This window comes from Delphinapterus leucas, chromosome 13, assembly GCF_059928025.1.
Source record: "Delphinapterus leucas isolate spDelLeu-1000000601 "Yukka" chromosome 13, BTC_Dleu_Yukka2, whole genome shotgun sequence".
Lineage (NCBI taxonomy): Eukaryota > Metazoa > Chordata > Mammalia > Artiodactyla > Monodontidae > Delphinapterus > Delphinapterus leucas.
In genome coordinates this window covers 21772517-21844605 of record NC_143141.1, presented here as the reverse complement: position 1 = coordinate 21844605, position 72089 = coordinate 21772517, and positions in this window count along the sequence as shown.

The following is a 72089-nucleotide window of genomic DNA, read 5'->3' as shown; positions in this document are numbered from 1 at the left end:
TTTATTCTGCCAGGCAAACAGGGTGCTTGGAAAGCAAACATCCTAAGATTGGAGAATAAAGGAACACTAATGATTATTCTTTTCCAATTCTAATCACTTTCACTTTTTAAGACAATGAGCTGTTTCTGATGTTCAAGGAATCAAAAATGAAAATTATAGTCATTGGATTCTTACTTGCTGCCATCGCAAGCAATACTTTCATCAGCTTCCCAAAGGGATTATACTTATCTTACAGATGAGTAAACAGACTCAAAAAAATAGATAGCCTGACCATTGAAATCTGACCAAGTGACAGAGCTAAAATCTTTTCAACAGCCAGTTTCTTTCTGCTACAGTATATTAGCTCCAAATCAACAGGCTGGCAAAGAAGAGGAGAGGAAGAGTGTTTTCCTGAAATTGGCAGAAATGGGTATGGGACATTTGTCCCAGAATGAGTGAGCTATTCTCTTATCCCATAGCTCTGTAACAAAGTCAGAAAAAGATTTTTTGGGAAACAATGAAGTTAATAATGGTATTCACTGATTATAAAATGAACAAAATACTGAAAACTGATATTTACACAACACTGAACACTTCCTTAAGTAAATCTACGGATACCACTATTTTATGAACGCAGTTGCAGTAAAGAAAAAGTGACCTTAAATTTGAGTGCTGTTTAATGAAAAATGGTGTCACTGATACATGTACATCACATAAGAAATTATCTACAAATAAGGTTAAAAGTTAATTCTAACTGCAATACAGTTGCAAATAATCAAAACAAAAACCAAATCTGATCAAGAAGAGTTAATTAATTATTTTTTTTTGGTATAAAGTGGCTTGTAGATACCAGTGAATAATTTCTCAACATTCAACTAAAATGCTTAGAAACAGAGACAAAGAAGATTCAAATTTAAGATGAAAACTAGAAATAACAGTGAATGTGTTTTCAGAGCCCAAGAAGAACATCATTAACCAGAAGGTCAAAGGAACTGATTGGACAACTCAGTCTGTGGCCACCTCATCAGAGAGAAAGGAAAGCCAGCAATTAGATGGCACAGAGCAAGAATTTTGATGATTTCCCATATGTATGAACCCTGGTTGAGAAACCCCAAATATCCAACAATAATATTACTACACTATCCCACGTCATTGCTGTTGATTTTTGAGGCAAAAATTATGTTCTTTACTCCATCAATATCTCTTTTTATAAACAAGTGGACAGAAAATAAAGGAGAAGACTGACAATGGTAGAGTCCCAACAATTAAAAGTCTGCAGGCACTAAAGAACAGCAACAACAAAAAGAGTAAGAGTGAAACTAAGTTTTTGTTTTGTTGTTTTGGGGGAGGTGTTTGCTTTTATTAATGTACTTTAACTGCTAAGAGTGCCATAAAAATGAGAAAGTGATAAAGAGACAATTTCATCTTGGGTCACTAAAAGTACACTAGATGAAAGTCTGACAGATTCTGCTTTTTCCTGGAAACTGGGAACTGGCAGAGAGATGTGCCTACATCTAGCTTTTTCTGGCTTAATTCTGAGAAGAGGATGAGAATATCATCAAATGCACAGATAGAGAAGCTAAGGGCAAGCCACAAAATTTATTTTGGCCACTATAGCATCTAGATAGATTTCTCATTCTCTCTTTCTCTCATCTCTATCTCTCTCCCTTGCAGAAAGACTACATTACAAGGGAAAGAAGATTAGTTCTGAAGGTTAAGAAAAGGAGTAGCTCTAAATATGATTATAAAGAATTTTAGAGAACACTTTAATATTGTCCACAGAATGCAAGAACATACAGTCTCAATGATACAGGAACAAGAGTAAATTTTTAAAAATTGTATTAAAATAAAATAAAACAAAAACAAGAAAGCTGGGTAAAGATTTTTCATATATTTATTGACCATTTGTATTCCTCTTATGGTGAATTATCAAACCAAAACAACTTTCCACTTTCTTCTATAAAATTATTTTAAGTGTTTTCTTTCCTTTTTATTAATAATATTTATTTATTTTTTGTTGCTAAACTCTTTTTATATTACTCTAATATAGAATACAAAAATAAAAATGGGAATCTATTATAAACCCATTTAGTAAAGAAAACCACTGTTAATTTTTGTGGCTGTATTTTCAGGGCTTATATAATGATGATGTTTAGGGGAGTACTAATGAGACAGATTTTAATTGTGTGACCTTTGGCAAGTCATTGAACTGTGAGGCATTGGTTTTATTACTTGAAAAATAATGAAAACAATATAACCCAATTAGAAAATGTTGTATGTATTAAATGAAATAATGCATTTAACATTCTCTGATAGCTAGCAAGATTCAGTAGCAGTAGCTATTACATCAACCAAAATGTTCCTCTCATAAATACTTATATTTTTTCCAGCTTTACTGAGATACAATAGATATAATATTGCATAAGTTTAAGGTATACAGCATGATGACTTAACATACATATATATGGTAAAATGATTACTACAGTAGGATTAGTTAACACATTCATCACCTCACAAAATTACAGTTTTTTGTGTGTAGTGAAAACATTTAAGATCTACTCTCTTAGCAATTTTCATGTGTTCAATATTGTATTAAATATTAAAATAAGTATTTGAATATTTCAAGTATTGAAATAAATTTAAAGTATAGCATTGTTAACTATACTCACTATTGCTGTACACTAGATCCCCAGAACTTATTTATTTCATAACTGGAAGTTTGTTCCCTGTGATCAATTCCCCTTTTCCCCTAACCTCAGCCTCTTGTAACCACCATTCTAGCTAACGTTGCTATGGGTTTTTTTTTTTTTTGGTTTATTTGTTTTTCTAGATCCTATGGTATTATTTTTCTCTGTCTGACTTATTTCACTTAGCATAATACCCTCAAGGTCCATCCACGTTGCCACAAATAGTAGGATTTCTATCTTTTTATGGCTTAATGATATTCCATTGTATAATGTCTGACACCTTCTTTATCCAAGTGTCAACGAACACTTAAGTTATTTCCATGTCTTGCCTGTTGTGAATAATGCTGCAAAGAACATGGGGATACAGATATCTCTTGGAGATAGTGACTTCATCTCCTTTGGATATATACCCAGAAGTGGAATTGCTGGATCATATGGTAGTTCTACTTTTACTTTTTTGAGGAAATTTCATACTGTTTTCCATAGTGGCTACACCAATCCACATTCCCACCAACAGTGCACTAGAGTTCCATTTTCTGTACATACTGGCAAACACTTGTTATCTTTGCCCTTTTGGCAATAGCCATCTTGACAGGTAAGAGGTGATATCTCATTGTGGTTTATATTTGCATTTCCTTGATTATTGATGTTGAACATCTTTATGGGTACCTGTTGGCTATTTTTATGTCTTCTTCAGAAAAAAGTCTATTCAGGACCTCTCTCCATTTAAAAAATAAGATTATTGAGCATTTTTCCTTTTCTTTTCTTTTTGTTATTGAGTTCTATGAATTCCTTATATATTTTGAATATTAACCCTTTATCTGGTTTACAGTTTGCAAATATTTTACTTTATTCTGTGGGTTTCCTCCTCATTCTGTTGATTGTGTCTTTTCCTGTGCAGAAGCTTTAGGTTGATGTAGTCTCACTCGTTTATTTTTGCTTTTGTTGCCTGTTCTTATGATATCATATCCAAAATATCATTGCCAAGACCAATGTCAAGAAGATTTTCCCTGTTTTCTTTAGGAGATTTATGTTTTCGATCTTACACTTAAGCTTTTAATTCATTTCAAGTTAATTTTGTGAGTGGTGTATGGCAGTGGATATACACATACAAAAATTTAAAGTTTTTGTATGTGTATATCTATTTTCCCCACCATTTATAGGAAATGTTGTCTTCTATCCATTGAGTATTTTTGGCTCCCTTGTCAAATATTAGTCAACTATTTAAACATGAGTTTATTTCTGGGCTTGCTATTTTATCCTATTGGTGTGTGTGTCTGATTTTATGCCAGTACCATACTCTTTTGATTACTATAGCTTTATAGTATAGTTTGAAGTCAGAAGTGTGATGCCTCCAGCTTTGTTCTTCTTTCTCATGATTGTTTTGGCCATTTAGTTTTTTTGCAGTTCCATACAAACTTTAGAATTGCTTTTCCTATTACAGTGAAAAATGCCATTGGAATTCTGATAGGGATTACATGGAATGTATAGATGGTTTGAGGTAATATCGGTATTCTAACAATGTTAATTCTTTTGATCCACAAACATGGGATATCTGTCCATTTATTTGTGGCTTCAATTTATTTCATTAATATCTTCTAGTTTTCAATGTATAGAACTTCACTTCCTTGGTTAAGCTTATTCTAAGTATTTTATTATTGTTCATGCTATTGTAAGTGGGATTGTTTTCTTTATTTCTTTTTCAGATATTTCACTGTTAGTGTGTAGATGTGCAACTGATTTTTGTATGGTGACTTTATATCCTGCAACTGTACTGAATTCATTTATAATTCTTACAATTGTGTGGTAGAGTCTTTATGATTTTCTATATATAAGATCCTGCTATCACAGAGGTAATTTTAGTTCTTCTTTTCCAATTTGGATGCCTTTTATTTATTTTCTTTGCCTAATTGCTCTGGCTAGAATTTCCAGTATTATGAAGGTGAGAAGTGGTGAGAGTGAGTGACCTTGTTTTGTTTCTGATATTAGAGGAAAAGATTTCATCTTTCACTCTTTACTATAATTTTAGCAAAAGTTGTCTTGCCACATATGGCATTTATTATGTTGAGATATGTCCCTTCTGTACCTAATAAATTGAGAGATTTCATCATGAACAAATGTTGAATTTTGTCAAATACTTTTATTCATTAATTGAGAAGATTATAAGATTTGTATCTTTAATTCTATTATTGTGATGTATCACATTTATTGATTTGCTTATGTTAAACCAACCTTGCATCCATGAAATAAATCCCAGCTTATCATGGTGTATGATCCTTTTAATGTGCCCTTGAATTCAGTTTGTTAGAATATTTCTGAGAATTTTTGCCTCTATATTTATCAGGGATATTGCCTTGTCATTTTCTTTTTCTTTTTCTTTATTTTTTTTAAGTTCTTTTTCTGAATTTAGTACCAGGGTAATGCTGGCCTCAAAAAGTGAGTTTTGGAGTGTTTCCTCCTTTTAAATTTTTGGAAGAGTTTGAGAAGAATTGGTATTAATACTTTTTTAAAGGTATGATAGAATTCACCAGCTGCAGTTATCTGTTTCTTGACTTTTCTTTTTTTGGAGTTTTTCATTACACTTTCAATCTCCTTGCTTGTTATTGGTCTGTTCAGATTTTCTACTTTTTCGTGATTCAGTCTTCATAAGTGGTATGTTTGTAAGTCATCCAACTTGTTGATGTATAAACGTTTGTAGTAGCCTCCCATCATCCTTTGTATTTCTGTGGTGTCAGGTATAATGTCCCTTCCTTCATTCATAATTTTGTTTGAATCCTCTCTCTTTTTTTTCTTAATTAGTCTAGATAAAGATTTGTCAATTTTGTTTGTCTTTTCAAAAACCAACTATTAGCTGCATTGATTTTTTTCTATTTTCTTTCTAGTCTCTATTTTATTTATTTTTGCTCTAATATTTAATTTCCTTTCTTTTGTTAACTTTGGGCTTAGTTTATTTTTATTTTTCTAATTTCTTGAGGTGTAAAGTTAGGTTGTTTATTTTAGATTTTTCTTGTTTCTTAAAGTAGACATTTATCAATATAAACTTTCCTCAGAGCTTTTTGCTGTATCCCATACATTTTGGTATGTTGTGTTTTCATTTTAATTTGTCTCAAGATATTTTCTAATTTTCCTTTTGATTTCTTCTTTGACCCATTGGTTATTCAGGCACGTGTAGTTTAATTTTCATGTACCTGTAAATTATTTAGATATCCTTCTGTTATATGTTTTAATTTTCATACAGTTGTGGTCAGAAAAGATATCAGATATGATTTCATTCTTCTTGAATTTTCTAAAACTTACTTTGTGATCCAGTATACAACCTCTTCTGGACAATGCTTCATTCATTTTGAGAAGTGTGTGTATTCTGGTGCTGTTTGGATAGAACTTTCTGTATAAGTCTGCTAGGTACATTTGGTCTATAGCATTGTTCAGATTGACTGTTTCCTTATTAATTTTCTGTCTGAATGAAATATTCAATATTGAATGTGGAGTATTAAAATCTTTCACTATTATTGTATTGTTGTCTTTTTTTCCAATCACTTCTGTTAATATTTGCTTTTAATATTTAGGTGCTCCCAAGTTAGGTGCATATATTTTTACAACTGTTATATGCTCTTGAAGAAATGACCCCTTTATCACTACATAGTGACCTTGGTCACTATTCTTGTGACCGATTCTGACTGGATGTCTATTTTATTATATCTAAGTATAGCCACTCCTGCTCTTGTTTGGTTAAAATTTGTGTGGAATATCTTTTTTTCTTTCCTTTCATTTTTAACCTATATGTCCGAAAAGCTAAAGTGAATCTCTTATAGGCAAAATATTGTTGGATCTTATCTTTTAATGATTTCAGCCACTGTGTATCTTTTGATTGGGAAATTTAGTCTATTTACATTTCATGTAATTATTGATTGGCAAGGACTTAATATTGTCATTTTATTAATTATTTTCTGACTTTCTGTATTTTTCTTTTTCTATGATTGTCTTCTTTGGATTTTTTTTTTTTTTGTAGTGGTATGCTTTAATTCTCTTCTCTTTTTCCTTTGTATAACTGCAATAGGTTTTTTCTTTGAGATTGTTATGGGGCTTACATGAAGAAACTTGTAGACATAACAGTCTGTTTTAAGCTGATAGCACTTACCTTCAATCACATACAAAAACTCTACACTTTTACTTCTAGTCCACATTTTATGTTATTGATGTCATACTTTACATGTTTTTATATTGTGCATCCATCAACAAATTGTTCTAGGTATTTATACTTTTTTAAACCAGGGTTTGCAGTTTTTTAAGTTTTGGAGGATTGTTTAAAAATGTTGAATAAAACATACATATATTTTTTTTAAATTTAGATTATCTGTAGGGTATAGTACCAGGATGTATTGACTTGCCATCAAAGTGGGAAACTACTCTTTATTGTATTTAAATTTTAGTACTACTACTCTTTATTGTATTTAAATTTTAGTACTTCAAAGACTTCTTTTGTAGCACAGAGAGTATTGTCAGATAGGGAAGTACAAGTGCCATTTAAGAACCCTTGCCTCCTTCCATAACTGATATAAATCTAGCAATTTTCTTTTTTTTTTTCTAATGAATTCAACAAGCTTTATTTATTTAATTTTTGGAGAACAGTTTGGCAGTTACTTTATTTTTTAAAAAAATTTTATTAGAGTATAATTGATTTACAATATTTTGTTAGTTTCAGGTGTACAGAAAAGTGAATCAGTTATACATATACATATATCCACTCTTTTTTTTTTTAACATTATGTGGTATACAGCAGGGTCTTATTAATTATCTATTCTATATATAGTAGTGTGTATTTGTCAGTCCCAATCTTCCAATTTATCTCTCCCCCCATTATCTCCTGGTAACCATAAATTTGTTTTCTACATCCATGACTCTACTTCTGTTTTGTAAATAAGTTCATTTTTATGCTTTTTTTAGATTTCACATATAAGCGATATCATATGCTATTTGTTTTTCTGTGTCTGACTTACAAAACCAGAAATATAGATCAATGTAACAGGATAGCAATCCCAGAGATAAACTCATGCACCTATGGTCACCTAATCTATGACAAAGGAGGCAAGAATATACAATGGAGAAAAGACACTCTCTTCAATAAATGATGCTGGGAAAGCTGGACACCTACATGTAAAAGAATGAAATTAGATACTCCCTAATGCCGTACACAAAAATAAACTCAAAATGGATTAAAGATTTAAATGTAAGGTGGACACTGTAAAACTCTTAGAGGAAAACATAGGCAGAACACTCTTTGACATAAATCACAAGATCTTTTCTGACCCCTTCCTACAGTAATGAAAATAGAAACAATAATAAACAAATGTGATCTAATTAAACTTAAAAACTTTTGCACAGCAAAAGAAACCATAAACAAAATGAAAAGACAACCCTCAGAATGGGAGAAAATGTTTGAAGATGAAGCAACTGACAAGGGATTAATCTCCAAAATATGTCAAAACAGAAAGCTCAAGCAGCTCAATATCAAAAAAAAAAAAACAACCCAATCCAGAAATGGGCAGAAGACCTAAATAGATATTTCTCCAAAGAAGATATACAGATTGCCAACAAACACATGAAAGGATGCTCAACATCACTAATCATTAGAGAAATGCAAATCAATACTACAATGAGGTGTCACTTCACATTTGTCAGAATGGCCATCATCAAAAAATCTACAAATAATAAATGCTGGCAAAGGTGAGGAGAAAAGGGAACCCTCCTAAACTGTTGGTGGGAATGTAACTTGGTACAGCCACTCAGGAGAACGTATGGAGGTTCCTTAAAAAAACAGAAATAGAAGTACCATATGATCCTGTATAGTTTATTTAAAGTTATTGTTTTTGAACTTTTATACTAAATATAAAAGTGATTTACACAGCATTAGATATTAGGAATGCATATTCTGTACTGTTACTAGTTTCATACTTTTATATGTTTTCATGTTGTTACATAACATCTTTTCATTCTAACTTAATGAAATCCCTTTAGCATTTATTTTAAGACAGGTCTAGGGGGGTGGATTTTCTTAGCTTTTGCCTTGAAATATCTAGAAACATCTCTCTCTTTCATTTTTGGAAATATCTCTATTTCTCATTTCTTGAGGAAAGTTTTGCTGAGTATAATATTCTTGGTTGGCAGTGTTTTTTTGTTTCTCTCTCTCTCTCTCTCTCTCTCTGTCTCTCTCTCTCTCTCTCTCTCTCTGTCTCTCTCTCTCTCTCTCTCTTTTCCATCTGAGACTCCCATGGTGTGAATGTCCATTTGCTTGTCCATTTGCCTGATTCACATAGACCTTCTTCATTCTTTTTCATTATTTTTTTTTCTTTGATTCTAACTGACTCGTTTCAAGGATCAGGTTTGCTGATCCTTTCTTTTGTATGATCAAGTTCGTTGTTGAAGCTCTGTATTGAATTGTCTAGTTCTGTCATTGTTTCCTCCAGTTCCAGGATTTCTGGTGTTTTTTATATAGTTCCTATGTCTTTATTAAACTTCTCATTTTGTTTATGCATTGTTTTTCTAATTTTGTTTAGCTATTTATCTGTGTTCTCTTGCATTTCATTGAACTGCTTTAAGATGATTATTTGGAATTTTCTTTGTCAAGAAATTTGTAGATCTCCATTCCTTTAGGGCAGTCACTGGAACTTAGTTTCCTTTGAAGGTGTCATATTTGCCCAATTCTTTATAATCAATGTAGCTTTGCATTTGTGTTTATGCATTTGAAGGAGTAAACAAACTCTCATTCTAGTCTTAAGACTGGCCTTAGTGGGTAAAGAACTCCTTCTGTCTGCTTCTTAGGCTGTTAGGATTTCATCAAGAATTGCTATTGTGCTAGGTTGAAGCTAGTGTGAGGCTGATATTGGGTTTGAAGCGGGGTTTATGGTTGGTGAGCTTCTTACCAGGGACTTGGGAAGGCGTGAATTCTCTCAGGTCCCTGAGTGGATGGGACCATTTCCAGTACCTTGTTCAGTAGGGTGGTGCTGGGATAAGACTCTGTTTCACTGTCCACTATTGGATACTTAGCAAGCCTGTTAATAGATGTATGGGAAGTGTGGCTTCTGCCAGGTCTCTGTGAGGGCTGCTGCCTTATCACTGAAAGTGTTTCTGGGTGGGCAGGACTAACCCTTGACTGACTGAGACAGTCAGACTAGAATTAAGCCCTAAGGAAATTTTGGGTTACACAGCCAAGATTGGCTCTGGAGGTGCAAATGGGCATGTCTCCCACTACCTCTCTGGTCAGGCTAGACTTGTCCCTGACCATGATTGGAAAGGTTGAAGTCAAGTATAGGACCATTTCAGAATCTTCTTAGATTCTGATTCAGAATCTTCTTAGATGCCTCCCACTACTTCCCTGGTCCACAAGTATTCTTGTGGACTGTGGTTGGAAGTATCTGGAACCAGTTATAAGGTCCTTTCAGGATCTCCAGTATCACAGACAGGAGTGTGTCCTACTGGATCATTGTGCTGGCAGGTCTATTGGCTGAATGCAGCTGTGAGGTGTTTGGAGCTGAGTTCATGGTCCTCCAAGATCTATGGGGGTGTAGCTGCATGTAACTCCTTCTGTGCTCCTGTACCAATAGGACTGTTCATGGACTATGGTGTGGAGGAGCTCAGCACAATGTAGATCCCTTCAGAATTTCTATGGGGTTGTAGGTGGGAATGTCTCCCACTGATACCCTGTATACCCTTAGGATTCCTGGCAGATTGTGGCTACAAGGTGCTTGGAATCAAGTGTAGGGCCCTTTCAAGATCTCCAGGGCCATCAATAGAGTATCTCCCACTGGGACACCAGACCCTCAGTACTGCTGGCAGACTAGCAGACTGTGGCTGTTTGGAAGTCTGAGCTGCATATAGGGCCTTTAAGGATCTCTGTGGATGCATATGGGAGTTTCTCCTGGTGGGTCCCTGAGCCAGCCTGACTTATCAGATTGTGGCTGGGATAGGCTACAGTCCAGTTAAAGGACCCTTTCAGAATCTACAGTCTGACTGAGTTTTATGGTCCAGGGGCTCTTGGACTACAGCCAAGAGGGGTTGGAACTCATTCACAAGCCACTTCAGGGTCCACAGCCAGGACAAAGTCCTATATGTCTATTGCCCAATGCACAATTGGGAATGACTCCTCCCAGGTTCCTTGGCATATGGTGCTGGTGACAGGATGGTTACAAACTGGGCTACAGCTAAGTCTTCAGGGGTACCAAGCTGTTTCCAAGTCTATAGCTGGGACCACAGTCAGTGGGTCAGTCACCTGGGTATGAGCCTGCCTCCTCAAAATTGCTCTCTTTGGTCTTGGACTGCGTTAGATGTTCACAATCTCCTACCTGGACCCCAAAGCTTCCATGAAGTCACTTTTGTTCATGAATGGATGCAAAGTCATTGGGTTCTTTGGGGGTGATACATGCAAGGGACATATTATAAAGCCATTATTCATTTTTTTATCAAACTAATTTTACTTAAATACTATATTTTTAAATTAGCACTTTTTTATGATGATTTTTTTAGCAATCTAATTACTTTAAAAAATTATTGGTGTATAGTTAATTTACAATGTTGTGTTAGTTTCTGCTGTGCAGCAAAATGAATCAGTTACACACAAACATATATCCACTCTTTTTTAGATTATTTTCCCATATAAGTCACTACAGAGTATTGAGAAGAGTTTCCTGTGCTGTACAGTAGACCCTTATTAGTTATCTATTTTATATATAGTAGTATGTATATGTCAATCCCAACTTATCCCCCTACCCCAAGCGTTCCTGGATTATTTTTGTATAATTAGGTATTCTTCAGTAATATCATTTGTTATAGTTGTTTCATATCTTATTGAGCATATGTTCATTATTACTTACTCAATTAATTTAAACCTTATTTATTGAGTGGCTACTATGATTCAGGCAATTTTCTAGACATGAAATATAGCAGGAGACCAGGAATTCAAACAAAATAGCCCTGTCTTTATAGAGTTTACATAAAACCATAAAGAGTTAACTCATTATAAGTCAAAAAGTGATATGTTATGGAGAAAAATGAAACAGAGTAATGAAAATAAGTAGTAAGAGAAAGTGATGTGTAGTTGATATTTTATAGGGAAGACCTCACTGATAAGATAATGCTTATGGTGAGATCTAAAGAAAGTGATGGAGTTAATTCAAAAAGATACATGCACCCTAATATTCATTACAGCACTATTTACAATAGCCAAGACATGGAAGCAACCTAAATGTCCATCGACACATGAATGGATAAAGAAGATGTACCATACACACACACACACACACACACACACACACAATGAAATACTAGTTAGCTATAAAAAAGAATGAAATAATGCCATCTCCAGCAACATGGATAGACCTAGAGATTATCATATTAAGTGAAATAAGTCATACAGAAAAAGACAAGTATCATATGATATCACTTACACGTGGAATCTAAAAAGTGATACAAATAAAGTTATTCAAAAGGCAAAAGCAGACTCACAGATATAAAAAACAAACTTATTACCAATGGGGAAAGGTTGGGGAGGGGAGGGATAAATTAGGAATTTGGTAGTAATATATACACACTACTAAATATAAAATAGATTAAAAAAACAAGGACCAACTGTATAGCACAGGGAACTATACTCAATATTTTGTAATAACCTATATAGGAAGAGAATTTTTTTCAGTAAAAAATTAAAATTCATAAAATAAAGTAAAAAGTGATGGAGTGATCCATGTGGATGTCTTTCATGAAACAATTTCAAATAAATGGAGATTCTTAAGCTGGAAATGTCCTAAGCAAATTGGCCATAATCTGTGAAGACATGTGAGTAAGGAGTAGAATGATGGAAAATGAGTTCACAGAGGTAGAAGTAGGGTATACTATGTAGGCTTTTGTAAGAATGTTGTAAAGTAGAACCACTGGAGGCAATTAAGCATGGGGGTGATATGATTTGATGTGTTTCAAAATAAATTGCTAGATTGAAAATAAATTTGAGGAAGACAGAAACAAAAAAATAAAAGAGCTGTTAGGATATGAATACCATAATCCAGGTAACATATCATGGTAATTTAGACAATGGAAGCAGGTAGAGAATAGTAAAATTTGGAATCAGTTTTGAAGCTAGACCCAACAGAATATGCTGAGTGCTTGAAGATGGGGTGTGAGAGGAGTCAAGGATGAAGAGAAATGAGGCAGGACTAGGTTTGGAGGGTATATGAATTACATTACAGACTACAGTGCGAGAATAAAGACACCAAATAAACAGTAGTTTAAGAGAAAGGCTTATTTCTGTCTCACATAACATACCAGCAGAAAGCCATACAAGGCTGGAAAGATGGTTCTGCTCAGGAGTCATTTTGAGACCCAGGCTCCTTCTAAGCTCATTGCTGTGCAGTTTTCCAGGGGCCTGTCTTGTTGCTCATAAGTAGAGATGGTTCACTTCCATGTCTCAAATCCTGCTCAGTAAAGGGAAAAGTATATTCCAGGACATCATTAAGACAACCTAGAGGTTGAACACAGCACTTCCATTGACATTCTAGTGGCCTTAGTTTTGTCCTACAGCAACAATTAGCTGAAAGAAAATATGAGAATATAAATATATGTCCTAATCACAAGAAAACTCAGGAGTTTCTGTTACAAAACGGCAGACAGGGAGAATGAACACCAGTAGACAAAGAGTGGTGTCTACCACAGAATTAAGAATCAGAAGTGATTTGGGACAATTAAGTTTGAGATGCCTGTTAGCTATGTGGTGGATATATTGTACAGATGATTGACAGAGGTTAAGCTGAAGATGTAAAATCAGGAGTTATAAGCTTATAGGTGATATTTAAAGATAGAACATTGAAATTATCTTAAAAATGAGTGTAAGAAAAGCCTGAAGTCCGAGTTCCAGGACACTACAACATTCACAAATCAGGAGGATGAGAAGGTCAAGAAGGCAGAAAGTAAAAAAAACAAACAAACAAGCAAACAAAAACCTAGTGAGGGTGAAAGAGAATAAAAATAGTATATACTCAACAGAAATGCCTTCACTTTTTGTCTGGTTGTGTACAAATTCTACACTGTCTAAATTGTTGTGGCTTTGTAGTAACTTTTGCTAACTGGTAGAACAAGATTTCTTACCATGTTTGTATTGCACAAGACTGCTGTAGCTGTTCTTGTTCTCTTCATTTCTATGTGCAGGAAATTCCTATATTTTAAGTTGTAGAACTGAGCATATTCTTTTTACCACACCACAAATGTCACTACATCTTTAGCCGCCCAGTCTTGTTTACAGCTCCCCTGAAAAAGATCATTGTTTCTGTAGCACTGCATTACCCTCTTGTAAGAATACTGGTTTCCTCTTCCTTTCCACACTGATCTGAATGAGAGTCAGCACAATTATTCCTTTAGAAAATCAAAGATACCAATTATCAGATTAACTAAAGATGTCATATTTCTTCATAACTAGTTTAATAACCTTATATCTGCTAAATAAAAAGAAAGGTCAGCCAAAACATTTAAATATAACACTGTTACTCATAGCAAAGAACTGGAACTGAACAGAGATTATTAATAATAAGCCTCTAAAGGCATAATTAATTGCTTAATTTAACAACCCACATTAATTATCAGACCATAAACATAGTTGAAATTACAACCCAAGTTTGAATCTCAAGAGACAACTTTGACTTCATCTTATTTTAGGATTCCAAAATTACTGATTTGAGCCTTTCTTGATTGGAAAATGGGCAAAATGAAAAGCTAGAAAAATTAGTTTCTAAGGTGTACCATGGTAACAATTTCAGGAGAATATGTGAAAGAATATAGTTTTTGACTTTTTATTTTGAGATAATTATGTATTTACCTGTAGTGTAAGAAATGCTACAGAGAGAGTCTGTGTACCCTTCACTCATTTTTCCCAAGGGTAACATTTTGCAAAACTCTAGTACAAAGTCACAACCAGGATATCGACATTAATACAGTCAAGATTCTATCACCTCTAGGATCTCTGGTGTTGTCTTTTTACAGTCACACCCATCTAACTTCCACATCTACCTGACCTGGTCTGAACCCCTGGCAGTTACTAATATGTTCTTCATTTCTGTATTCTTCTCATTTGAAGAACATTATATAGGTGAAATTGAAGAATATGTAACTATATATACATATATTACATACAGCATATAACCTTTAGATTGACTTTCTTTTGACTCAGCATAATTACCTCCAGATTCATCCAAGCTATTGCACGTAAGGATATTTCATTACATTTTACTGCTACCAAAGTTATTATACTATTTTATATTCTCATCAGCAATCTGTGAGTGATTCTCACCATATTTGATATTGCCACTATTTTTTTTTATTTTAACCATTTTAATAGTGTGTAGTAGTATACCATTATGGTTTTAATCTACATTTCCCTAATGGTTAATGATGCTGAACACTTTTTAATATGCTTATTTGCCATCTGTTTGTTGTTTTTAGTGAAATGCCTGCTCTTGTCTTTGCTCACTTTATAATTGGATTGTTTTTGTTTGTTTGCTTTACAGTTGATTTTTGAAAGTTCTTAACATATTTTAAATGCAAGTCCTTTGCTGAATATGTGGTTTTCAAATACTGTAATCCACTCTGTAACTTGTCATTTTATCCTCTTCACAGAACAAAGTTTTTTTTTGCTGTTTTTTTTTTTTTTTTTTTTTTTGCGGTACATGGGCTTCTCACTGTTGTGGTCTCTCCCATTGCGGAGCACAGGCTCCGGACGCGCAGGCTCAGCGGCCACGGCTCACAGGCCCAGCCTCTCCGCGGCATGTGGGATCTTCCCAGACGGGGACACGAACCCGTGTCTCCCCCATCGGCAGGCAGACTCTCAACCACTGCGCCACCAGGGAAGCCCAAGAGCAAATATTTTTAATACGTATGAGGTATGCAATGCTCTTTTAAATGAGGAACATGACAAGATTCTATTTCTTGGAGATTTCCTGCAGTATTTTATCAGGTTTTATGAGGTTCAAGAGTATTCTTATTTCTTATGTTGGTGTCATTTCTAGTAAACCAGGTCTCCAAGCTGAAAGGCATGCAGTGGTTCCTATGGTTTATATTTGAGAAACGTCACTGGCAACTGTTGATTATAAATTTCAGTATACTGAATTACTCCCTTGCAGTGTTTGGCCATATCAGCCTATAAAAAGAGCCAAGTCATGGATACGCCAAGTCATGGGTTCCCATATGTATAGGGCATCTGGTAATCGGCTTTCCCATTTTTCATTGTGTGCTGGCATGGCATACGTAATACACTTGAATCTGACAAAATTGGAATTTATCTTTAAGATTATGGCAGAAAAGTAAGAGAGCACATCTCTCAAATCTTAAGAAATTACTGTCCACATATACTGTTGTTTCCCCACTATGCTTGTAAGTAAATAGTACAAGTCTAGATGCATGGATCATTCTTTGAATGATGACCAGGATTGGGAACTTAATTTGTGAGGCCCAGTGCAAACGAAAATGAGGAGCTCCTTATTCAAACATCATTTAAAAATTGAAGATGGTGACAGCAGCTGGAAACCAAGCACAGGGCCCTTCTCAGCATGAGGCTTGTGCTTCTGCACAGATTGAAAACTCATGAAGCTGGCTGTAATATTGAAAATAGATCCTCTACTGTAAGATAAGCATCTGTCTTGAGAATTGACAAGAGGATGACATAAGAGTTGGTACCACTGGGAAGTAAAGAAATACAAACCTATCAAGGTCTCCTAAGCCTTGTACAGAGCAATATCCTCACCCATTTGCCTATTTGACAGACAGAAAGGAGTGTTATTATGGATAACAGAGGAAATAATGAGTCCTTGGAGGGATGGTCCACGTTCTTTTCAGTGAGTATGGGGCTAGTTTTCATAAAGGCACAGTCAGTTCAATTGAGACTTTTAAGAGTATGTGTATGTATCCCACATCTGGGTCACCTTTGTCTCAGAGACTATATGGGACAAACTTACATTCTAAAATACCAGTAGGGGAAGTATCAGAAAGTGGGTAGTCAATCTGTGTCATCAAATGGCTGGGGATTCTTCTTCTAGGTTTTCCAGAAGGAATCTATTCTAGTCACATTTAAAGACACCTCATAAACAAAACAAATCTCATTCCACCAGATTAATGGACAAAGAAGGCTTTCTGACAACTTGAGTGGCTTAAGGAGACTGAAAAAGTTTGTGATAAGATGGAGTTTTGAAGAGTAATTAAAATTGCTTCCACTGAGACAGCATGATTACTCCAAGGAAGAGGTGACAGAATGGTGGTTGGATTAATGATCAAATTATTGCTTGTTTGTCTATTAAGAAAGGGATCCTTTGTCCCAATAACAGTAGAGATATTTTCCCTTTAGAAGATAGTGGTAATTGTGGACACAGGATGCACAACTTCCTTGGACAACTGTCACTTAGGAAAAGGGTGTCATCCCCTTTCCATTTTCTATGTCATTGAGCCAATGTTGGGCAATTAATTTTCCCATGGTCCTTTCTCTTACAATGTTGTCAAATGCTCTTATCTATTTTTCAGTTAGATATTTTCACTTAGACTTTTATTTCATGAGTTATTTAATTGTTAATTTGGAGGACCATTCATTTTTCCTGGAGCTTTCCCTTTCTTTGATCAATTCTATCCTCAAATGTTCTTCTATATCCAGAAACTTACCAGGCCAGGCAATGTTCTTGTTTTTAGTGATTCCATTTACTGAAAGTTCTTGAACGTCTGTAGAGAAATTGGAGAGGTCAGTGGAAATGTCTTCTCCCTCTTCTAGTCTTGAATATTCCTTACAAGTTTGGGATAGACAAGATCGTCCCTAAAATCCAGAACGGATTCTGTTTTTCTTTATTTATAAGATTGGATTTTCGACCAAGAAATATTGGCAGTTAAGACCTTAAGGACCACAGCAAGGAGGGATCATATCCTATTTCAATTTCCCTATATATACATATATATATATTTTTTCAGTTAATGCTAAATCAAGTTGAACTAAATCTTCTTTTGCAACCTAAAATGCAGATATTATTTGTAAGTGTTCCATGTGTGTTTGAGAAAAATGTGTAGTCTCTAATTTTTGTTATATAAGGATTCCTGAATATGTTAAATTAAGCCCAATTACACTGTGCACATCGTGTGTGTGTGTGTGTGTGTTCTTCTGCTTAACGTCTCAGTTACTGAAAGAGGAGTGTGGCTGGTTGTGAGTTTCATAAATTTTTACAGTATGTTTTTCAGGGTTACTTTTTAGATCCCCTAAATATAGAACTTTTCTTTTTTTTTCTAGCTTTATTGAGGTATGATTGACAAATTAAAATTGTATGTATTTAAGCTGTAAATGTGATTTTTAAATGTACAATGTGATGACTTAATATCCAAATCCACTGTGAAATGACAGCCACAATCATCCAGCTTCTCACATAGTTAGCATCTGATGGAAGATTATCTGATTTTGTGCATTCTATCTCTCTGGCTTTTTGTACACTTAATTTTTAATTCTATTTTACTGACTTTCTGTTAGATTAATTAAGTCCCTATTTCCTTATTCTAAGTTTTATTTCCATAGGTTTGACAGTTACATGCTTCCATATTTAGTCTTTTAGTAGTTACTTTTGAAATTTACCACGTATATGTAAATTTATAAGTATCTAATTAAATTAATAATTTGTACCCTTCTCTTGGAAATAAAAGGAGATTAGAATATTTAACTATGATTGGCCCACTATCAGAATATATTCTAGAGACAGCAGTAGACTTGTCCATATATATACCAGTTTTGTTACTCACTCTTGCATCTCAAAGCTTCCAATCAATTGGAAATCACTTTTAGCTACTTGTAATAGTGGCCTGAGTACAGTGACTTTAACAAATCAGGAACTTATTTTATCATGTCAAAGAAGTTTGGAGCTAGGCAGTCCAGCGACGTGTCTGTGATTCCATAAAGTCATTAGAGATTGCTAAAGAAAAATAGTACTGGGCAAGATGAGCAGACAGAAGTTGATTTATTCAGATACTTTTGCCAGCAATAAAGGAAAGAGTACAGACCAGTCTGGATATTCAGTTCTACTGAAACAAAGATCAGGAGAGATTTTAAGATCTAGGGTCATCAGTGTTTGTTAATTAGCTTTACACATAGGAAAAGCAAACTTTCTCCTCTCTTCCTGGCAGGAGGTAGTTTTAACTTGGAGCAAGGCACCCACTGAAGTTAGGCTCCTATCTTTCCACAGAGACTGATAGATGGGGCTCCATTTTCCTTTGATATTTACATTTCAAAGAGATGGTTCCCAGGTCCTTGGGAAAGACATCTCTTGGGTCTTAAAACTTGACAGAGGCTTTCAAGGAGATTCAAATACATTTCAAAAGAACAAGATAAGATTTGCAATTACAAATTTTCTAAAATAAATGTGGTACAAAAAGGGGGATCAAGGGCTTAGAGCCAGGAAGAAATTATCTAAAGTTTAGTCATTCTGAAGGGAACATCAAGACCATCTTGGTCAGGATCCAGAACTTTCTCCCTTTTTGTCAACCATCTTTGGTGTGTTATTTCTAATTTCAAAGTCACAGGAGGGCTGCAGGACTCCAGGAACAATGGTTGTATTCCAGGTGGGAAATGAAGTGTGAAAAGTAAAATGGCAGTCCTCAGGTCTGGGCCAACCACCTTAAAAGAATCACTAAAAGCCCTACCCGGTGACTTTTGTTTACATTTCCTTACCCATTTTAGCTTCCAAAGAAGCTAAAAATATGCGTACTTCAAGCAATGAATAAAACCAGCCCAGAGTAAAATGAGAATTCTGTTTTAAAGATGAAGGTGAAATGAAATATTTGATAGCCAATACAGTCTCTGTGACAGCGCCTATTTAACTACCCACATCTTTACAGGTCCTCCTTCCACTAATAAAAATACTTATTTCTCTGCCAAAAGGTAACAACCCAGTTACTGCATCTGGTAAGTGCATCGAGCTCAAAGCCCAAGTAATGTACAGCCCTCTTTACCAGGTTTCCATGTAGCTTCTGTGGTCTGATCAATTGTAAATTAAATACATTTATCTGCTCCTCCACTCCAAGACACCTAATATAAGATGGGGAAAGTATAAGAAAGAAAGAGGTAGATGCAATAAAAACTTCCATTTGAAAAGAGAAAAAAATGGGAATTATACAACCGCTACTGGGCCAGAACAATTTACTTAACCTATTTGGAAGAAACTGTGAGAGTTCCTTGTCTTAGCAATGGAGTACGTGCTATGATTAACTCATCTGGTGACCCCTGTTCTGCCTTCCATTTCCCTACATAACCTCTGGCTCTTCCATCTAAGAGATACATCTGTCCATTTTCTCTCATGGTCATACCAAGTTGGGCATTGACAAGGTTGTCCTTCCTGGGGCTCACATAGCTTTAGCAGTTTCACTCCTATTGGTGGGGGTTTGGTGACAGGAGACTGTTGTAGTAATTTGACAGGAAAGGCTATTATAAGCCTGACTTATCAGTTCTTTAGAAATATTATTTTCAAAACTTGGTAGAACCTCAATGTATTTGCTTCTGGCCAGACCCATGCTCAAGTAAATACAGCCAAAGGCTTGACTAAACATTGTTTATAAAGCTAAGAACTCATTTTTAACTTTCTGGCCTCTATGTTCTGCCTATTCCCCTAGCTCCTAATTAATGGTGGCTACCTTGAGACTATTTGAAATAAAAGGCTCTGTCAAAAAGCATTATTGTTAATCTGATCATTGCTCCTGTGCTGTATGTGGTTGTGCTTTCAACAATTTCATCATTTGTTCCACTAGACTCTGCAGTATTTATATTTTAAATTATTCTTGTTATATTGTCAATGTTTTTGAGAAGTATTGCGGATCCTCAGGGACTTCATCCGTGAAATGCATATAATCCCAAAATGCCTTCTAGAATTTTGTATGCTTTGAGGTGACACACAAACAAAAGAGAGGATTTATTCTGAGATACTGGACAGTTGAGAAAGCAGCGATAAGAGAAAGAAAAACTGCAAACATTTTCAATTTTTAAAAACAAATGTTCTTTTAGAAATTTCTCTTTTATTTGTTGTCTTTTTTAGGTAATAATCAAAAAGCATAAACTTGAATTTAGATGTTTTGTAAAAAATGATCTCTAATATAATGGTTATGATGGCAGTGATAAATAAGAAAAATCTCATAGCTGGGCACTGTGCTAAGATTTTACATGAACTATATTACTTCATTCTCATAACAATCTGCTGTCTCACGTTTTGGAAGGGGGCTACTAGAACCGCTCATATGGTTCAGGAATAAAACATTTAAATTGTTTAATTTTGCCACAGTTCCTATGCAGTTACATGAATGCCAGGTCTATAGTAAAGAAACAAAAGGCATGAAATTATACATTTGACTCATCTTGAAATGTTTACCATCTATATCCATTTTCATTGTTATTTTAATTTTAATCATCTATGCCACACTTTGAGACCTCATGATTCTCTAAGGGCTTTTTGTTAAAATCCATTGAATGTTGATCCTTTCATAATGGACAACTCTGCTTGCTCCAGCTGTCACTGTGGCAGCAAGATGTGTATTAACCGTGACTTTCAAGCTAGAAATTTTCACATTTGTTTTGACAGCTTACAGTGAATTCTGTACCAAAAGCAATTTCTTATGAGAGTATTATGAACAAATCCTTGCAAAGTGGAAAGTTTGGGGAACTTTTGACGTGAGAACTTGCCTTCTCTGTATAGAATAGCATTGTATTATTGACGAAGGCTGTTGTCTAACAAACGACCGATTTTATAAATCCAGATCGTTTTCAGGATGGTAGGTTTAGCTTCCAAACTGCCTTTATGTGGTTGAGACAGCAAAAATGTTGTAGAAAAGACAAACAGAATTCTGTTACTTGTAAAGCATAACCTGTGTCAATGATTCCTTTGTCACACAATGTTTTGCTGCTATAGGAAATAAAATAAAGGCTGGTGAAAGAGGTATTCTCTTTGTAGAGAAATGCAGCATGATGATGCCAAATTAGAAAGCACACGAAAGAAAAAAATGGAAATATTTGGCTACCTAAAAAGTAAAAGAGTGAGTTCCTGTGTGTGTGTGTGTGTGTGTGTGTGTGTGTATGGGAGAGAGAAAGAGAGAGAGGGATGCAAACACTAAGTAGGAAAAAATACCTGAAACATTTTGCATCAGGCAATTTTTCATCATTTATCGTGTGTCAAACATGATATTGATTCTTCACAACAACCCTGTGAATTAGATGTTATAGGTTGTATTGTGTCCCCTGCAAATACATATGTTGAAGTCCTGATCCCTAGTATGTCAGAATGTGAACTTATTTAGAAGTAGGGTCATTGCAGGTGTAATTAGTTAAGAGTTTAGTTAAAATGAGATCATACTGAAGTAGGGTGGACCCCTAATCCAATATGACTGTGTTCTCATAAAAAGGAAAAATTTGTATACAGAGACAGAGAAACAGGGAGAAGGCCATGTGGAGACTGAAGTTATTCTGCCACAAGCCACAGAATGCCAAAGATTTCTGGAAAACCACCAGAAGCTAAGATGAAGATACCGAAGAGATTCTCCATTAGAGCCCTCGGAAGAAACTGACCTTGCCAACATCTTGATTTCAGACTTCCAGCCTCCAGAACTGAGAGAAAATATGTTTCTATTGTTTAAGCTACCCAGTTTATAGTAGTTTGTATGGCAGCCCTAGAAATCTAATACAGCAAACATTAACATTATTCCCATTTTTAGATGAAGAAATACATGCTCAGAAAGTTTAAATAATTGTTTTATGGTCATAAAATTAGTAAGTGATTAAATGGGTATTAGAACTAGGCCCTTCTAATGCCAAACTAGCTGTTTTATATAATTTTAGAATAGGTAAAAGAACATTCTAGTTAGTAGGAACAGCCAGTGAAAAATTATGGAGATAAGAAAAGCGAGGCGGGGGGGACCTTGAAGATGGCGGAAGAGTAAGACGCGGAGATCGCCTTCCTCCCCATGGATACACCAGAAATACATCTACACGTGGAACAACTCCTACAGAACACCTACTGAAGGCTGGCAGAAGACCTCAGACCTCCCAAAAGGCAAGAAACTCCCCACGTACCTGGGTAGGGCAAAAGAAAAAAAAGAAAAAACAGAGACAAAAGAATAAGGACGGCACCTGCACCAGTGGGAGGGAGCTGTGAAGGAGGAAAAGTTTCCACACACTAGGAAGCCCCTCCGCGGGCGGAGACTGCGGGAGGCGGAGGGGGGAGCTCCGGAACCACAGAGTAGTGCACAGCGACGGGTGCGGAGGGCAAAGCGGGGAGTTTCCCGCACAGAGGATCGGTGTCGACCGGCACTCACCAGCCCGAGAGGCTTGTCTGCTCACCCGCCGGGGCGGGCGGGGCTGCGAGCTGAGGCTCGGGTTTCGGTTTTGGACAGAGCGCAGGGAGAGGACTGGGGTTGGCGGCTTGAACATAGCCTGAAGGGGTTAGTGCACCACGACTAGCCGGGAGGGAGTTCGGGGAAAAGCCTGCACCTGCCGAAGAGGCAAGAGACTTTTTCTTCCCTCTTTGTTTCCTGGTGTGCGAGGAGAGGGGTTTAAGAGCGCTGCTTAAAGGAACTCCAGAGACGGGCGCGAGCCGCGGCTAAAAGCGCAGACCCCAGAAACGGGCGGGAGACGCTAAGGCTGCTGCTGCCGCCACCAAGCGGCCTGTGTGCGAGCACAGGTCACTCTCCACACCCCTCTTCCGCGGAGCCTGTGCAGCCCGCCACTGCCAGGTTCCCGGGATCCAGGGACAACTTCCCTGGGAGAACGCACGGCGGGCCTCAGGGTGGTGCAACGTCACGCCGCCTCTGACGCCGCAGGCCCGTCCCGCACGCAGTGCCCCTCCTTCCCCCCCACCCCCGGCCTGAGTGGTCCGGAGCCCCCGAATCAGCGGCTCCTTTAACCCCGTCCTGTCTGAGCAAAAAACAGACGCCCTCCAGCGACCTACACGCAGAGGCAGGGCCAAATCCAAAGCTGAGCTCCTGTGAGCTGTGAGAACAAAGAAGAGAAAGGGAAATCTCTCCCAGCAGCCTCAGAAGCAGCGGATTAAAGCTCCACAATCAACTTGATATACCCTGCATCTGTGGAATACCTGAATAGACAAGGAATGATCCCAAATTGAAGAGGTGGAATTTAGGAGCGACATCTATGATTTTTTTCCCTTTTCCTCTTTTTGTGAATGTGTACGTGTATGCTTCTGTGTGAGATCTTGTCTGTATACTCTTGCTTCCACCATTTGTCCTAGGGCTCTATCTGTCCATGGTTTTTTTTAAAAATTTTTATTCTTAATAATTAACCTTAATTGTAATAACTTTATTATACTTTACCTTCGTTCTTTCTTTCTTTCCTTCCTTCCTTCCCTCCTTTAGACAACGAATCACCCCAAATTGAGGAGGTGGTCTCTGAGAGCAAGATTTATGATTTTTCCCCCTTTACCTCTTTTTGTGAAGGTGTGTGTGTATGCTTCTGTGTAAGATTTTCTCTGTATAGCTTTGCTTCCAACATTTGTCCTAAGGTTCTATCCGTCCCTTTTTTTTTTCTAAATATTTTTAAATTCAATAACTATATTGTACTTTATTTTATTTTTACTGTATCTTCTTTCTTTCTGTCTTTTTTCCTTCTTTCCCTCCTTCCTTCCTTCCTTCCTCCCTCCCTCCCTCCCTCCTTTCTTTCCTTCTTTGCTTCTTTCTTCCTTCCTTCCTTTCCTCCTTGCCTTCTTTCTTTCCTCATACTTCTACTAATTCTCTCTACTTTTTCTCCCTTTTATTCTGAGCCGTGTGGATAAAAGGCTCTTGGTGCTCCAGCCAGGAGTCAGGGCTCTGCCTCTGAGGTAGGAGAGCCAACTTCAGGACACTGGTCAACAAGATGCCTCCCAGCTCCACATAATATTAAACGGCAGAAATCTCCCAGAGACCTCCATCTTAACACCAGCACCCAGCTTCACTCAACGACCAGCAAGCCACAGTGCTGGACAACCTATGCCAAACAACTAGCAAAATAGGAACACAACCCCACCCATTAGCACAGAGGCTGCCTAAAATCATAATAAGGCCACAGACACCCCAAAACACACCACCAGACGTGAACCTGCCCACTAGAGAGACAAGATCCAGCCTCATCCACCGCAACACAGGCACTAGTCCCCTCCACCAGGAAGCCTACACAACCCACTGAAACAACCTTAGCCACTGGAGACAGACATCAAAAACAATGGGAACTACAAACGTGCAGCCTGCAAAAAGGAGACCCCAAACAGAGTAAGATAAGCAAAATGAGAAGACAGAAAAACACACAGCAGATGAAGGAGCAAGATAAAAATGCACCAGACCTAACGAATGAAGAGGAAATAGGCAGTCTACCTGAAAAAGAATTCAGAATAATGATAGTAAGGATGATCCGAAATCTTGGAAGTAGAATGGACAAAATGCAAGAAACAGTTAACAAGGACCTAGAAGAAATAAAGATGAAACAAGCAATGATGAACAATGCAATAAATGAAATTAAAAGTACTCTAGATGGGATCAATAACAGAATAACTGAGCAGAAGAACGGATAAGTGACCTGGAAGATAAAATAGTGGAAATAGCTACTGCAGAGCAGAATAAAGAAAAAAGAATGAAAAGAACTAAGGACAGTCTCAGAGACCTCTGGGACAACATTAAACACACCAACATTCGAATTATAGGGGTTCCAGAAGAAGAAGAGAAAAAGAAAGAGACTGAGAAAATATTTGAAAATATTATAGTTGAAAACTTCCCTAATATGGGAAAGGAAATAGTTAATCAAGTCCAGGAAGCACAGAGAGTCCCATACAGGTTAAATACAAGGAGAAATACGCCAAGACACATATTAATCAAACTGTCAAAAATTAAATACAAAGAAAGCATATTAAAAGCAGCAAGGGAAAAACAACAAATAACACACAAGGGAATCCCCATAAGGTTAACAGCTGATCTCTCAGCAGAAACCCTACAAGCCAGAAGGGAGTGGCAGGACATACTGAAAGTGATGAAGGAGAAAAACCTGCAACAAAGACTACTCTACCCAGCAAGGATCTCATTCAGATTTGATGGAGAAATTAAAACCTTTACAGACAAGCAAAAGCTGAGAGAGTTCAGCACCACCAAACCAGCTTTACAACAAATGCTAAAGGAACTTCTCTAGACAAGAAACACAAGAGAAGGAAAAGACCTATAATAACGAACCCAAAACAATTAAGAAAATGGGAATAGGAACATACATATCGATAATTACCTTAAATGTAAATGGACTAAATGCTCCCACCAAAAGACACAGATTGGCTGAATGGATACAAAAACAAGACCCTTATATATGCTGTCTACATGAGACCCACTTCAGACCTAGAGACACATACAGACTGAAAATAAGGGGATGGAAAAAGATATTCCATGCAAATGGAAAGCAAAAGAAAGCTGGAGTAGCAATTCTCATATCAGACAAAATAGACTTTAAAATAAGGACTATTACAAGAGACAAAGAAGGACACTACATAATGATCAAGGGATCGATCCAAGAAGATATAACAATTGTAAATATTTATGCACCCAACATAGGAGCACCTCAATACATAAGGCAAATACTAACAGTCATAAAAGGGGAGACCGACAGTAACACATTCATAGTAGGGGACTTTAACACCCCACTTTCACCCATGGACAGATCATCCAAAATGAAAATAAATAAGGAAACACAAGCTTTAAGTGATACATAAAACAAGATGGACTTAATTGATATTTATAGGACACTCCATCCAAAAACAACAGAATACACATTCTTCTCAAGTGCTCATGGAACATTCTCCAGGATAGATCATATCTTGGGTCACAAATCAAGCCTTGGTAAATTTAAGAAAATTGAAATTGTATCAAGTATCTTTTCTGACCACAACGCCATGAGACTAGATATCAATTACAGGAAAAGATCTGTAAAAAATACAAACACATGGAGGCTAAACAATACACTACTTAATAATGAAGTGATCAGTGAAGAAATCAAAGAGGAAATAAAAAAATACCTAGAGACAAATGACAATGGAGACACAACGACCCAAAACCTATGAGATGCAGCAAAAGCAGTTCTAAGGAGGAAGTTTATAGCAATACAAGCCCACCTTAAGAAGCAGGAAACATCTCGAATAAACAACCTAACCTTGCACCTCAAGCAATTAGAGAAAGAAGAACAAAAAAACACCAAAGCTAGCAGAAGGAAAGAAATCATAAAAATCAGATCAGAAATAAATGAAAAAGAAATGAAGGAAATGATAGCAAAGATCAATAAAACTAAAAGCTGGTTCTTTGAGAAGATAAACAAAATAGATAAACCACTAGCCAGACTCATCAAGAAAAAAAGGGAGAAGACTCAAATCAGTAGAATTAGAAATGAAAAAGGGGAAGTAACAACTGACACTGCAGAAATAAAAAAAATCATGAGAGATTACTACAAGCAACTCTATGCCAATAAAATAGGCAATCTGGAAGAAATGGACAAATTCTTAGAAACGCACAACCTGCCAAGACTGAATCAGGAAGAAATAGAAAATATGAACAGACCAATCACAAGCACTGAAATTGAAACTGTGATTAAAAATCTTCCAACAAACAAAAGCCCATGACCAGATGGCTTCACAGGTGAATTCTATCAAACGTTTAGAGAAGAGCTAACACCTATCCTTCTCGAACTCTTCCAAATATAGCAGAGGGAGGAACACTCCCAAATTCCTTCTACGAGGCCACCATCACCTTGATACCAAAACCAGACAAGGATGTCACAGAGAAAGAAAACTACAGACCAATATCACTGATGAACATAGATGCAAAAATCCTCAACAAAATACTAGCAAACAGAATCCAACAGCACATTAAAAGGATCATACACCATGATCAAGTGGGGTTTATTCCAGGAATACAAGGATTCTTCAATATACGCAAATCTATCACTGTGATAAACCATATTAACAAGTTGAAGGAGAAAAACCATATGATCATCTCAATAGATGCAGAGAAAGCTTTCGACAAAATTCAACACCCATTTATGATAAAAACCCTGCAGAAAGTAGGCATAGAGGGAACTTTCCTCAACATAATAAAGGCCATATATGACAAACCCACAGCAAACATCATCCTCAATGGTGAAAAACTGAAAGCATTTCCACTAAGATCAGGAACAAGGCAAGGTTGCCCACTCTCATCACTCTTATTCAACATAGTTTTGGAAGTTTTAGCCACAGCAATCAGAGAAGAAAAGGAAATAAAAGGAATCCAAATTGGAAAAGAAGAAGTAAAGCTGTCACTGTTTGCAGATGACATGGTAGTATACATAGAGAATCCTAAAGATGCTACCAGAAAACTACTAGAGCTAATCAATGAATTTGGTAAAGTAGCAGGATACAAAATTAATGCACAGAAATCTCTGGCATTCCTATATACTAATGATGAAAATTCTGAAAGTGAAATCAAGAAAACACTCCTATTTACCACTGCAATAAAAAGAATAAAATATCTAGGAATAAACCTACCTAAGGAGACGGAAGACCTGTATGCAGAAAATTATAAGACACTGATGAAAGAAATTAAAGATGATACAAATAGATGGAGAGATATACCATGTTCTTGGATTGGAAGAATCAACATTGTGAAAATGACTCTACTACCCAAAGCAATCTACAGATTCAATGCAATCCCTATCAAACTACCACTGGCATTTTTCACAGAACTAGAACAAAAAACTTCGCAATATGTATGGAAACACAAAAGACCCCGAGTAGCCAAAGCAATCTTGAGAACGAAAAAAGGAGCTGGAGGAATCAGGCTCCCTGACTTCAGACTATACTACAAAGCTACAGTAATCAAGACATTATGGTACTGGCACAAAAACAGAAAGATAGATCAATGGAACAGGATAGAAAGCCCAGAGATAAACCCACGCACATATGGACACCTTATCTTTGATAAAGGAGGCAGGAATGTACAGTGGAGAAAGGACAGCCTCTTCAATAAATGGTGCTGGGAAAACTGGACAGCTACATGTAAAAGTATGAGATTAGATCACTCCCTAACACCATACACAAAAATAAGCTCAAAATGGATTAAAGACCTAAATGTAAGGCCAGAAACTATCAAACTCTTAGAGGAAAACATAGGCAGAACACTCTATGACATAAATCACAGCAAGATCCTTTCTGACCCACCTCCTAGAGTAATGGAAATAAAAACAAAAATAAACAATGGGACCTAATGAAACTTCAAAGCTTTTGCACAGCAAAGGAAACCATAATCAAAACCAAAAGATAACCCTCAGAATGGGAGAAAATATTTTCAAATGAAGCAACTGACAAAGGATTAATGTCCAAAATTTACAAGCAGCTAATGCAGCTCAATAAGAAAAAAACAAACAACCCAATCCAAAAATGGGCAGAAGACCTAAATAGACATTTCTCCAAAGAAGATATACAGAATGCCAACAAACACAGGAAAGAATGCTCAACATCATTAATCATTAGAGAAATGCAAATCAAAACTACAATGAGATATCTTCTCACACCAGTCAGAATGGTCATCATCAAAAAATCTAGAAACAATAAATGCTGGAGAGGGTGTGGAGAAAAGGGAACACTCTTGCACTGCTGGTGGGAATGTGAATTGGTTTAGCCACTATGGAGAACAGTATGGAGGTTCCTTAAAAAACTACAAATAGAATTACCATATGACCCAACAATCCCAGTACTGGACATATACCCTGAGAAAACCAAAATTCAAAAAGAGTCATGTACCAAAATATTCATTGCAGTTCTATTTACAATAGCCCAGAGATGGAAACAACCTAAGCGCCCATCATCGGATGAATGGATAAAGAAGATGTGGCACATATATACAATGGAATATTACTCAGCCTTAAAAAGAAATGAAATTGAGCTATTTGTAATGAGAGGGATAGACCTAGAGTCTGTCATACAGAGTGAAGTAATTCAGAAAGAAAAAGACAAATACTGTATGCTGACACTTATATATGGAATTTAAGGGAAAAAATGTCATGAAGAACCTAGGGGTAAGACAGGAATAAAGACGCAGACCTACTGGAGAACGGACTTGAGGATATGGGGAGGGGGAAGGGTGAGCTTTGACAGGGCGAGAGAGAGTCATGGACATATACACACTAACAAACGTAGTAAGGTAGATAGCTAGGAGGAAGCAGCCGCAAGGCACAGGGATATTAGCTCGGTGCTTTGTGACCGCCTGGAGGGGTGGGATAGGGAGAGTGGGAGGGAGGGAGACACAAAAGGGAAGACATATGGGAACATATGTATATGTATAACTGATTCACTTTGTTATAAAGCAGAAACTAACACACCATTGTAAAGCAATTATACCCCAATAAAGATGTTTAAAAATAAAAAAAAAAAGAAAAGCGAGGCATATTGTAGAATTGGACAATAATTCTATATATAGAGAGATTAAGGTCAAGGGGCTGAGGAAGCAAGTGGAGGAGAGAGACCAATGGTTCTACTTGGGATGACTCTTTTATACAGTATTCAAAGTTGGCTTATCCACCAAGGCTGGCAGTGATTTTATTGATATTACTTCATGTTCTAAGGAAATTTACTTGGTTTTAGTGATTTTCTTGGTGCCACATTTAACAAACTGATCTGGGTGCTGCAGGGGACTTGTTCAGATCACTTCTTGGCCAATAACACATTGGTCATGCAACAAGCAATCTCATTGATCCACAGTGCAGGTATCAGAAGGAGAGTGAGTTCAAGTATATTCACAATTCCTAGTCTTTGGACTCTTCATGAAAACTCTCCCCTCTTTTATTCTTTTTTTCTGTTCTCATTATTATATATCTCATTATATTCCTGATTTTTAGGCATAGACATTACTCTGACATTCAGCTTTCAGTACCTGCCTAATTAATCCCACCATTAACTGAATTTCTATTTTTCTCCCCTGTGGCTTTTATATAGTCAGTCTAGAAGACATAGCATACCATTATTTGGCTTAGGATTTTTTTCAGCTTGTTTCAAACATAAATTTGTATAATTTTACATGTTGTAAAGTCAATTACCCAAGTATGTTTTCTCTCTGAAAACCACCCTACATGCAGCTCAATGTTCCATTTCAGATATAAGCATCTCTTTGTATGTTTCTCCATTTTTCTTAAATCACAATATGTGCTTTATGTGCTTATTATGCACCTAATAAAGTGGAGTGGCAACAAGAGAAAACAGAAAGCACTGTTTATATGTATATAAAAGAAAATATATACTATTTATATATTTATATATATTTATATATTATATATAACAATTGTAGCTAAATTGTTTATGGAAAAAAGTATTGAAAACTAACCAAAGGAAGAGAATAATCTTACAAATAAAAATACATGGGAGAGGGACCTTCAAGCTTGTGGTGGAATAAGACGTGGAGATCACCTTCCTCCCCACAAATACATCAAAAATACACCTACATGTGGAAAAACTCCTACAGAACGTGTACTGAACACTGGCAGAAGACCTCAGACTTCCCCAAAGGCAAGAAACTCCCCCACATACCTGGGTAGGGCAAAAGAAAAAAGAAAAAACAGAGACGAAAGAATAGGGACTGGACCTGTACTTCTGAGAGGTAGCAGTGAAGGAGGAAAAGTTTCCACACACTAGGAAACCCCTTCACTGGTGAAGACTGGGGGTGGCAGGGTGAGGGGGAAGCTTCAGAGCCATGAAGGAGAGTGCAGCAATAGGGTTGCAGAGGGCAAAGTGGAGAGATTCCTGCAAAGATGATCTGTGTCGATCAGCACTCACCAGCCTGAGAGGCTTGCCTGCTCATGGACAGGGGTGGGTGGGGTCTGGGGGCTGAGGCTCAGACTTAGGAGGTCAGATCCCAGGGAGAGGACTGGGATTGGCAGCATGAACACAGCCTGAAGGAGGCTAGTGCACCACAGCTAACTGGGAGGGAATCCGGGAAAAAGTCTGGAACTTCCTAAGAGTCAGACCATTGTTTCAGGGTGTGCAAGAAGAGGAGAATCAGACCACTGCCTAAACAAGCTTCAGAAATGGGAGTGAGCCGTAACTATGAGCATGAACACCAGAGACGGACATGAAACATGTCCGTGAAACACTAACGTTGCTGCTGCAGCCAAAAAAAATCCAGTGTGCAAACACAAGTCACTATCCACACCTCCCTTCCCGGAAGACTGTGCAGCCTGCCACTACCAGGGTCCCGTGATCCAGGGACAACTTCCCCAGAACACAGGGCGTGCCTCAGGATGTTTCAATGTCCCACCAGCCTCTGCCACAGCAGGCTTGTCCCACATTCCGTAACCCTCCCTCCCCCCAGCTGAGTGAGCCAGAGCCCCCTAATCAGCTGCTTCTTTAACCCCATCCTGTCTTTGCGAAGAAAAGGCACCCTCAGGCAACCTACACGCAGAGGCGAGTCCAAATCCAAAGCTGAACCTGGGAGCTATGTGAACAAAGAAGAGAAAGGGAAATTTCACCATGCAGCCTCAGGAGAAGCAGATTAAATCTCCACAATCAACTTGATGTAACCTGCGTCTGTGGAATAACTGAATAGACAGCAAATCATCACAAAATTGGGGCAATGGACTTTGGGAGCAACTGTAGACTTGGGGTTTGCTGTATGCAACTGAATACTTTCTGATATTTATGTTAGCTTAGTTTAGTTTTTAGTGTTTGTTATCATTGGTGGTTTTGTTTTTTGGTTTGGTTGCTCTTATCTATTTTTTATTACTTTTTAAAAATTATAATAATATATATATTTTTTATTTTAACAACTTTATTTTATTTTTTCTTTCTTTCTTTTGTTTCTCACTTTTCTTCTGAGCTGTGTGGCTGACAGGGTCTTGGTGCCCTGGTCTGCTGTCAAGCCTGAGTCTCTGAGGTGGGAGAGCCAAGTTCAAGATATTGGACCACCAGAGACCTCCCAGCCCCATGTAATATCAATCAGTGAAAGCTCTCCCAGAGATCTCCATCTCAACGCAAAGACCCAGCTCCACTCAACGACCAGCAAGCTACAGTGCTGGACACCCTATGCCAAACACCTGGCAGCACAGGAACACAATCCCACCCATTAGCAGAGAGGCTGCCTAAGAATCATAATAAGTTCACAGACACCCAAAAAAACGCCGCCAGATGTGGTCCTCCCCGCCAGAAATACAAAATCCAGCCTAATCCACCAAAACACAGGTACCAGTCCCCTCCACCAAGAAGCAATCCACTGAACCAACCTTATCCTTTGGTGTCTGGGACAGACACTAAAAACAACAGGAACTACGAACATGCAGCCTGCAAAAAGGAGACCCCAAACACAATAAGTTAAGCAAAATGAGAAGACAGAAAAATATGCAGCAGATGAAGGAGCAAGGTAAAAACCCACCAGACCAAACAAATGAAGGGAAAATAAGCAGCTACCTGAAATAGAATTCAGAGTAATGATAGTAAAGATGATCCAAAATCTTGGAAATAGAATGGAGAAAATACAACAAACATTTAACAAGGATCTAGAAGAACTAAAGAGCAAACAAACAATGATGAACAACACAATACATGAAATTAAAAATTCTCTAGAAGGAAACAAGAGCAGAATAACTGAGGCAGAAGAATGGATAAGTGACCTGGAAGATAAAATCCTGGAAATAACTATGGCAGAGCAGAATAAAGAAAAAAGAATGGAATTTAGGGCACCCTCAGAGACATCTGGGGCAACATTAATTGCACCAACATTTGAATTATAAGGGTCCCAGGAAAGAAGAGAAAAATAAAGAGACTGAGAAAATATTTGAAGAGTTTATAGTTGAAAACTTTCCTAATATAGGAAAGGAAATACTCAATGAAATCCAGGAAGCACAGAGAGTCCAATAAAGAATAAATCAAAGGAGAAAAATGACAAAACATATATTAAACAAACTATCAAAAATTAAATGCAAAGAAAAATATTAAAGGAGCAAGGGAAAAGCAACAAATGACATAAAAGGGAATCTACATAAGGTTAACAGCTGATCTTTCAGCAGAAACTCTGCAAGCCAGATGAGAGTGGCAGGACATATTTAAAGTGATGAAAGGGAAAAACCTGCAACCAAGATTACTCTACCAGGAAGAATCTCATTCAGATTCGATGGAGAAATTAAAAGCTTTACAGACAAGCAAAAGCTAAGAGAATTCAGCAAAAACAAACCAGCTTTACAACAAATGTTAAAGGAACTTCACTAGGAAGGAAGCAAAGAGAAGAAAAAGACATACAATAACAAATCCAAGACAATTAAGAAAATGGTAATAGGAACATACATAGAATTACATTAAAAGTAAATGGATTCAATGCTCCAACCAAAAAACACAGACTGGCTGAATGGATACAAAAACAAGACCTGTATATATGCTATCTACAAGGGACTCACTTCAGACCTAGGGACACATAGACTGAACGTGAGGGGATGAAAAAAGGTATTCCATGCAAATGGAGATCAGATGAAAGCTGGAGTAGCAATTCTCACATCAGGCAAAATGTACTTGGAAATAAAGACTATTACAGGACACAAAGAGGACACTACATAATGATCAAGGGGTCAATCCAAGAAGAAGATATAACAATTGTAAATATTTATGCAAGCAACATAGGAGTACCTCAATACATAAAGCAAATGCTAACAGCCATAAAAGGGGAAATCGACAGTAACACAATCGTAGTAGGGGAGTTTAACAACTACTTTCACCAATGGACATATCAACTAAATGAAAATAAATAAGGAAATAGAAGCTTTAAATGACATATTAAACCAGATTGATTTAATGGATATTTATAGGACATTCCATTCAAAAACAACAGAATACACTTTCTTCTCAAGTGCTCATGGAACATTTTCCAGGATAGATCATACCTTGGGTCACAAATCAAGCCTTGGTAAATTTAAGAAAATTGAGTTCATATCAAGTATCTATTCTGACCACAACACTATGAGATTAGATATCAATTACAGGGAAAAAAGCTGTAAAAATTACAAACAGGAGGAAGGTAAAGAATATGCTACTAAATAACCAAGAGATCACTGAAGAAATCAAAGAGGAGATCAAAAAATACCTAGAAGCAAGTTATAAGAGAGAAGTTTATAGCAATACAATCCTACCTCAAGAAACAAGAAAAATCTCAAATAAACAACCTAACCTTACACCAAAAGCAATTAGAGAGAGAAGAACAAAAAACCCACAAAGTTAGCAAAAGGAAAGAAATCATAAAGATCCGATCAGAATTGAATGAAAAATAAATGAAGGAAACAATAGCAAAGATCAATAAAATTAAAAGCTGGTTAGTTGAGAAGATAAACAAAATTGATAAACCATTACCAGAATCATCAAGAAAAAAAGGGAGAAGACCCAATTCAATAAAATTAGAAATGAAAAAGGAACAGTTGCAACGGACTCCACAGAAATACAAAGCATCCTAAGAGACTACTACAAGCAACTCTATGCCAATAAAATGGACAACCTGGAAGAAATGGACAAATTCTTAGAAAAACACAACCTTCTGAGACTGAACCAGGAAGAAATAGAAAATACAAACAGACCAATCACAAGCACTGAAATTGAAACTGTAAGAACCTTCCAACAAACCAAAGCCAAAGACCAGATGGTTCCACAGGTGAAATCTATCAAACATTTAGAGAAAAGCTAAAACCTAGGCTTTTCAAACTCTTCCAAAATATAGTAGGGGGAGGAACACTCCAAAACTCATTCTACAAAGCCACCATCACCCTGACACCAACACCAGACAAAGATGTAACAAAGAAAGAAAACTACAGGCCAAATCACTGATGAACATAGATGCAAAAATGCCCAACAAAATACGAGCAAAACAGAATCCAACAGCACATTAAAACGTTCATACACCATCATCAAGTGGGGTTTACCCCAGGAATACAAGTATTCTTCAATATACGCAAATCAATCAATGTAATATACCATGTTAACAAATTGAAGAAAAACAACAAAATGATCATCTCAATAGATGTAGAAAAAGCTTTCAACAAAACTCAACACACATTTATGATAAAAACCCTCCAGAAAGCAGACATAGAGGGAAATTACCTCAACATAATAAAGGCCATATATGACAAACCCACAGCCAACATCGTTCACAATGGTGAAAAACTGAAACAATTTCCACTAAGATCAGGCACAGTACAAGGTTGCCCACCCTCATCACTATTACTCAACACAGTTTTGGAAGTTTAAACACAGCAATCAGAAGAGAAAAAGAAATAAAAAATTCCAAATCAGAAAGGAGGAAGTAAAATTGTCACTGTTAGAAGATGACATAATACTATACATAGAAAATCCTAAAGATGTTACCAGAAAACTATTAGAGCTAATCAATGAATTTGGTAAAGTAGCAGGATACAAAATTAATGCACAGAAATCACTTGCATTCCTATACATTAATGATGAAATATCTGAAAGACAAATTAAGGAAACAATCCCATTTATCACTGCAACCAAAAGAATAAAATACCTAGGAATAAACCTAAGGAAGCAAAAGACCTGTATGCAGAAAACTATAAGAGACTGATGAAAGGATTAAAGATGATACATACAGATGGAGAGATATACCATGTACTTGGATTGGAAGAATCAACATTTTGAAAAGGACTACTCTACCCATAGCTATCTACAGATTCAATGCAATCCCTATCAAATTACCAATGACATATTTTACAAAACTAGAACAAAAAATCTTAAAATTTGTATGGAGACACAAAGGACCCCAAATAGCCAAAGCAGTCTTCAGGGAAAAAAATATAGAGCTGGAGGAATCAGGCTCATGGAGTTCAGACTACACTACAAAGCTACAGTAATCAAGACACTCTGGTACTGGCACAAAAACAGAAATATAGATCAATGGAACAGGATAGAAAGCCCAGAGATAAACTCACGCACATATGTTCACCTTATCTTTGATAAAGGAGGCAGGAATGTACAGTGGAGAAAGGACATCCTCTTCAATTAGTGGTGCTGGGAAAACTGGACAGCTTCATGTAAAAGAATAAAATTAGAACACTCCCTAATACCATACACAAAAATAAACTCAAAATGGATTAAAGACCTAAATGTTAGGCCAGACACTATAAAACACTTAGCAGAAAACATAGGCAGAACACTCTTTGACGTAAATCACAGCATGAGGCTTTTTGACCCACCTCCTAGAGTAATGGAAATAAAAACAAAAATAAACAAATGGGACCTAATGAAACTTAAAAGCTTTTGCACAGCAAAGGATATCCTAAACAAAGTAAAAAGGCAACCCTCAGAATGGGAGAAAATATTCGCAAACGAAGCAACTGGCAAATGATTAATCTCCTTAATATACAAGCAGCTTATGTAGCTCAAAACCAAAAAAACAAGCAATCCAATCCAAAAATGGGCAGAAGACCTAAATAGACATTTCTCTAAAGAATGTATATAGATTGCAAACAAACACATGAAAGGATGCTCAGTATCACTAATCATTAGAGATATGCAAATCAAAACTACAATGAGGTGTCACCTCACACTGGTCAGAATGACCATCATCAAAAATCTACAAATGATAAATGCTGGAGATGGTGTGGAGAAAAGGGAAGCTTCTGGTACTGTTGGTGGGAATGTAAATTGATACTGCCACTATGGAGAACAATATGGAGATCCCTTATAAAACTAAAAATAAAACTACCATATGACCCAACAATCCCACTACTGGGCATATTCCCTGATAAAACCATAATTCAAAAAGAGTCATGTATCCCAATGTTCATTGCAACACTATTTACAATAACCAGGTCATGGAAGCAACCTACGTGTCCATTGACAAATGAATGGATAAAGAAGACGTGGCACATATATACAATGGATTATTACTCTGACATAAAAAGTAACGCAATTGAGTTATTTGTAGTGAGGTGGATGGACCTAGATTCTGTCATACAGAGTGAAGTAAGTCAGAAGGAGAAAAATATATACCATATGCTAACACATATGTATGGAACCTAAAAAAATAATGGTTCTGAAGAACCTAGGGGCAGGACAGGAATAAAGATGCAGACATTGAGAATGGACTTGAGGACACAGTGAGGGGTAGGGTGAGTTGGGACAAAGTGAGAGACAGTAGCATTGACATATATACACTATCAAATGTAAAATAGATAGCTAGTGGGAAGCAGCTGCATAGCACAGGGACATCACCTCCGTGCTTTTTGACAACCTAGAGGGGTGGGATAGGGAGGGTGGGAAGGAGACACAAGGGGGAGAGGATATGGGCTTATATGTATACATATAGCTAAGTCACTTTGTTATACAGCAGAAACTAAGAGAACCTTGTAAAGTAATTATATTCCAATAAAGATTTTAATAAAAAAAATAAGAAATGATACTTGGTTTTAGCAATTTACTTAACTACCAAAACTTTTTTAAATATCTAAATGATCATTTCACACAATTTGTTGTGAAATCATTGTTCCAATGTACCTCAAGTTACTTAAGGCAGTTAATTTATGGTAGATGTTAAGTTACTGAAAACTCTATTCATTCAGATCAGCAAATAAAAGCTAGTCCTACTGTGTACTAGACTTAGGCATATAGTAGGAAAAACAAATCTTACCTGCACAGATTTTTCAGGGAGTAGCCGATAAACAAGTTAGTAAATAAGATTATTATAGATTGACAAATTATGATAAGTACTATGCTAAAATGAACAGGGTCATAAAATAGGTGTCTCTTTAGTTGCACCATCAAGGACTTGAAGGATAAAACTGGTCCAGCCATTCAAAGAATTGGAAGAAAATAATGTGTACTTATTTTCTATTGCTGCTTAATATATTAGCATAAACTTAGTGGCTTAAAAGAGCACCCATGTATTAGCTCAGAGTTCTGTTGGTTGGATGTCCAGCAGCATCAACTGGGGTTTTCTGCTTAAGTATGACAAGTTCTAAATTAGGGGTTGGCTGGCTGGGCTTCTATCTGGAGGTATCAAGAAGAATCTACTTCCAAATACAGTTAATTTGTTGGCAGAATCCAATTCTTTATGACTGTAGGTTTGAGGTCCCCAGTTCCTTGCTGGAGCAGCCCTCAGCTATTCTCAACTACAGTGACCTGCTTTCCTTCTGATATGGCTCCACCCACCTCAATCCACCAACAGTGCATTGAATCCTACTAATGCTTCAAATGTCTTTGATTTCTTCTGTTTTTCTTTCCAACCACTATTCAGAACAACTTCTCTGCTTTTACAAGCTCATGTGACTAGATTTGATGAAACTGAATAATCTCTCTTTTTTAAGGACAACTATGCCATATAGCATAACACAATCATGGGAGTGTTATATCATCACATTCATAGGCTCTGTGGATTTGGAGGCTTGAAATCTTTGGGGGCATTTTTAGAATTGCACATGCTATAGAATTCTAAACACTAATGGATACATCTAAAAACTTAGCTTGGTTTGCTGTTATCTTTGCTTACTTTTGTCTGTTACAATTCTGGAGAACCACTGTATATTGCTGAAGCCATGATATGAAAAAGGAAGGACTGGGGGAAATTTTAGGAGAGACAAGAGGTGTTGACACTGACAAAATCTAGGAATTAGTGAAGCAGGTTGATAGCAGGCCCTAAACACAAAGTCCATGCATGGGTTACAAGTTAGCATTTATAAGATCATATCTCGAGAGACCTTCAAGATGGCAGAACAGTAAGATGTGGAGATCACCTTCCTCTCCACAAATACATCAGAAATACATCTACATGTGGAACAACTCCTACAGAACACCTACTGAAAGCTGGCAGAAGACCTCAGACCTCCCAAAAGGCAAGAAACTCCCCACATACCTGGGTAGGGCAAAAGAAAAAAGAAAAAACAGAGACAAAAGAATAGGGATGGGACCTGCACCAGTGGGGGGGAGCTGTGAAGGAGGAAAGGTTTCCACACACTAGGAAGCCCCTTCCCTGGTGGAGATGGTGGATGGTGGCAGGGAAGCTCTGGAGCCACGGAGGAGACTGCAGCAACAGGAGTGCAGAGGGCAAAACAGAGAGATTCCTACACAGAGGAATGGTGCCAAGCAGCACTCACCAGCCTGAGAGGCTTCTCTGCTCACCTGCCAGGACAGGTGGGGGCTGGGAGCTAAGGCTCCGGCTTCAGAGATCAGATCCCAGGAATAGGACTGGGTTTGGCTTTGTGAACACAGCCTGAAGGGGACTAGTGCACCACAGCTAGCCAGGAGGGTGTCTGGGAAAAAGTCTGGAACTGCCAAAGAGGCAAGAGACTTTTTCTTGCCTCTTTGTTTCATGGTGTGTGAGGAAAGAGGATTCAGAGCACAGCCTAAACGAGCTCCAGAGACAGGCGCAAGCCGTGGGTATCAACACAGACACTAGAGACAAGCATGAGACGTTAAGGCTGCTGCAGCCAGCAAGAAGTCTGTGTGCAGGCACAGGTCACTATCCACACATCCGCTCCAAGGAGCCTGTGCAGTCTGCCACTGCCAGGGTCCCGTGACCCAGGGACAACTTCCCTGGGAGAACACATGGCACACCTCAGGCTGTTGCAATGTCACACTGGCCTCTGCTGCTGCAGGCTCACCCCATATTCCATAGCCCTCCCTCCCCCTGGTCTGAGTGAGCCAGAAGTCACTAAGCAGCTGCTCCTTTAACCTCGTCCTGTATGAGAAAAGAGGAGACGGCCTCAGACGACCTATATGCAGAGGCAGGGCCAATTCCAAAGGTGAACCCCAGGAGCTGTACGAACAATGAAGAGAAAGGGAAATATCTCTCAGCAGCTTCAGGAGCAGCAGATTAAATCTCCACAATCAATTTCATGTACCCTGCATCTGTGGAATACCTGTATAGACAATGAATCATCCCAAATTGAGGCGGTAGACTTTGGGAGTAATGATATATTTAGTTTTTTCCTTTTTCTTTTTTTGTGAGTGGGAATGTGTATGATTGTGTGTGTGATTATGTCTGTATAGCTTTGCTTCTACCATTAGTCCTAGGGTTCTGTCTGTCTTTTTTTGTTTGTTTGTTTTTATGGTGTAGCTTTTAGTGCTTGTTATCATTGGTGGATTTATTTTTTGGTTTGGTTGCTCTCTTCTTTCTTTCTTTCTTTCTTTTTTTATTACTTTTTAATTGTTTTACTTTAAAAAATATTTTTCACCATAATAAATTTTTATTTTATTTTATTTTATTTTCTTCTGTCTTTCTTTTTTCTCCCTTTTATTCTGAGCTGTGTGGATAACAGGGTCTTGTTGCTGCGCTGAGGGTCAGGCCTGGGCCTCTGATGTAGGAGAGATGAGTTGAGGACTTTGGTCCACCAGAGACCTCTCAGCTGCACGTAATATCAAATGGCAAAAGTCTTCCACAGATCTCCATCTCAATGCCAAGACCCAGCTCCAGGAAATGACCAGCAAGCTACAGGATTGGACACCTTATGCCAAACAACTAGCAAGACAGGAACACAGCACCACCCATTAGCAGAAAGTCTGCCTTATATCATAATAAGGTCACAGATATCCCAAACACACTACCTACCTGCCCAACAGAGAGACAAGATACAGCCTTATCCCCCAAATACAGGCATTAGTCCCCTGCACCAGGAAGCCTACACAACCAACTGAACCAACCTTAGCCACTGGGGGCAGACACCAAAAACAACAGGAACTATGAATCTGAAGCCTGTGTAAAGGAGACCCCAAAACACAGTAAGTTAAGAAAAATGAGAAGACAGAGAAACACACATCAGATGAAGGAGCAAGGTAAAAACCCAACAGACCAAACAAATGAAGAGGAAATAGGCAGTCAACCTGAAAAACATTTCAGAGTAAAGATGATCCAAAATCTTGGAAATAAAATGGAGAAAATAAAAGAAACATTTAACAAGGACCAGAAGAACTAAAGAGCAAACAAACAATGATGAAAAAAACAAAAAATGAAATTAAAAATTCTCTAGAAGGAATCAATAGCAGAATAACTGAGGCAGAGGAATGGATAAGTGACTTGAAAGGTAAAATACTGGAAATAACTTCTGCAGAGCAGAAAAAAAGAATGAAAAGAATTAAGGACAGTCTCAGAGACCTCTGGGACAACATTAAACACACCAACATTCAAATTATAGGGGTCCCATAAGAAGAGGAGAAAAAGAAAGGGACTGAGAAACTATTTGAAGAGATTATAGTTGAAAACTTCCCTAATATGGGAAAGGAGGTGTTAATCAAGTGCAGGACACACAGAGAGTCCCATAGGGGATAAATCCAAGGAGAAACATTCCAAAACACATATTAATCAAACTATTAAAAATTAAATACAAAGAAAAAATATTAAAATCAGCAAGTGAAAAACAGCAATTAACATACAAGGGAATCCCCATAAGTTTAAGAGCTGATCCTTCAGAAGAAACTCTACAAGCCAGAAGGGAGTGACAGGACATATTTAAACTGATGAAAGGGAAAAACCTACAAAAAAGATTACTGTACCCAGCAAGGATCTCATTCAGATTCGATGGAGAAATTAAAACCTTTACAGACAAGCAAAAGCTAAGAGAATTCAGCACCACCATACCAGCTTTACAACAAATGCTAAAGGAACTTCTCTAGGCAGGAAACACAAGACAAGGAAAAGACCTAAAATATCAAAACCAAAACCATTAAGAAAACTGTCATAGGAACATACATATTGATAGTTACCTTAAATGTAAATGGATTAAATGTTCCAACCAAAAGACAGAGACAGGCTGAATGGATACAAAAACAGGACCCATATATATGCTGTCTACAAGAGACACACTTGAGACTAGGGAAACATACAGACTGACAGTGAGGGGACAGAAAAAGATATTCCATGCTAATGGAAATCAAAAGAAAGCTGGAGTAGCAATTCTCATATCAGACCAACTAGACTTTAAAGTAAAAACTATTAAAAGAGACAAAGGACACTACATAATGATCATGGGATCAATCCAAGAAGAAGGTATAAAAATTGTAAATATTTATGCTCACAAAATGGGAGCACATCAATACATAAGGCAGATACTAACAGCCATAAAAGGGGAAATCGACAGTAACACAATCATAGTTGGGAACTTTAACACTCCACTTTCACCAATGGACAGGTCATCCAAAATGAAAGTAAATAAGGAAACACAAGCCTAAAATGATGCATTAAAACAGAATGGACTTAATTGATATGTATAGTACATTCTATCCAAAAACAACAGAATGCACTTTCTTCTCAAGTGCTCATGGAACATTCTTCAGGATAGATCATATCTTGGGTCACAAATCAAGCCTTGGTGAATTTAAGAAAACTGAATTCGTATCAAGTAACTTTTCTGACGACAACGCTATAAGACCTGATATCAATTACAGGAAAAAAATCTGTAAAAAATACAAACACATGGAGGCTAAATAATACACTACTAAATAACCAAGAGATCACTGAGGAAATCAAAGAGGACTCCAAAAATCCCTAGTAACAAATGACAATGAAAACATGATGACCCAAAATCTATGGGATGCAGCAAAAGCAGTTCTAAGAGGGAAGTTTATAGCAATACAGTCCTGCATTAAGAAGCAAGAAACATCTCAAATAAACAACCTAACCTTACACCTGAAGCAATTAGAGAAAGAAAACAAAAAAACAACAAAGTTAGCAAAAGGAAAGAAATCATAAAGATCAGATCAGAAATAAATGAAAAAGAAATGAAGGAAATGATAGCAGAGATCAATAAAATTAAAAGCTGGTTCTTTGAGAAGATAAACCAAATTGATAAATCGCTAGCCAGACTCATCAAGAAAAAAAGGGAGAAGACTCAAATCAATAGAATTAGAAATGAAAAAGGAGAAGTAACAACAGACACTGCAGAAGTACAAAGGATCATGAGAGATTACTACAAGCAACTCTATTCCAATAAAATGGACAACATGGAAGAAATGAAAAAATTCTTAGAAAAGCACAACCTTCTGAGACTGAACCAGGAAGAAATAGAAAATATAAACAGACCAATCACAAGCACTGATATTGAAACTGTGATTAAAATTTTCCAAAAAACTAAAGGCCAGGACCAGACTAAGTTCAGGAACAAGACAAGGTTACCCACTCTCACCACTATTATTAAACATTGTTTTAGAAGTTTTAGCCAAAGCAATCAGAGAAGAAAAAGAAATAAGATGAATCCAATTCAGAAAAGAAGAAGTAAAGCTGCCACTGATTGCAAATGACATGATGCTATACATAGAAAACCCTAAAGTTGCTACCAGAAAACTACTAGAGCTAATCAATGAATTTGGTAAAGTAGCAGGGTACAAAATTATTTCTCAGAAATCACATGCATTCCTATACTCTAATTATGACAAATCTGAAAGAGAAATTAAGAAAAAACTCCCATTTATCTTTGCAACCAAAAGAATAAAATACCTAGGTATAAACCTATCTAAGGAGACAAAAGACCTGTATGCAGAAAACTATAAGAGACTGATGAAAGAAATGAAAGATGATACATACAGATGGAGAGATATACCATGTTCTTGGATTGGAAGAATCAACACTGTGAAAATGCCTACACTACCTAAAGCAATCTACAGATTCACTGCTATCCCTATCAAACTACCACTGGCATTTTTTACAGAACTCAAAGAAAAAATTTCACAATTTGTATAGAGACACAAAATACCCTGAATTGCCAAAAGAATATTGAGAAAGAAAAATAGAGCTGGAGGAATCAGGCTCCTTGACTTCAGACTATACTACAAAGCTACAGTAATCAAGACAGTCTGGTACTGGCACAAAAACAGAAATATAGATCAACAGAACAGCATAGAAAGCCCAGAGATAAACCCATGCACATATGGTCACCTTTTTTTGATAAAGTAGGTAAGAATACACAATGGAGAAAAGACAGCCTCTTCAATAAGTGGTGCTGGGAAAACTGGACAGCTCCATGTAAAAGAATGAAGTTAAGACACTCCCTAACACCATACACAAAAATAAACTCAAAATGGATTAAAGACCAAAACGTAAGGCCCGACACTATAAAACTCTTAGTGGAAAACAGGCAGAACACTCTATGACATAAATCTCAGTAAGATCCTTTTTGACCCACCTCCTAGAGAAATGGAAATAAAAACAAAAATAAACAAATGGGACCTAATGAGACTTCAGTGCTTTTGCACAGCAAAGGAAACCATAAATAAGACCAAAAGACAACCCTCAGAATGGGAGAAAATATTTGCAAATGAAGCAACTCACAAAGGATTATTCTCCAAAATTTACAAGCAGCTCATGCAGCTCAATATCAAAAATCAAACAACCCAATCCAAAAATGTGCAGAAGACCTAAATAGACATTTCTACAAAGAAGATATACAGATTGCCAACAAACACATGAAAGAATACTCAACATCATTAAACATTAGAGAAATGCAAATCGAAACTACAATAAGGTATCACATAACACCTGTTAGAATGGCCATCATTAAAAAATCTACAAAAAATAAATGTTGGATAGGGTGTGGAGAAGACGGAATCCTCCTGCACTGTTGGTGGGAATGTAAACTGATATGGCCAATATGGAGATCAGTATGAAGGTTCCATAAAAAACTAAAAATAGAACTACCATACGACCCAGCAATCCCACTACTGAGCATATACCCTGAGAAAACCATAATTCAAAAAGTGTCATGTACCACAATGTTTATTGCAGCTCTATTTACAATAACCAGGTCATGGAAGCAACCTAATTGTCCATTGAAAGATGAATGGATAAAGAGGATGTGGCACCTATATACAATGGAATATTGCTCAGCCATAAAAAGAAATGCAATTGAGTTATTTATAGTGAGATGGATGGACCTAGAGTCTGTCATACAGAGTGAAGTTAGTCAGAAAGAGAAAAACAAATACAGTATGCTAACACATATATATGGAATCTAAGAAAAAAAAAAAAAAAGCTTCTGAAGAACCTAGGGGCAGGATGGGAATAAAGACATAGATCTACTGGAGAATAGACTTGAGGACACGGGGAGGGGGAAGGATAAGTTGGGATGAAGTAAGAGAGTGGCATGGACTTATATATACAACCAAATGTAAAATAGCTAGCTAGTGGGAAGCAGCCGCATAGCACAGGGAGATCAGCTTGGTGTTTTGTGACCACCTAGAGGGGTGGGATAATGAGGGTGGTAGGGAGGGAGATGCAAAAAGGAAGAGATATGGGGATATATGTATAGGTATAGCTGATTCACTTTGTTATAAAGCAGAAACTAATACACCATTGTAAAGCATTTATACTCCAATGAAGTTGTTAAAAAAAAAATGATCATACCTATGCTGTGTCACAAAATTCTGAACTGGCTTCAGTTTATTCCAACCTGCCAGCATAAGAGGTCTCATGTCTGTTAGCAAAACTACTAAGCTCTTCTCCAAGAAAAGCATAGGGGAATTTGACACTGTAGATATTACCATGACTTTGGAAATTAAGCTACTGTTTCATATTACACAATGTGTAAAACTGAAGAAAAATTTTGTTAGTTGTAAAAGAAGAAATTTAAAGCTCCTGGGTGGCCAAACAGTTGAATCTTCCTTGTACAAAACACGAAAATCCGAATTTTCAACACATTGTAGTTTAGATATGTTGTCTACTTGCCTACTTTCTTATCTTTAGAACAGAATTATATCTATCACATAGAACTCCAATGACTAACAAACAATTGGTACTCCAAATGGTAAGTCCTTTATTTTTTCTCCTTCTTCGAACCCAAAGCCTTCTTAACTATAGCAAAAGAGAAAGGAACCTCTGCTCCTTGTCTGAATTTGTAAGGCATTCTATAATGATTTTACTATTAAAATTTATTTAAAGTTATGACTTGACATTTACAGGTTGTGTTATATTTTGCTGTGCTGTGCTTTCTAGGTTGGAGTTTATAATCTATCACATGGTCACTTAAATACCTCTAATACCAAAAAAGGAATACGGTGGAAAAAACTCATGAAATCAGTTATCTCAATGCTGGCTGGCAGCTAGAGTGACTATGCATGTAGAGTTCAATAAAAAATGGGAAAAGCCAGGTAGCACATTGGTTTACTTGGCCTAATGCTCAGCTCTTAGACATGAAATGGTTAAAATGTGGCCACAGGCCAGGAGACATGCTTAATTATTCTCCACATGAGGTATCGCTGTGTACAGTTTCTACCTTGAATTCAAGCTGGAAGTGACTCTTCCCACAAACACAGAGATAATATGACTTTCCCATCACTGCAGTTGTGCAGAGAAGCTTAATAGCAGGCCAGAGAAACAAAAACCTCAGAGAAGGAACTCCAATCTCTTTCCCAGCATAACACAAAGAGGAACACCATCACACAATGTTGCTTTTAACAGATATTAATCATTTTTATCATTAAACAGATGATTTGTGATCTGAAAGCTAATGTTAATATAAAATATTAAAATATCGTATTTATGTGGAACAACTCCTACAGAACACCTACTGAACACTGTCAGAAGACATCAGACCTCCCAAAAGGCAAGAAAGTCCCCACGTACCTGGGTAGGGCAAAAGAAAAAAGAATGAACAGAGACAAAAGAATAGGGACGCGACCTGCACCAGTGGGAGGGAGCTGTGAAGGAGGAAAGGTTTCCTCACACTAGGAAGCCTCTTCACGGGCGGAGACTGCGGGTGGAAGAGGGGGAAAGCTTCGGAGCCACGGAGGAGAGCGCAGCCACAGAGGTGTAGAGGGCAAAGCGGAGAGACTCCCGCACAGAGGATCGGTGCCGTCCGGCACACACCAGCCCAAGAGGCTTGTCTGCTCACCCGCCGGGGCAGGCGGGGCTGGGAGCTGAGGCTCGGGCTTCGGTCGGATGCAGGGAGAGGACTGGGATTGACGGTGTGAACACAGCCTGCAGAGGGTTAGTGCACCACGGCTAGCCGGGAGGGAGTCCGGGGAAAAGTCTGGACCTGCCGAAGAGGCAAGAGACTTTTTCTTCCCTCTTTGTTTCCTGGTGCACAAGGAGAGGGGTTTAAGAGCGCTGCTTAAAGGAACTCCAGAGACGGGCGCGAGCCGCGGCTAAAAGCGCGGACCCCAGAGACGAGCATGGGACACTAAGGCTGCTGCTGCCACCACCAAGATGCCTGTGTGTGAGCACAGGTCACTATCCACACCTCCCTTCCAGGGAGGCTGTGCAGCCCACCACTGCCAGGGTCCCGGGATCCAGGGACAACTTCCCCGGTAAAACGCACAGCATGTCTGAGGCTGGTGTAATGTCCTGCTGGCCTCTGCAACTGCAGGCTCGCCCCGCATCCACACCCCTCCCTCCCCCCGGCCTGAGTGAGCCAGAGTCCCCAAGGCAGCTTCTCCTTTAACCCCGTCCTCTCTGAGCGAAGTACAGACGCCCTCCAGCGACCTACATGCAGAGCCAGGGCCAAATACAAAGCTGGGCCCCGGGAGCTGTGCGAACAAAGAAAAGCAAAGGAAATCTCTCCCAGCAGCCTCAGAAGCAGTGGATTAAAGCTGCACAATCAACTTGATGTACCCTGCATCTGTGGAATACATGAATAGACAACGAATCATCCCAAATTCAGGAGGTGGACTTTGAGAGCAAGATTTATTATTTTTTCCCCATTTCCTCTTTTTGTGAGTTTGTATGTGTACAGTTCTGTGTGAGATTTTGTCTGTATAACTTTGCTTTCACCATTTGTCCTAGGGTTCTATCCGTCAAAAATTTTTTTCTTACTATAAAAAAAGTTTTTCCTTAATAATTATTTTTTAATTTTAATAACTTTATTTTATTTTATCTTATTTTATTTTATCTTCTTTCTTTCTTTCTTTCTTTCTTTCTTTCCTTCCTTCCCTCCTTCCTTCCTTCCTTCTTTCTTTCTTTCTTTCTTCCCTTTCTTTTCCTTTCTTTCCTTCCTTCCTTCCTTCTTTCTTTCTTTCTTTCTTTCTTTCTTTCTTTCTTTCTTTCTTTCTTTCTTTCTCTCTCTCTCTTTCTACATTTCCTCCTTTTTATTCTAAGCCATGTGCATAAAAGGCTCTTGGTGCTGCAGCCAGGAGTCAGTGCTATTCCTCTGAGGTGGGAGAGCCAACTTCAGGACACTGGTCAACAAGAGTCCTCCCAGCTCCACATAATATCAGACGGTGAAAATCTCCCAGAGATCTACATCTCAACACCAGCAGCAGCCAGCTTCACTCAAAGACCAGCAAGCTACAGTGTTGGACACCCTTTGCCAAACAACTAGCAAGACAGGAATACAACACCACCCATTAGCAGAGAGGCTGCCTAAAATCATAATAAGTCCACAGACACCCCAAAACACACCACCAGATGTGGACTTGCCCACCAGAAAGACAAGATCCAGACTCATCCACCAGAACACAGGCACTAGCCCCCTCCACCAGGAAGCCTACACAACCCACTGAACCAACTTTAGCCACTGGAGACAGACACCAAAAACAACAGGAGCTACGAACCTTCAACCTGTGAAAAGGAGACCCCAAACACAGTAAGATAAGCAAAATGAGAAGACAGAAAAACACACAGCAGATGAAGGAGCAAGATAAAAACCCATCAGACCTAACAAATGAAGAGGAAATAGGCAGTCTACCTGAAAAAGAATTCAGATTAATGATAGTAAAGATGATCCAAAATCATGGAAATAGAATACACAAAATACAAGAAACATTTAACAAGGACCTAGAAGAATTAAAGATGAAACAAGCAATGATGAAAAACACAATAAATGAAATTAAAAATATTCTAGATGGGATCAATAGCAGAATAACTGAGGCAGAAGAACAGATAAGTGACCTGGAAGATAAAATAGTGGAAATAACTACTGCACAGCAGAATAAAGAAAAAAGAATGAAAAGAACTGAGAACAGTCTCAGAGACCTCTGGGACACCATTAAATACACCAACATTCGAATTATAGGGGTTCCAGAAAAAGAAACGGACTAAGAAAATATTTGAAGAGATTATAGTTGAAAACTTCCCTAATATGGGAAAAGAAATAGTTAATCAAGTCCAGGAAGCACAGAGAGTCCCATACAGGATAAATCCAAGGAGAAACATGCCAAGAAACATATTAATCAAACTGTCAAAAATTAAATACAAAGAAAAAATATTAAAAGCAGCAAGGGAAAAACAACAAATAACACACAAGGGAATCCCCATAAGGTTAACAGCTGATCTTTCAGCAGAAACACTGCAAGCCAGAAGGGACTGGCAGGACATATTTAAAGTGATGAAGGAGAAAAACTTACAACCAGGATTACTCTAACCAGCAAGGATCTCATTCAGATTTGATGGAGAAATTAAAACCTTTACGGACAAGCAAAAGCTGAGAAAGTTCAGCATCACCAAACCAGATTTACAACAAATGCTAAAGGAACTTCTCTAGGCAAGAAACACAAGAGAAGGAAAAGACCTACAATAACAAACTCAAAACAATTAAGAAAATGGGAATAGGAACATACATATCGATAATTACCTTAAATGTAAATGGATTAAATGCTCCCTTCAAAAGACACAGACTGCATGAATGGATACAAAATCAAGACCTGTACATATGCTCTCTACAAGAGACCCACTTCAGACCTAGAGACACATACAGACTGAAAGTGATGGGCTGGAAAAGGTATTCCATGCAAATGGAAACCAAAGGGAAGCTGGAGTAGCAATACTCATATCAGACAAAATAGACTTTAAAATAAAGACTATTAGAAGAGACAAAGAAGGACACTACATAATGATCAAGGGATCAATCCAAGAAGAAGATATAACAATTGTAAATATTTATTCACCCAACATAGGAACACCTCAATACATAAGGTAAATACTAACAGCCATAAAAGGGGAGATCGACAGTAACACATTCATAGTAGGGGACTTTAACACCCCACTTTCACCCATGGACAGGTCATCCAAAATGAAAATAAATAAGGAAACACAAGCTTTAAATGATACATTAAACAAGATGGGCTTAATGATATGTATAGGACATTCCATCCAAAAACAACAGAATACAAATTTTTCTCAAGTGCTAATGGACCATTCTCCAGGATAGATCATATCTTGGGTCACAAATCTAGCCTTGGTGAATTTAAGAAAATTGAAATTGTATCAAGTATCTTTTCCGACCACAATGCTATGAGATTAGATATCAATTACAGGAAAAGATCTGTAAAAAATACAAACATAGGGAAGGTAAACAAGACACTACTTAATAACAAAGTGATCACTGAAGAAATCAAAAAGGAAATTAAAAAATACCTAGAAACAACTGACAATGGAGACACGACAACTGAAAACCTATGGGATGTAGCAAAAGCAGTTCTAAGAGGGAATTTTATAGCAATACAAACCTACCTTAAGAAACAGGAAGCATCTCGAATAAACAACCTATACTTGCACCTAAAGCAATTACAGAAAGAAAAACAAAAAAAAACCCAAAGTTAGCAGAAGGATAGAAATCATAAAGATCAGATCAGAAATAAATGAAAAAAAATGAAGGAAACGATAGATCAATAAAACTAAAAGCTGGTTCTTTGAGAAGATAAACAAAATTGATAAACCATTTAGCCAGACTTATCAAGAAAAAAAAGGGAGAAGACTGAAATCAATATAATTAGAAATGAAAAAGGAGAAGTAACAAGTGACACTGCAGAAATACAAAAGATCACGAGAGATTACCACAAGCAACTTTATGCCAATAAAATGGACAACCTGGAAGAAATGGACAAATTCTTAAAAATGCACAACCTGCCAAGTCAGAATCAGGAAGAAATAGAAAGTATGAGCAGACCAATCGTAAGCACTGAAATTGAAACTGTGATTAAAAATCTTCCAACAAACAAAAGCCCAGGACCAGATGACTTCACAGGCGAATTCCATCAAACATTTAGAGAAGGGCTAACACCTATCCTTCTCAAACTCTTCCAAAATATAGCAGAGGGAGGAACACGCCCAAACTAATTCTACGAGGCCACCATCACCCTGATACCAAACCAGACAAGGGTGTCACAAAGAAAGAAAACTACAGGCCAATATCACTGATGAACATAGATGCAAACATCTGCAACAAAATACTAGCAAACAGAATCCAACAGCACATTAAAAGGATCATACACCATGATCAAGTGGGGTTTATTCCAGGAATGCAAGGATTCTTCAATATATGCAAATCTATCAATGTGATACACCAAATTAACAAATTGAAGGAGAAAAAACCATATGATCATCTCAATAGATGCAGAGAAAGCTTTTGACAAAATTCAACACCCATTTATGATAAAAACCCTGCAGAAAGTAGGCATAGAGGGAACTTTCCTCAACATAATAAAGGCCATATATGACAAGCCCACAGCCAACATCATCCTCAATGGTGAAAAACTGAAAGCATTTCCACTAAGATCAGGAACAAGACAAGGTTGCCCACTCTCACCACTCTTATTCAACATAGTTTTGGAAGTTTTAGCCACAGCAATCAGAGAAGAAAAGGAAATAAAAGGAATCCAAATCGGAAAAGAAGAAGTAAAGCTGTCACTGTTTGCAGATGACATGATACTATACATAGAGAATCCTAAAGATGCTACCAGAAAACTACTAGAGTTAATCAATGAATTTGGTAAAGTAGCAGGATACAAAATTAATGCACAGAAATCTCTGGCATTCCTATACACTAATGATGAAAAATCTGAAAGTGAAATCAAGAAAACACTCCCATTTACCATTGCAACAAAAAGAATAAAATAATTAGGAATAAACCTACCTAAGGAGACGAAAGACCTGTATGTATAAAATTATAAGACACTGATGAAAGAAATTAAAGATGATACAAATAGATGGAGAGATATACCACGTTCTTGGATTGGAAGAATCAACATTGTGAAAATGACTCTACTACCCAAAGCAATCTACAGATTCAATGCAATCCCTATCAAACTACCACTGGCATTTTTCACAGAACTAGATCCAAAAGTTTCACAATTTGTATGCGAACGCAAAAGACCCCGAATAGCCAAAGCAATCTTGAGAACAAAAAACGAAGCTGGAGGAATCAGGCTCCCTGATTTCAGACTATACTACAAAGCTACAATAATCAAGAGAGTATGGTACTGGAACAAAAACAGAAAGATAGATCAATGGAACAGGATAGAAAGCCCAGAGATAAACCCACATACATATGGTCACCTTATCTTTGATAAAGGAGGCAGGAATGTACAATGGAGAAAGGACAGCCTCTTCAATAAATGGTGCTAGGAAAACTGGACAGGTACATGTAAAAGTATGAGATTAGACCACTCCCTAATACCATACACAAAAATAAGCTCAAAATGGACTAAGCACCTAAATGTAAGGCCAGAAACTATCAAACACTTAGAGGAAAACATAAGTAGAACACTGTATGACATAAATCACAGCAAGATCCTTTTTGACCCACCTCCTAGAGAAATGGAAATAAAAAATAAATAAATAAACAAATGGGACCTAATGAAGCTTCAAAACTTTTGCACAACAAAGGAAACCATAAACAAGACTGAAAGACAACCCTCAGAATGGGAGAAAATATTTTCAAATGAAGCAACTGACAAAGGATTAATGTCCAAAATTTACAAGCAGCTAATGCAGCTCAATAAGAAAAAAACAAACAACCCAATCCAAAAATGGGCAGAAGACCTAAATAGACATTTCTCCAAAGAAGATATACAGATTGCCAACAAACACATGAAAGAATGCTCAACATCTTTAATCATTAGAGAAATGCAAATCAAAACTACAATGAGATATCATTTCACACCAGTCAGAATGGACATCATCAAGAAATCTAGAAACAATAAATGCTGGAAAGGGTGTGGAGTAAAGGGGACACTCTTGCACTGCTGGTGGGAATGTGAATTGGTACAGCCACTATGGAGAACAGCATGGAGGTTCCTTAAAAATGTACAAATAGAACTACCATATGACCCAGCAATCCCACTACTGGGCATATACCCTGAGAAAACTGTAATTCAAAAAGAGTCATGTACCAAAATGTTCATTGCATCTCTATTTACAATAGGCAGGAGGTGGAAACAACCTAAGTGTCCATCATCAGATTAATGGATAAAGAAGATGTGGCACATATATACAATGGAATATTACTCAGCCATAAAAAGAAATGAGATTGAGCTATTTGTAATGAGGTGGATGGACCTAGAGTCTGTCATACAGAGTGAAGTAATTCAGAAAGAGGAAGACAAATACTGTATGCTAGCACATATATATGGAATTTAAGGAAAAAAAAATGTCATGAAGTACCTAAGGGTAAGACAGAAGTAAAGACACAGACCTACTAGAGAATGGACTTGAGGATATGGAGGGGGAAAGGTAAGCTGTGACAAAGCGAGAGACTGGCATGGACATATATACACTACCAAACGTAAAACAGATAGCTAGTGGGAAGCAGCCATGTAGCACAGGGAGATCAGCTCGGTGCTTTGTGACCACCTAGAGGGGTGGGATAGGGAGGGTGGGAGGAAGGGAGATGCAAGAGGGAAGAGATGTGGGAACATATGTCTATGTACAACTGATTCACTTTGTTATAAAGCAGGAACTAACACACCATTGTAAAGCAATTATACTCCAATAAAGTTGTAAAAAAATAAATAAAATATCGTATTTATATAGATTTTATGTATTTTTGTCGAATACATTTATTTACTCCTAAAATTCTCTTAAATGAAGACAGCCCATATCACAGTCTCTAGAACTGGGAAATTGCCTGGCCAGAGAGTAAAGACAGAAAAAACTAAATTTGAGAATTTATAGATCTATTACTGTGATAACCTGAAGCAAAATTGCAAGTATTCTCATATTTCCCTAACTGAGATCACCCTAACTATCCCTGGATTCTGAAAAGGTAGAAAGAAGTGGAATGAGATTTGTTTCTTGGTCCACAACACATTCAGGAAAATGCTATGATAGGTCTATATAATACACAAATTACTGCTTAGTTTCCCTTTTCTCAGAAGTAGCTTATGGGCACTTCATGATCTACCTTCCAGTTCAGGGAAATCTTCAGTAACTTTTGGATGGATAAGTACAGAAACAAGGAGTATAATAAATGTGACTGTCAGACACTTGTGAATGAAGGAAATGAGGAAAAAGGAACCATCATGAAGGAGTTATGTTGCCAAGGCAGCATTCTGTAAAAAGTTCTCAGCTCATTTGCTTGCAGAGAAATCCACAATTATAGTCCCACAGCTAGCTGAGGGTCCATTTAGTCTATCTTTTTGTCCAGAAATGATGGGAGCTCATGATAACATACAGAATGAAAAATAAAAATGGAGAGAAGAATTACTTTAGAATGATTGAGCCCAAACTTTGCTGTGATTTATTCATAAAATAAATATCTAATAAGATCCTAATATTTGCTCAGGTGGGGACAAAAGTTTCCAGTAATCATATAATAACAGGCAATGACTTTTTGGTCTAGAGCTGTAACTTTTCAAACAGTTACAGCTCCTAAATCTAGGGGTGAAAAGAGAAACCTCATTTTCTGAAAAAGTGGCTTACCATGAATTTTTCCTGCATGAAATGGGCATATTAACTGAAAGAGTCCTTGGACCATTCTTAAGACCACTCACTCTGAGAACAGAGAGATAGTCATCTCCCCAATTCCTCAACAAAACACATCACTATAGACACAAACCTATGCACCTTTCTTTCTTCTAGGCCAGTATTATGGAGCTGAGGTCCCTTGCCAGGTTCTGGAGTAAATGGACAAAGGCCCCACACTGCATACGGACATTGCTATGAATCTTCTGAATTACAGCCTACAATTCAGCATTAGTTTTTGTTTTTGTTTTTCTCATAGCAACTAATAATGATAAAGTCTAGACCAACCTTTGAACTACCTTTAAGTAAGGGTGAAGATTCTTGTCATTATCCCTTCCATGGTTGAGTTACTGAAAATAGAAAGTAAGCCACTCTTCCCCGTCCACCAAATTAGATGGAATTGATTAGGGTTGCCTGTGACACAGCTATACCAGAGTTGCACAGCTAATCATAAATAAGCTCACATATAACACAGCCAATAAAATAAGCAGTAACTGAAGGTTTAAAAAGCCCTGGGAAAGTATTTTTTAAATTTGGCAAATGGGTAGCAGCCCGCAAATTCATCCTCTTCCAATATCTCACAGAAACTCCATCTAGGGCTTCCCTGGTGGTGCAGTGGTTGAGAGTCCGCCTGCCGATGCAGGGGACACGAGTTCGTGCCCCGGTCCGGAAAGATCCCACATGCCACGGAGCGGCTAGGCCCGTGAGCCATGGCCGCTGAGCTTGCGCGTCTGGAGCCTGTGCTCCACAACGGGAGAGGCCACAACAGTGAGAGGCCCGCGTACCGCCAAAAAAAAAAACAACAACAACAAAAAAAAAACAAAACTCCATCTAAAGCGCACAATAATAAGAAAATTGAAAATGTCACCAACACATGAAAGAACACCAAAACACAGAATAGCAGAAGCTTGGAAGAAATGCAGGAAATAAATCAGACAGATAGAATTGGATTGTGAAAACTTATGCAATCTTCAATCTAGCTCTGGTTAAACTCCACGAAACACCAAATACTTTTGAAAAGCAGGCCTTTTATTTAGGTATGAATTTGCTATAAGCCTTTCTTGGATTCTTCATTTTTGATACTTATACCTCCTCACAGTATACACCTCTTTATTTGAACTAAGTTGAGTAGTTTCTGTGCTTCATAACCCAAATCCCTAACTAAAGCATATTCTTGCTCTTTTTCTTTTTCTGTTTTTAATAGCTTTCACTAAACAATATTAAAAAAAAATTCTAGTCTTCTAACTTTAAGTATGTTATGCATACACACTTACTTATAGCATTTATAGCAGCAAAGCTGCATGAAGTTCTAAAGTCCTGCCCTAGTGACTCACCATGAGTTCAACATTTAGGAGATAAAAAATTGTGTAAATCTTACTAGTATAAGTTGCATGGAAGAACTGAACACACTAGAATGCCCTTTCCCCCCAATTTTTTCCCTTGTCAGACAGTTTTTTATTCTTCATGACTCACCTCAAGTATCATATTTTCTGGGAAGACTGCATTGACAGCCTTTCAGCCACCCAATGAATGTGCCACACACTGGATTAGCTGCCCTATGTTTGCACCACGAAAATAACAGCGGTGGTATGAAGATCAATAGCTAACAATTTTGAGGGCTTGACACGTGCTAAGCAATGTGCTAAATGCTTTACACACATTGCCCCACTTAGTCTTCACTCCAACTTCAGGAAGCGAGATTATTTCATAGATGAGAAAACCATTACTTTACAGATGAAAGAATTCAGGTTTCAAGCGCTGTACTCAGTACTTTACACTTATGGCTTCATTTTATCATCATAGTGATCATTTGGAGCAATTCTGAGAGCTACGTGATGGATGAGAAAATGAATACTTATAGGACTTAATTGTCTAATTCTTTGCTTTTATCTCCATTATATCTATTATAGAATTTATTCAAATGGAAATGATCTATTTATGTAGCTCTCTCCCCTGACACAGTAGGCCCAAGGATAAAGGCTGTACCTTATCCACTTTCAAATCAGATTTTGTGCTTAGTAAATATCCCCTTATCAACGGATGTTAGTCCTGAGATGCTTAGGTTTTAAATATGTTTCAGTAGATAAATAAACACAACTGTACTTTCTCTGAAAATAGTTGAGCATTTTTATGTTGCCACCACATTGCTGTCTCCCCTGAAAATGATCCCCATGGGAGTACACTTCTTGGGCACCCAGCCAAAGCCACTGCTGACCGCTGCTCATGCTCTTTCAGGCCTTAGGGCAGGAACTCTGCTCCTCTGGAGCCCAAACATTAGTGCTTATTGCTCTTAGGCCATTAAAGGACTCTAAAGTCATGGTTACTAATGCTGGTTGTACCCAACAATCCATGCATGGCCCTGCACTGTTGCAAGCAAAGCTGTGTTATCGGGAAAGCAGCAAAAAGTTTGTGCTACAGACCATTCTAAACCTGCCTGTGAGAGGCTAGGGAAAGCTCACCAGCACACTGGATCTCTTTAGGCCTCTGCAACCTTGGCCTCAGCCTCCTTCTCCAAGGACACAGAGAGAAAAGGACCTCCAGAAACATGCTTCATCCCTGTCCTCAGATTACTTCCTTCACAGGTGTAGTGAGGAGCAGTAACATCATTCCTCTTCAGGGCAAAAGGATGTGTCACTGCCAGTGACCCTCAAAAGGGAATCAAGTAAATATTAATACAGTCTCAAATTCTTCCTTTTTATCACCAGTCACCCTGTCACAGTCATATAACAGTGGCGGACATGAAGGTAAAATGGCCCTACCTAAAAGCATGAAAGTTAATATGAAGAATGTGTCGATAGACTACTAACTACACAGTTGTAATGAAGAAAAGCCCTTTTCCTGTAAAGCAAAAATGTGGGTGATAAACCACGGAGACACTCCTGTGCTGAGGAGTGATTAAATCCTGTCGCTGGTGCCAAGTAGCATTAATCCTACTGTTTCAGGGGCAGAAAACACGTCATCAAACTGTCGGAATGTCACTGAATTTTCCCGAAGTGCTTTTCCTCTCATCTCAATTGAACATCTAAATCTTTTCTTCTGCATGATAAACAAAAAATGAAGGGATGAAAAATGGCTTTAAATCTCTTTCCAGTAACTGAGCATTATGATCTTATGAATGAAGCTGGGCCTCTTGTGCTCGCAGAGTCTATAGGGGCTGGTTTGTAAATTAACTGCTAATGCATTGATCTCTGCTCATTACTTTTTTGATAAATCTCTTTTGGTGAGTTACCTGCACACTAATCTCAGAAAGGCACATTTCTGTGGTGTCTGGAGTCTGTCCCTCTCCATGGTGCAGCAGTCAACATGCCTGTACAATAGATTACTCTACACCTTTCTGCCCTTCAAATAAATGATCCTAAAATCCCTTCACACATTTGTCTTATTATTTCTAGGTCACTGGTAGATAACTTAAATGACATCAGAAAACTAATATGTTAAATATATTTTGTATATTTAGTCAAATATATTTTACATTATAACAGATTATATTATATATAAGCATATACTACATTATATACTTTCAACAATTTGCATTTTTTATCTTAGCCACATCATCTCATTTCTGAAGTAAATTGTATAGGGATTTGTTAAACAGATTTAAACAAAGGAACTACTGCTTCACAGTTATATAAGTGGAAGATTCAAGGAGATAGATGTTCAAACTGAGGTTGAATATGTTTCTTAAGGAGGTATATTTACACTTTATGACACCACTAGCAAATCCTGGAAATGAACCCTTCCTTCTTCCTTCTATGGCAGAGAAGAAATTAGGGGTTTTCTTTGTTGTTTCTTTTCTTTTTTTCTTTGCATCAGGATGCTCTGATCTGACATTTGACATGAACACAAAGAGCTGGATGCCCTTGTTGACCTCCAGCAAGTCTGGTAAAAGGAATGGGGGGACACAGCAGTTCTCAGTAAAGTCCTTTATAATGGCTTGATTTTTTTCCTCAAAGTATGCTTTTTTTTTTTTTCCCCAGTGTCCTTCTCTTGCTGTAGATGACTTATTTTTCTTTTATGCAGACTATTTTACAAGTCTATTTCATCTAATGATCTGAAATTATTGCCTAATCAAAAAAAAATTTTGCAAGAAGAGCTGTAGTGGTATAGGTTGCTTACTGTTGTCGCTGTTGTGTTTTAGTTTTTAAATTCAGATGCCAGCAGAATTAGCCTCACCACCAGGCCCATTCTGCTTCATGAGGCTGTGCGTCAATCATTTTAGTCAGATAGATCAGGGGAGCATCAAGTTAATGTCAACATATAATACACTCAGCTACACCTCCAAGAAAAGGTGGCAGCTTGAAGAATGGTATCTGTTCCCTCTCCTCCTCTTCTTCTCTCCATTTCTCTTCTTGCAGATAAATACAGCAGACATTACCTAGGAAATGAAAAGATGATGAAAAATATATAGGGATGGAAGTTAAAAATACAAACTAAGAAAAATAATCACAAAATTTAAAGTAGGATATCAATATTCTTACTAAAACCTGGAGCCAGCTTAGGGTGACATAAAATTATAATGAAAGAAACCAAGAACTTTTGGAATTTTATCTTACTTCCATGCATGTACATTTACCCAGTGTCATCTCTCATCAAAGTGAGAAAGCCTGAGATGTGATTAGTGAACTTGCCAGGGTGGAGGAAAGAGAGAGAGGGGACAGGGAGAGTCATTTAGTTGCACATAATATATAAGGGATAGGCATTGGTGTTTGGAGCAAAAATTCTACTTAATAATATAATATCAATTTGTTTCTTTTTCCCTGTGTATTTGTCTGCCTTGTCAAACTTACCAGGAAAAAGATGACCATAGTCTGGGATAAAAAGGGGGAAACTGGCCTCCAGTGCTTAAGGCCAAGATGCTCTAGGCCACACTTCCAGGCATAGGAAAAGGCAAATGGATTGATTATATCCATTCATTCAGTCCACAGTTGGGGACTGTTCTGCACCCAATACTACTTTAGGTACTGGAGACACATGGAGAATCAAGAAAAGACGTGGTCTCTGCTTTCATGTGTTGCTCAGCACTGACCATTTTCTCTTGTGGAAAGCTCCAATCACTTTTCCCTAACTACACCAAAACTATCATGATTCCTCACCCATAGACAGGATGCCAAGATTGGACTCAGAAATGAAGAAGAAATCTAAAGGTTTTCTTCAGCAGCAACTAGACCCCTAAACTCCCAAAAGATTGGGGGGAGGGAAGAGTAAAGAAGCCAAGCATAGAATTAATGACAGCAAATGCAAATGGGCACAACTCCTTGCCTATTGTCAATAACTATAAATTGGATAAAAATATGCAATTAAATGATATGCTATCTAACATAATAAAAAAGTAAGAGATGAGGATTGGCAGAGAAATATTAAATAAAAACAAAGGTGGAAATATTAATTTCAAATAAAGTTGGGTCCAAAGGAAATGCATATTTGAGAAAGTGAGGATCATAAATACATTAACAAAAGAAACAGTACAAAAATAAATTCAAGCATGGAATTGCATATATTTTTAGATAAATAAAAGAAAAAATTGATGAAAATGCAAATGGGAAATGACAAAATACTATTTTAAAAGGTACTTTCATCATTCATTGCTCAGCCATTAGATCATCTAGTTAGTCACTAAGCAAATATCTCCTGACAACATGCTCTATGCAGGTCCTCTGTTAGACACTGGAGATACAGTGATGAGCAAGACATTGGTGGCTCCTGCCTCATGGAGTTAGAGCATGTGGTCATGACATATACTGATTAAGCAATTAATAAAAAGTAAAAAGGGGGTAAATAGGAAAATCAGGGACAAGATATAAGAGAGAGTATGAGACAGGCAGACATCAAAGTCCTCTCTAAGGGCATAAAATTTAAGTGGGACCTGCAGGGCGATTATGAATCACATAGGCAAAGAGCCAAGGTACAATCTTTCTGGGAATAGAAAATGGATGACCAAAGACTAGAAAATGCCATATGGCTAGATTGTAGTAGAGAGTGGAAAACGAGATTGGAGATTTAAACTGGAATCAGATAATGAATGCCTTATTAGGCCTTGGGAAGAGGTTATAATTCTAACCCTAGTGCAACTGGAAGCCATTAGATGATTGAGCAGATGGTTGAATTTATACACTATATATTTTAGTATCATGCTGGATACTGCATGGGGAATGGACAAAAGTGGAGCAAGAGTAGGGTTAGGGGTACAAGATGAGGCTTTTCAATAGTCTAAGTAAGAGATATGAATGGGCACAGTTTATAATTTGATATGACATTAACAGGACCTAGTGATATTTTAGATGTACCAAGTGAGGGGGAAAAGATGTATCACATCTTCCTTTTGAACAATGAGGTAGTTGGTGTTGCCAGTGGTGAGATGGGAATTACTGGGAGAGAAACATATTGGAGCTGGAAAATCAAGGATTCATTTCTGAACATATTAATTTTGTGATGCCTAACAAATAGAAAACTGAAATATATTGATAGATTTCAAACACAAGGGGGAGGTATGGAATAGAGATAAAAGTCATTAGGATATATTTGGTTTTTAAAACCATGGAAACTAATTACTAAGGAGAGAATGAAAATAATACAAGGATGCAATCCAGGATGGAGATTGAGATGCTCCAACATTTAGAATTTAAGTAAAAGTGGAGACTGCAAGGGAGATTAAGAAATACGTCCAGGAAGATGAAAGGAAAACTGAGAAGCAAGAGTATTCTAAGGAGGAGAGAGAGTCAACTCTATAGAATGCTTTGAGAAGTTAAATAAATTAATCATAGAAAGGGACTCGCTACACAGAAGACTTGAAAAGAAATATTGCAGATGAATTCTGGAGAAAATAATGTTTTCAGTAGGCCAAAAATTATGATGAACCCCTTAAAGAGTGAAAGTGTATGGGAATAAGTTGAAAGAGAAAAAAATAAAGTCTAAAGCTTGCAGGGAAAGGACAACTAAAAACAGTGAGAGAGTCCTTTGAAGGTCTCCAAGCTTAGAGGCAAGAAAAGCAGTAGTGAGACTTGGAGCAACAAGATTATCATATTAATACAACTGGGTGAGTACTCATGTCCCATCCTCTACCTTGTTCCAAGAAGCAGGAAGCAGTGGCTTCTGCCTCAGGAAGCAATAAAGAATATGGGTGCTTGGGATGAAGTGATAGGGCTCTGTCCTTGTTGCTAGAAATTCTAAAAATTCCACCCACCCCAGTATTCCTTTTCTTATCACCAGAAACTGAGTATGATGAAATATCACTACTGTGACTGTTTATATGTGGCATAGCAGAGTTGAATTTAAAATAGCGAGATTATTCCAGGGACTTCCTTTGTGGTGCAGTGGTTAAGAATCCACCTGCCAGTGCAGGGGACATGGGTTCGAGCCCTGCTCCAGGAATATCCCACATGCCGCAGAGAAACTAAGCCCATGTGCCACAACTACTGAGTCTGCACTCTAGATCCCATGAACCACAGCTACTGAGCCCGCATGCCACAGCTACTGAAGCCAGTGTGCCAAGAGCTTGTGCTCCACAACAAGAGAAGCCACCACAATGAGGAGTGGCCCCCGCTCACTGCAACTGGAGAAAGCCCGCACGCAGTGACGATAACCCAATGTGGCCATAAATTAATTAATTAATTAAATAGGGAGGTTATTCTGGATTATCCAGAGGTGACCCAGTGTAGTCACAAAAGCCCTTAAAAACCAAGCCCATTCCCTAGGTGGAGGGATAAATGCAGGCTGGAGAGATGTTGAGGGTGCAAAAGACTCCACACACCCTTCTTGGTTTGACCATGGAGAAGGAAAAGGAATGGGAGCAACCTCTATGCTGTGAATTGACAGCTAGCAAGGAAACAGAAACCTCAGACCTATAACCACAAAGAAGTCGATTCTTTGCAACAACCTAAATGAGGGTTGAAGCAGTTTCTTCCCCAGAGCCAGCAGATAAAAAGCCCAGATCAGATGACTTTTATCTCAGCCTTGTGAGACCCTGAGCTGAAAAGACAGCCAAGCCCATCTGAATTTCTGGCCTACAGACTATGAGATAATAAATGGATATTGTTGTAGGCCACTTACTTTGTGGTAACTTGTTACACAGCAATAGGAAAGTAATGCAACTCAAAGGCCCCCAAGCACACCTGTGAGCAGTACATCATCTCCCTCCTTTCTGGAGGCAGACCGCTGTAAACAAATAACAGAAGTCAAGGTAAGCTAACTGGGAATCCTAAATATAATTTGAGCATGCAATCAAGAAATATCAAATATCTTAGACAAGTCAGCAAGAAAGAATGGCATCTAGACTGAAAGTCAATAACAATAATAGCAGTTGATTTAAGAGAGCAAGCAACAGGAGCCTCAAAAATAAGCACAATTTTAAAAAATATTCAGAAGTACAAGAAAGGACAGTGCAACACAAGAAGAGATTATTTTAGAAAATATAAATACAAATCTTAGGAATGAAAATATACAATTATTGAGGTATTAATGAAATAAATTCAGAAGTTTGACTAAAGAGTTGAATGTGTACATTTGATAACAAATTAGTGAACTGAAAGATTGGGTCAAGGAATTCTCCTAGAATGCTGTGAAAGAGGGAAAAAAGCATGGAAAATAAGGGTTAAGGGGCACTGAGGAAAGTTTCAGAAGTTCCAGCAGAGGAAATAGATAATGACAGGCAAGGAAATAAAGAATTTATGAAATAAAATTTCTTAGAGTAAACAAATGCATGATATTTCCTATAATGGAAATAACCACTCAGTTTCATTTTAAAAAGAAATTATATATATATATATATATATATATGTATATAAACATCATGGAAATTTTTCAAAATAATAAGATAATAAAAAAATACTAAAAAGCTTTCACAGCCTATAAAATCAGGTTAGAATCAGACTTCATGACATAATACTAATAGCAAGAAAATATTGAATGAATCAATATCTTTAATAATGTGCATGAAGTGATTTTGAAACTAGAATTATTCTATACCTATTTAAGCAATTGTTCTAATAATGATCTTAAATAAAGATATATTTGGATCTGCGGTGTCTCAAACATTGCATTACAGGACATTCTGTGCTGGACTAGGACTGCAGCTGTTCACAGCAAGCTCCTGGTAACAAATGTCTCAAAATAAGTTCTTAAACAAATTAATCTCTCTCTTTCTCTCTTTCTCTGTATATAGAGAGATGTCTATCCCCCACCCTCCTTCCCTTTATTTCCCTCTCCTCTCCTCTCCCTTCCTCTTCTCGTTTCCCCTTTTCTCCCCTATTATCACCCCCTCCTAAAGCATCTTCTCTTATCAAAAAGAAATCTGGAAATAATTCTAGCTTCCCAACATGCCATCCTTAGGTTGTGACCCCAATCCTCTTTATGTTCTCAAGATGCCTGCAAAAAGCCCACGACAGAAAGGTACACAGCAGCTGAATCAACCTTTATAGTTTTCCCAAAGCCCTCCAGATAGCTTCCGTATTTTTTTCTCATTGCTGTGTCCCTCCTAACATCAAAGGAAACTGAGAAGTGTTCCTGTTTAGCTTGGAACATTACCAATACAAATAAAGTTGGGATTCTCTTGGTGAGGAATATGAGAGGATGGGGATTGGGTGTCCCAAACTAGTAGTAAAGTTGTTTTGGATGCTGTTGATCTTCAGGATTAAAAAAAGCAAGAAACCCACAGGTCTATGCTTTTTCTGCCTGAAGCACATTTCACTCCACAAAGGCTGTCGAGACCACTGGGTTGGGGAAGGCCTGTGTGAGGCATAAAGAAGAAAATGGGGTGCTGTATCTATAGGCTTAGATTCTTAACTCATTTGTATTCTTTGCACTGCCTGTTTGCTGCTTCAGGGTAAAACAAAGTGAAAACAACACTGAACTCTCCCATTCATCCTTATCCTTCAGCCTTGAGCCAAAACTCCATTTCCTAACTTAGCTCTTCCTCTGTTAAAGAATTTCCTAAGGATGAATAAGAATAATGGATACAAGAAGCATTATATCAAAAACAAAAACGAAACTAAAAAAGCCCTAGTGAAACAGACATATGTCTAACTACATAGTCATTACTTAAAATCTAATGTGCAAAAATCAAAACAACACAAAAAACACATGGAACTAAAAACATAAGCTGGAATGATACATAACAAGTTTATGATATATGGTTGCTTCTGGAGATGAGTGTAGAGAAATGGGATTTAGGAGGAGAATAAGGGGAAATTCAACATTACATGTAAGATTTTATTTCATACACACACACACACACACACAGCTGTAACTGTATACTCTAACCAAAATAATAAATTAACATTTGTACATTCTCCTTTCATGGATATTGTCATAGCAATCTCTAGGCATTTTGAAGTTTTACAATATTTCAGTAACAAAGAAAAATGTAAAGCCTTGTGGACTAAGAATGTTGCCTGCCATATCAGCAAACAAAGGATGTTGAAGCCATCAAGCCAGCAGCCACTGCAGCGGGCCCTGACTGCACCCAGAGGGGATTCAAGATGGAGAAAAGTGGGATACCCTAGATAGTTAAGGTGCATAACAAAGGAATGATTTCAATGAGCCCAGACTCTTGCATCTTCCTATATGTAGAACACTAAATTCATTAACTTGAGATGTCCGGTTTTCTTTAATTTACAGTAATCTTTTAATATTTTGACTACCTGGTTTTTGTTGCAAAACTCCTATATATCCTGGCTTCTCCCTTACCTCTTCAGAGCAATCCCTCAGAGCTATCTGAGAGGCTGCCTTCCAGGCTTGAGTCATCAGAAAGTCTGCCAAATAAACATAATTCTCAATTTTTAGATTGTGCATTTTTTTTCCAGTCAACAGCCTCATAAGTAATTTAAAATGCAAAATAAACATTATGATCCCCTTCCTTTTTTTCCTAGCATGTTGGCAGAAGATGTGAATAGTTATTCAGAATTTTAGAGTCATGGAGCAGAAGAGTACGTATCTGGTACATTTGATACAGCTTTTTTAGAGGTTAATACAAAAAATGTTTATCTAAAGACTTAGTAATGTACAGGCATTTTAATCTAGAAAATCCCACTTCTGGGAACCTATCCTAAGCAAATAATGAGAAAGATGTGCAAATTAACAAGTATAAAATTGTTTATCAAAATGTTATTAATACTAGCAAAGAAAAAAAAAATGGAAACTTCCTAAATGCCCAAAAAAGGAAAAACACTTAACCATGATTTATGGACTCAGTAAAACACAATAAAGTAAAATACATTGTCTTTAATAATGAAGTGGTGGAAGTTTATGTTCTCACTGAAACGCTTATCCAAAAAAGATACACAAAATGTTAATGGAAATTATCTCTAGATGGTGGAATTACACGAGCATTAATTTATCATTTTAGGAGTTTGGGTTTTTTTGGTACTTTCTAAATTTCCCACAATGAATATGCACTACTTTAGTAGTATAAAAAGATTTTTTTAGCAAAAATTTACTAAGTAAAATTAAACTCAGTTTGAAATAACGCAATTATTTCAATGTAACTTCTGTAAAATTTCACTGTCTAGAAAAATGAATTTGAATGTAAATCCTTTATTAAACAATTCTTTTACTGAAACGATTCCATGTTTTAATTTGCTGACCACTTATATAAATTTTGATTATTATACATTATTTTGGGGTCCGTGTCATAAAAATAGCCTTGATCCAATGATACTTTATTAGCTCTGTTACATTATCAGAAAAAAAAGTATAATTATATCCCATCTTTTTAAATAGAAATGTAATCCATCAAATTCAAGAGCTTGTATACTCCATTATTAAAGCTCATAAGGCCCAAATTAAACAAGGCTTACATATATCAGTTATTCATTCTTTTCCTAGAATATAACTAAGAAGTATTTGACAGCGGGTATTAAATTCTATTTCTTAAGGATTCCAGAGAGCTCCATAAATGTGTGCAAATTCCCCATATGTATATTTTAAATGCAAATTTCTGTGACAATTTTATGAACAGCTGTAGAGTTCAAAAAAAGTGCATTTCCTAATTCGTACTATCTATATGCAAAGTCACGCAAAATATCAGATGTGATATGCTATAGCTTATTTCAGTAGAATATATCCATTTATATTTATAGTGTACAGCACCCCTCTTTCCCAAGCACTTCCTAAACTCAAAGATAAAATTTAGTTAGCCTGCCATTACGAAAGAACCATCTTCAGGATGAAATAATGGCTTCCTCTCAAACATGAAGCAATAAGCAGCTTCAAATTGAAGGGAAGAAATTATGACTGATAAACTTCAAGGATTTTTTAAAGGCTGAAATGAGCTTAAATTTCACTGAGAAACCAAAGGCAGTGTAATTAAATGAGTATCAGACAGGATGTTGGAACTATGTGTATGTCCCAGCTCTGAAAGTAGGAAGCCAAGTGGCCATGAGCAAACCACTCAAATTTGTGAGGTCTCTCCAAAAAAAAAATAAAGGGAAGAACCTAATCAGTCTCTAAAAATCCTATCCAGTTCTGCATTCCGCATGGCAAACAAAACTCTTCTAGCATCTAAACTGGCCTTGGTCCCAGGCATGAGCACATCCTGATCCCAAGGGAACAAAATAAACGGAAGGATGACGATGGAGAGGGGATAATGTCCCTTTCTCTTTCAAATCAGTGGAGCAACAGGGAAAAATACTAGAAAGATGAAAGACTCATTACTGTAAAGAAAAATGTACTGACTACACACATCCTAGATCTTCTTTTGCTAGATACTTTACAATTAATTAAAAATTATTTAACAAATAAATATTTACCTAAAAGTATTTATCGACATTGTGCTGTGCTGGGTGCTATCATTGTAGGTTTCTTCTGAAATAGGACCTGCTACCAGGTGTAGTGTTACCAGGGAGACCTGGACAGTATGGACCCAAAACGACACCCCCAAACTTACCATGCTCTGGAGACTTACCCTTGTACAAAGCTTTCCTGCTAGAACTCTGCGAAAGACTAAAGCTACACAAGTTCATACTTTCAAAAGTGTATAGTGTAAATCAGGTTGATAGTGTGATGCAGATATCCCCAATCTTTCTTGCTTCACGGTGCCCTTAGTGTCTCAGTAATTGCTTCTTGGAAACCCTGGTACAAAAATACACTTAACAGTTATATGTATTAAGTGAGGTCCAAACAACTTAATAAGTATTTATGTCTTAAGAACTCAATAGCTGTTTTAAAAAAATATTATACACAAATTGAAAGAGAAACCAATACACATAAATTAAAAGAAACATAATACTTTTATTTCATCCTTATATAACCATAGTTAGTTATTGACAGGAAGTGCGTACCTACTGGGGATTGCACAACTTCTCATATCTTGGAATCAGATTGGACACTACCACCTTCATTTCCCATTCCATATTGATTTTCACACAGGGCTTGCTTTTTGTTGTTGAATCCACTAAAACAAACAAACAAAAAACAGCTTCACAAGGACAGGATGCCATTGAAAGAAATGTAGCACAATCTAATATTGAAATTAATAATTACAGTAGAGTAGTTCCTGTGCTGTTTGACATATAGCAAGTATTGTTGTGTTTCCATTGAATTTTAAAATACCTTGTATTGCCCTGGGAATTTTTGAGGGACCTTGGGTGCCTCAGTGCACATTTTAGGAATTGCTATTTTAGTGGTGTTTTATTGCTAAATGTGTCTAGTATATAATCCCCCTTGCCCCTCTGGAGTTATCAAATTCTCTCTTGCACCTCAATGGCTTTTTCCACTCCAGCCTACACTAATAGACAGAATTCAACTATCTTATAAGTGCCAACAAAGACTGTAAGTCTTAAAAAAGAAGCCACTGGTCAGAGTGTTACAAATTCTCAGAGAGGAGCTTGCAAAAGTTTTCTGTCGATCAGAAACTGAACAAGATTAACCAGGGAAGAGGAGAAAGAAAGCAAAAAGATGACAGACAGAATAGGAAGAGGTAGGGAAAACTTGGCCGTGGGTAAAGATAAGGGGATGAAGGTCTTCTACTCCCTAGCATCCTCTTTCTCACCCAGGAAGAAACATACCCACACCAGCAAGCAGTCCCCTCAGGGATTGAATGGTGGGATTAAAAAAAAAAAAAAGTTTTACCACCTAACCAAGTTGGGACTCTACAGAATAACCAGAGATTGTTCTCTGAGCCAGGAGAGCAGTGAATATAACACCATCTTGATTACATTCATTCCTTAATGTTGGTAAGTGGGGTATGTGGGTGATTAATTCATTCCGGAGAACAGAATCCTCATATCCCTTTTCTGGAATATAATTTCTCCAAGTAACTTGGTATCTGAGAAGCCAAAATTAGTCATCACACTGTTAGTTGTGGAGTTAAGGGGAAAAAAAAAGTGGCAGGGACTGAGGCTAGTCATAAGAGATACATATATCCTGAAATGTGGAAATTCTTTTTGACCCACTGCAAATTTTACCTCCATGGAAATTTGGCAAATTCATGGTTCATATGCCACCCTTCCCCCAACAAACCCTGGCAGTATCATTAATCAATTAGGGCATGCTTTCTCAGTGACCCTGGGAGGATCCTGACAATCATTCCCAGTACACTATGCCAGACACTGTTCCTCAACAGGTTACTCAGAAATGAAATGTTTTTCCAGCACAAGACTATAATGATAGGATTGCTCATTTTCCATGAAATCAACATCTCTCCCTCAGTACAATTCTGGATACAAACTACTATGTGTTGTTTTTTTTTTCCAAATCCCATTTTTCTATTCTTCCCATCCCCTTTTGTAGCTACAAACTTTATTTATATGAATTAAAATCACCGATTATGGTAAAAGCAAGTTGGCATGCTAGAGGTTTCTGGTGAGTACTGGAAACTTCCACCTATGAGATGTTGAACTAATGATTCAACTCTGATAAGGTGACCTTAATTTTACACTCTGGAATGACAACAGATTGTCACCACTCTGCATAAGTGCATCTTAATAATCAGGAGAGACATATAACATTGTGGTTAACTCTGAATCCAGTAACTAATCCTCCACTGCTCAATTCTGGAAACTCAGTACCCTGAGAAAAAAATGGATTCACTGTGTCAAAACTCACATGAGATTGTCAGAATCTGACTACCATTGTTCATAATAAGAAATATAATAACCATGTGGAACATTAGGTTGTCGGTCCATCTTCCTCCCACTGGAGATCCTCCCTTAGGAATTTAAGGAATGACCATAAAACCACTTAGAAAGGATTTGGAACAAGAGCAATCAATGTAACTAACAAACATAATCTAGCCCAAGTCAACCAGATGCTATCTTTGGCTAGTCTCTGTTTTCTCTTGCCAAGCAGTGCTATCATATAACACTCTTCAAGTTGCCATCTCAAATCTTTCGGTTTCTGGGTAGAATCCTAATCTCTTCAAAAAGAGAGCTTCTATAGATAGTAATCTCAAACACATACTGACTTGAGAGACATCTGCCTCTGACAAGCATTAGGACAATCCAAATAGGACACTTTGAAATCAAAAATATTTTAAATAGACCTGGGATGACATATCATCTACTCATCAAAAACTCAACATTGTCGTGAGTTAGTTGCAAATACTACTTACATTAAATACACTTATCTGGAATTACAAGGTTTTGTTGTTGTTGATGATAATTGCATGACACATTTAGTTGTACAATTCCAAGACACATGTACATTAATATATGCACAAAACCAAGTACAAATTTTTTCAGTTTCACAAAAATTGAATTTTAGCAGTCTTTTCCCTTTTAAATATATAGAACTTAGCTAGTTAATTGTCTCTGTTTAAAAATATTTAGCAGTGGAAATCATCCACATATGTAATTGTCTTACACATAGCAAAAAGAAAAATATGTTAATCCTCTGAAATCCCATCACCATAGCAAGTCACAACGTTTTTGTTTTTTTTTTTTTTACCAGACACTGGCAAACATTTTTTGCAAAGTGTAGAATAGCAAATATTTTAGGCTTTGCAGGTCACACAGTCCTAATCTGAACAATTTAACTATGCCATTGCAGCACAATAACAGCCAAAGATAATGAATAAACAAATGGACATGGCTGTGCTCCAATACAGTTTTATTAGCAAAAACAGATAGTGGGCTTGATTTGGGCCAAAAGCTGTAGTTTCCCTACCTGTTGTATACACACTCACAGAATTATTTTCCTTGTAAATACACACATGTGAACACACCCACATGCCTACATATTTATGTATATGTTTACAAATATATTTGTTATATTTATATATATACATATATGTATGCATGTGTGTGTGTATATATTATATACCTATATGTGTGCATGTGTATGTGTGTATTCACAAAAAAATATTTAGGAAAATCTACTATCCATGGGGTTTTGCAAGATCAGGTTTTCCCTTGAAAAAATATTATTTATGAACAAGAGTATAATATTTAAAAGCTGTGAAATTTTAATTGAATAACTATATCACAATTCATTTTCCTAATTCTATGTTGTGTTTTTATTCAGTTTATTGTTTTACTGTTTATATGATGCCTTGGCGAATATCATTGCTTAGCCCTTCTGAGCATCTGACACCCTAGAGTGATTCCCCACAAGTAGAATTATGTGGGGTGAAAACAGTATATGAGTGGGTCAATTTCCCAGTCTCCTAATCAACATAAGTATTATGCTCAACATTGTTTTCCAATTTGATACTTGAAAAGTAAAATGTCATTTAAATATTTCATTGCTTTGATTGAATATCATTGCAATATCATTAATTGAATAATGATACTGAATATCATTAATCTATATATTGTCCTTCCTTTGTTGTGCATGTGCATTTAGGATGGA